Here is a 72,089-nt window from a genome sequence, read left to right as displayed (position 1 = left end):
ATGAAAATGGTCGGCAGTTGCTTACTGAATCATTAACCCTCTTTGGATGTCTACTACTGCTGATGGAGCATCGTATGGGCGGCTTCTTACGAGAGAAGCTGCTTGTTGCTTATGTACGCCATGATTGCTATTTTGATGCTCCTAATTTTGATAATATTTGCTCACTGTGTCGTTCACACTCATCTCAATATGCCGTAATTCGTCAATTTCATACTTCTGCTTCAATCTCTAGTATGATTTCAGTCCCGAAGCATGAGAATCTTTTTTTCAAGTAAGTATTTTTTATAATTATTATGTTTACATTGTTATATATTTGTTCACAACTATTTTGATGTTCTGAATTGACCTCCAGATTTCGTTATGGTTTAATTTCTGATCAAATGATACAGTGAACTGAATGGCTCTTGTTTTCTCGATGCCTGTATAGCCATATGTTTTTCTTAAAAGAGAGAGAGAGTTAAATGCAATTAGGTTTATTCTTTACTTTGAAAGTTCAGCATGATTCAATGCCTGGTCAGTTGATTCAATAAATGGGATGTTGCTTTAGTTCCAAATCTTATGATTAATGCTGCAGAGGTTGAATCTCTTTGTCTGTACATCATTAGTGGAAGGGTTTTAGCACAGTTATGGCTTATCTTATATACTGTCATATGTCGAGGAATGACACATTTTGAGTCTATCCCTTTCCTTGAAATGGTCTATTGGAATTCTGTAAGGTTTGTCATAAGTCGTCAAATATTTTAGATACCCCTGCATAGATTACATTCACTATCACCTGAACCTTGCGTAGGAAGGAGAAGTAATGTACCTTAGCCTTGGGGTCACATAAGCTCAGTCTGCACCTGTAATTTTATTGCCTGAAACAATTCAAGATCATTCTCGTTCAATTTTAGGATTTCAGATTTTCATTCCCTTGGTTATTAATTCTGGTACCCTTAACTCTTATCACAATATCTCTGAATTTAGATTTAGCCACTTCTATCTGTGTTTGATATTGTGCTCTTTAATTTTTCTTGGTTAAAAAATTGAGTTGTGAAGTGGGTTTATGGAAGAATTGTAGTAGGGTCTGAGCTTTAAAAGTATTTTCCCTGACCTTTATAGTTTAATTTGGAAGTGAGAAAAGAAGAAGGTTGTCATTTTGAGTTTGGGGAAGAGAGGGAAGCAAAAGAGAATAAGTTTGACCTCTATTTTGCGGAACAATATCTCATTTCCAGCAAATTGTTATACTTGCTGTTATTTGTTATCCGACCTGGAGTTGTAACATTTCCTTCTATAAGTTATTTAAGGATTATATTCTTTGTATATAGTAGAATTGGGGATTATATGTTCTTAGTTTACACAGGTTTATGCATATAGTGTTAAAAGGAGGTGTAAATAGCTAGTTTTTATTAAGCCTTTGCCCATTGAAACTAATTTTCATAAGTAACAGCTACCTTTGTGCTACTCATGACAGACATATTTTGTTCCAAATTATTTTTCTGATGTCGTGATTTTAGTAACATAATGACATATGTATAAGATACGGTTTTTTTTAGAGTATTCCTTGAACGATGAAATGATTATTTTGTGTAAGACTTAAATAGGGCGATGAAGGCGCTAGCCCAAGCCCATATTTAGAGGGACATACCATGTCATGGTAGAACCCCCAGTTTTCTTTTTTCTTCTTTAGATAGAAGTTTCTTAGCTCTTTAGACCCCCTTTTGAACTTTTGCCTTTTCTCATTATGAAAGGGCGATGAAGGCGATAGCCCAAGCCCATCCTTAGGGGACTTACCTAGTCTTGATAGCATTCCCCTCTTTCTTTTAGAAGACTAACCCAGTCTTAAGACATGTATCCTAGGCATTAAAATCCCCTCTCATTGCAAGGGTAATGATAGTGCTAACTGGAGCCTACCCCTTTTAGGGAGACAAGCTATGTCCCAACATGAATGTCAAACCCATTTAGAGACAGGCTTTGTCTCATTAGAGCGTCAATCCTTTTAGGGAGACAAGCTATGTCTCACGAAAACATGATCAAATCCTTTGGAGACAAGCTTTGTCTCATTAGCAAGTCATACATAGGAGACTATCCAAGTCTCAAATAGAACACCTCCTTTAGGTTAAGGACCGACTTGGTCTATTAAAAACCATACCCTTCTTAGTTGAAGACTAATTTGGTCTGGTAGTTGTCTTAACCCTTTTTATCGTTGCAAGAGCAATGATAAAGTTACTTGGAGCCCACCTCGGTGTTTAGGAGACTTACTTAGTCTCACTAGCACCCTTCTTTATCTCTTCTTCTCTAGGAGACATGCCATGTCTCATTAGCACCTCTCTTACAGTCATTTGTTTGAGAGTCAGTCTTTCAAGAGTCAGTCCTATCATCATAGGGGTTAGATTTTCGTCCAACCTCTCATCAAATCATGTGATTTTTATCCGCTCCTGCAAGGTATAGGATGCTGTCCAACCTTTGCAGAGTCGTGATTCTGTCAAATTCCCCCGCAAAGCATAGGATGCTGTCCAACCTTTGCGGGATATCAGGAGTCTATCCTACCCTTATGATGATAGGAATTTGTCCTCTTGAGTCAAAAACACTTGAACAATCAAAAACATTTGAAAAACCAAAAATCTCAAAAATCTTGAGTCATTTAAGAGTAGTTAGGAAATTCTGTTTCGAACTACGTTGGCTTGATCCCTTTCCACGGGGTACGTAGTGCAACTTGTGATCCACATCCCAAGTCCAGCCAAACCTTTCAAAATAAACATTTTAAACCTTCAAAAAATATAAAATTCTTCAAAACCTTTTCGAAAAGATCTTCCTCTAGAGTTAGGAGTCTGTCCTAGCTATTTAGGGTGTTTAGAGTTAGGAGGTTGTCCTGATTTGTATTGATATGGTGTGTCCTGTCGTGGGAGTGTCCCTAGAGTTAGGAGGCCTCGAGTTGATCGGTTAGACATTTAGTCGAACCGATGGCTAGACTATGAAGCATATAGTCAGCCCATGGTTTTCTTTAGGATGCACAGCCTAGATACACATAGAATATAGGGCCCACCTGCATTAGCTTAAGGCTAATCAACTTGCATTAGTTAGGGCATATAGAGAGTCCTAAAAATTATATTCACATGAACTTAAGCAATTGTACAAAAAAAGCTTTAAAAATTAGTCGAGTCTAGTGGATCGAGTCTAGGATAGCGGTTCTAGATTGTTAGGCATTGTAGTTTAGAATAGGTCATCGAACTACGTTGACTCCGATTCTTCCCGAGGCCGGGATATGTAGAGCAGCTGGGATGGACGGTCATCTTGGTCCGAGTCAATGCATTAGAGTTTTAGGATTCATTTTATCCAGTTATGTTTAGAATTGAATTGTATTGTGTGTTTTGCTGTGTTTTCTTACTTTCATGTATAGATCATATACCTTTAGCTGTAGTATGCATGTGTTTGCACACCAGAACTCAGACACCAATTAGGTATGACACTCATAACTTAACTATTATTAGGCGACACTTCTTTCATTTCTTTTATGTGTGCTTATTATTCATCTCCGAGACATGCATGATTAGATAGATGTCTTCTCGGAGATATTCGTTCCCATTTCATATGACTTTCGCCCAAAACTCTTCAAAATTATTAAGTAAATGGCATAAGAGACCAGGTGTTTACACTTGGGCGGATGAGGTGCTCTTTAGACCTTCCGAATTCGTAACCAGGTACGAACCTTCTTTTATATCTCTGGTTATCCGTTGCAACAGAGCATAGTATGGGATCCTTGGCCTATTTCCTTGGATGGCGACTCTTCTTTGTTTAAGGTACGCCTCAAATCTGGGCTAGTCCCCGAATCGAGAGGTATCTCACCCTTTGTATCGCCACTCATACTGTGAGGGGCACTTCTTTCGAGAGTTCCTTGGTAGAGCTCTCCATTCACGTGGATTATCCTGAGACTACTCGTGTGGGGCTCCGTCCCACTGCCTCTCTCGGATCGGGGTCCATATATATATATATATATATATATATATATATATATGTAAAAGGGAATGTTGCACACCGTGGTGCTGCCACGTGGCACCCTTCTATACCCCGTTCTTCTATATACCCAATCATTTACGGTACTTAAAACGTCATAACTTTTCTTTCCAAATAAATGCCCTTTAGTTTAATATAAAATGATACTTAATAAAGGGAAGTTATATATTCAAAACAGAATTCTCTCTCTAATAGATTCTCTCTCTTAGTATTCCCTTTTAAAATGCTTCGTTTCCTTCTAAAAGAGTTCTCTCTAGATAATAAATATCATAATTAATAGGAAACTTTACCAGCAACGGACTCTCTCTCTCTCTCTCATATGTTGACGTTTCCTTTCCAAAAAATACTTAAGATTGGCGTAAGTTTCCATTCAACCCCGCATATCTCTCCATGATTTACTATTTATTGCAAATTTATTTGCCCCCAAACAAATCGAAACCGTTTTGTATTCCATCCCTCAATTTATTTGCGATTTATATCGGCCGTAGAAGAAACAAATTCGTTTTATTTTCCATTCTTTCGATTTATTGCTGATTTATTAGCAATTATTGCCTCATTTTTCTTGAACGAGTACAAAAATCTTCTCTTCCTCTTTCGTTTCCCATTTCCCACCCTCCAACTCTCTCTCTCTCTCTCTCTCTCTCTCTCTCTCTCTCTCTCTCTCTCTCTCCAAACTTTTTTCACCAATTTCCATCTTCTTTAACCATTCAATCCAACCAAGGTTCCTTGAAGAAGTTGATCGTAAGATTCATTTTTTATAGTTGCCGGGCAGAAGCTGCTCCTTGAATCTGTCAGGCATGTGGAGAACCCAATAATCTCTTGATATCATATACTTATGCCCAGTTTGTTTCAGATTATGATAACCGATTGTTAGCCCCTAACCAATTATTGAACTCAAAATTATGTTTAATTTTGAATCCAATAATCAATTTGGGCCTAACAATCGGTGGCCAAAATCTGAAACAAACATGGTATTAAGAAGAACAAGTGGAGGAATCAGCACCTAGTGCCTGTCCATGGCGTCTCAGAGGCCATTTCTTCAAAATTTTATGATCCTCTATTACCAGAGAAGTTGTAGATGATGGTAATATTGGTTCTAACTGCTCTATCTTGCAGCATTCTGGTTTTTCACTATCTTGAGGCCGTCTTAATTTATAGATCTCTCTCCCTCTCTCTCATTTAATTTTGATTTATCTGATTTCAATCTGTATTTTCATGAGTACTCTCGAATGATTTCTCTAAGACTAGAGAAATGTGCAGGCCACCTTCGAAACATCCGTAAAACTCATGAAGATGACTGCTCGAACCAAAATTCCAGTTAGAATGACCAAATAAAGTCAGTGGAAGCTGCTCTTTGATTTTTCCTGTTTTATCAATTTTGATTTTTTGATCTTTATTCTAACTTATTTTTTAGATTTTATTCATGACAATAGGTTGGTAAAGCTGTAACCATGTAAAGCGGAATCCTATAACTTGTGGTGCTGCCACGTGGTAGCCCCTCCTCTAGCCCATATATTATAAAGACCCATTCACGCAACTCTCTCTCACCTAAAAACCTGTGCTTTCTCACTATTAATTGGGGCGTTGTTACCCTCCTCAAAACAATATTTACCCATTCACGCAACTCGAGTCCATTTAATACAATATTTACTCAAAACAAAACCACCATTTCCATTAAACCATTCTATTTCAGTCTAGTCATTTCACTTCCACACTACAAAAATCCCCATTTTTCTAAGAATTGTAATCAGGCCCATTCAACCCCTTCCAAAACACATCTCTCCCTCTTCCTCTCCCTCTCACAGAGTCATATAGGACGCCTTTTGGCTTTTGTCTCAATCTTCCATATCTGTGTCTTTCTTATATCTCTTCACATAAGGTACTGCAATTCTTCTCTTTATTACTTCTTTTATACTTACCAGTATCCTTTTCTCTCCCAAGAGTTCTTGGGTTTATTTAATTTTATATCAATTTTATTCATGTTGATGAGTTTGCTAATTTTGTGACCATGGGAAGGTCATTCGATAGATTAATAGTGCAATGATTACATGATTCATTGTTAGTACACTTATTGAACGGAATGTAAAGTTGTTGAGAAAGGTATAAAGCCCATGCAAGCCAAGTGGGAGATTGCTAGATGTTTTCTAAGTTTGGAGTTTCCAATTGTTGGGAATTCTAAAACATGGGTTTCTAAGTTTTAGAGATGCTAAATTGAGAGTGACTTTGCATTCTAAGCAACCTTTCTATTCTATGGGTCGAATCCTTAACTTTAGAAATGTTTGGTGAAGGAAAGTTACCTCAAATTTGTCTTTCTAATTTTAGTGTACCTCAAACATGCCTAGCAAGTGCCAGAAGAAGCTTGGAGATGAACTAGCATTGGTGGCCTTCTCATACAACATTCAACATGTCCAAAGAATGGAGGAAGTCACAAGACCCAAAGCAAGTTGAAGAGTTCACTCACGAGTCAGAGATGTCCAAGAAAGTGCTGAGGAGCCAAGCAATCCAAGAAGACTCAAGGTTATACTATTTTTAGATTGTATTGGAGTCCACTTGTTATAATGTAGGTGCACTTTCAAAAGGTTTTCAAATTGCTTTCTTAAAAAAAAATTGACATATTTAGAAACCATCCACACTCTCCAAAATATCTTTGAAAACCTTGGATAAAAGCCCAAAGACCATGGCCCAAGTCCATGAAATTTTTATATTTAAAATTGAATTTTCAAACAGGGCCGGTCTCCTGGGTCTCCCGGGCGACCACGATAAGGTGGCTCGAAATCCACCACCTACCGAAACTGAGCAGACTGGTTGACCGGGTCCTCGCTGGTGACCGCGGATGTGTTTCTAGAAATTCAGAAACAATCCAGTATGGTCGGGCCGGTTGACCGCCATAGGGCCGGTCGACCGCGGATAAGAGTCTGGACAAAAATAAAAAGTCCAGATTGCTCTCAGCGGGCGACTGCGATAGACCCCGTCGACCTCGGCGATAAGAAATTTAAAAATAAAAAAGAGCGCCTAATAGGGCGGGCGACCGCGACACCTCTGTCGACCACACCGGTATCGAAAACTAGTCGTTGGGGCTCAAACGGCTAGTTTTCTTTTAGCCAGTTATTTACTGTTTTGCCCCCAAACAGTCATATCTTTGTATGAGCTATTTATGCCTATCCATGACCAACTAAACAACCTTTTAGAAGATCATTTTCATATCTCTTTGAGCTTACACCTTCAAATCTAAGGTTTTTAGTTTTATCCTCTTTCATGCTTGTGCATTTGCATTTATCAAGAAGATCTCCATAGGGCTTTTACTGTGCTATTCGTTTGGAGAGATTGAGAGCTTTCATCTTTCTAATCCGCCTATCAAGAGGCTTTAAGAGTTTTTCTTTATTTTGTTGGGGCTTAAACGACCAATTTTCTTTTAGCCAGTTATTTACTGTTTTGCCCCCAAACGATCTTATCTTTGTATGAGCTATTTATACCCTATCCATGACCAACTAAACAACCTTTTGGATGATCATTTTCATATCTCTTTGAGTTTACACATTCAAATCTAAGGTTTTTAGTTTTATCCTCTTTCATGCTTTAATTTGTGCATTTGCATTTATCAAGACGATCTCCATAGGGCTTTTACTTTGCTATTCTCTTGGAGAGATTGAGAGCTTTCATCTTTGTAATCCACCTATCAAGAGGCTTTAAGAGTTTTTCTTTATTTTGTTCTTCATTGTATTGAGGGTCTATGATTCGGCCCGTTAGGAAAGGCGAATCAAGAAAAGCTACACCCAATAATAATCTTCCTTTCAATACTCATTACTTTGATTTTCAACCATGTATTGCATTTCCTTTTTCTCAATGACCTCAAACTTATATGGCCGATCATCATCAAAGTAATAGAACAAACTGATGGCATAGGAGAGCGCAGTATAGCTAAGAACAACACAATATCTATCAATTTTCCCAAGTCATATAGAGATGAGGTTAATAGTCCTTCTTTTTCTCAAGTATAGAACTGAATTTCTACCACTAAAACGATATAGACACTCTTCTTTCAATTTTGCTTAGGCGCTGTAAGAACAAACAACCTTGACATAGGTACGATACAAACAAATTGAAGTACCTTAGAGCAGTGAATAATTTGACAAAGAAAAACAAAATCAAAGAAGAGGAAGAAGTAGGAGAAAAATCATACCGATTCCCCTGCAATCTATCTCTAGAAGGAAGTAGGAGAATAATAAATCAAAACCATTAATCTAGCGGGATACAAAAACATAATCAAATAAAAAGCCAGGGAGGGAAGGGGATAATGAGAGGAAGTATAGATTTTATAAATATTTTAAAACATTTTATATTCAGAAAAAAATCTCTCTTTCCCAACAACTTGCATAAATGAGATCCCTTTTATGATGACACCGATTTTATATATCGTACACATAATCCGTAACAATGGATTCTTAGAAACTCTTATGTTTGATTTTAATTTCTAAAATAGAATTTTCTGGGTATTTATTTGGTTTAGTGGATGAGTTTCTGAAATTGAGTTGGGAACAGAAAATGGCTATCATTTGATCGAACCACACTATTTTCTTAGTATTTTGATTTGCAGAGGTGATATTTTTTACTTTTTTATTGTTTTTCATTTTTTTGTTACTTTTTTTTACTACATATGTATTATGTGAAAATTATTTTTATACTTGATTTTGTGCAAATTATTTTGGAGACACTTCAATAATTATGTGTATGGATTCTTTGTATTATGTGCACTTTTGGTGATGATGGAACTCGGGTTCAATATATGTTACTTACGGCTATGAATTCATATCGTGTCAATTTAGCACTCAGTTTTTCAATTTAGCATTCGTTGGTTGAAAAGGGTGGTGTTGCCTTCTTGGAGATTTCTATCATTTTTTATGAAATTTAGGATCTAATTTCGGGATCGGGTATTGTGTTTATAAGCCCAAGGGTTCCAATGGGTTCAATCATTCACCTTACTTTTTTGTTTTGATGTTAACAAACCAAATTGATTAGCATTTATGGATTAATGTGCTGCTTTGAGGTGTTGTGTTGTATATAGGATTTTTATGTCATAATCACCATTACACAACTCTTCTCAACACATGGCTTGTGGATCAAGGATCAAAGGAACAAAGAGCTTGCACCTACAGTGAAGACATCCTCATTTGAAGATGTTCAAGTAAAGAAGCTCATCATGAAGATTCCACAAGTTCTCAACAAGTGTCAAGAAGGAGCTTGGAGTTGAACATGCCTTGGTGGCCTTCTCATGCAATATTGAAGATGTCCAAGAGATGGAGGAAGCCACATGATCAGAAGAAAGTTGAAAAGTTCGCTCCCAATTCAAGGATGTCCAAGAAAGTGAGGAGGAGCCAAGCAATCAAAGAAGACTCAGGGTTATCGTTTTTAGATTGTATTTGGAGTCCTCTTGTTTTAAGTACTTGCACTTTTAAAGGTTTTCAAAATGGTTTTCATAATTAATTTTAACATCCTTGAAAACCATCAACAGTCCTCAAAATATGTTAGAAAACCTTGGACAAAAGCCCAAAGACTATGGCCCAAAGTCCCTAAGATTTTAACTTTAAAATAAACTTTTAAACAGGATCAGTCGACCCGGGTTCCCCGCGCGACCGCCGCAAGGTGGCTGGAAATCTAGCACTTGCCAAAACATAGCCCCGGGTGACCGCGGAGGTGTTCTTAGAAATCCAGAAACACTCCATCATGGTCGGGTCGATCGACCGTGGATAGGAAACTGGACAAAAATATAAAAGTCCAGGTAGCCCTCGCCGGGCGACTGCCATGACTCCGTCGACCATGCCGGTTTGAAATTTGAAAATAAAAAGAGAGCTCCCGATAGGGCGGGCGACCGCGACACCTCGGTCGACCGCGCCGGTATCAAAAAGTTTCTGTTGGGGCTCAAACGACTAGATTTTTCTAACCCAGTTTATTACGATTTTACCCCTAAACGGTCATATCTTTGTATGGGCTATTTATACCCTATTATAACCCAACTAAACAACCTTTTGACAAATCATTTTCAAATCCTTTGAGCCTAAACTTGCAAATCTAAGGTTCTTTAGTTTTATCCTCTTTATGCTTTAATTTGTGCATTTTTCATTTCTCAAGAGGATCTCCATAGGCTTCATCTTTGCTATCTTTTGGAGAGTTTATGTGAGCTATTATCTTTTTAATCCGCCTATTAAGAGGCTTGAGAGTTTTTTTTTTTCTTTGTTCTTCATTGTACTTGAAGGTCTCCTATTCGGCCAGGTAAGAAAGGTGAATCAACTTCATTCAGAGGGGTTTTCACTTCAGCCTTTGAAGAAGAAGCATGATTGTAAGAGGGTCTTGGATTTGGCCCTATAGCAAAGGAGAATCCGAAGCGAAAAGGGTTTGTTCCCTTGGAGGTGAACGTCTTCCCAAAAAACTGGACTTCCTATATATAGCAAGTGGGGAGGATATGTTTGCATCCTACAATCTCTCTCTCAATAGTGTTTCTACTTTCTACACATAAATCTCTCTCTCTCTCTCTCTCTCTCTCTCTCTCAACAAAAGGGTCTAGATCATCCAATCAAGGTGTCCTTATCGGCATCTGGCCACACTTATATTTATAATTTAAATTAACAAAACATTTCACATACAAGCATGATCTAATAACTGTCTTTTTCCACACGATATCTACAGAAAGTATATAATATCTAAATCTAGGATGAGTTTGAATTACTGGAATTAGCCGTTGGAATCTGCATCCTATTCCAATTCCACCTGGTTCTGGTGTTTGGATTAAAAAATGAACAAAATTAATGGCAGAAATGAAACCGGGATGGAATTAATGGGGGAAATGCCAAAATCTATTTTCCACCCGAAGTAGAGGTATTCCGATTCTACTTCAGTAGGAACAAAATGTTAAATTTTTTATTTTCATTTTTCCCATTGCTGTTCTAGGGAATTGGAATAAGAATAGATAGATGCCAATTTCAATTCCTGATACTCTACTTGAAAAACTATCCCAGCTCGAGTCAGGATTTTATGCGAAATCCCGATCCAGGAAGTGGTAAGTGGAGCATGTATTCACCGCTCAGTCGGATATACTCCTGATTTTTCAATTGAAATGACAGAAATACCCGTGCATCGCACGGGACTGCGACTAATATTATTAGATTAGATGGCCTTGAGAACTGGTTAAATTATAAAAGACAGGGTGAGCTCGTCGTGTTATTAAAACATGGTACTGGGAATATCAGTTGCCTTTTTTAATAAGGGAAAGGATATTCCTCCCCTCGCCCCTTTCTGACGGATAAATTCCACCCTTTAACGTTATTCGTTAAGTTTTAAAGGAAAAAAAACATTACAGGGGGTGAATTTATCCTCGACCAGTGAACAAATCTCACAGAAACCGTCAGTTGGGGGGTGATTTTATCTGTTTTAGTGGGGGGGGGGGGGGGATATCATTTCCCTTTAATAAAGGTCCAGTTTTACTTTTAACGCCCTCAAAAACCCTAATCCCCCGATCCGAACCCTCCTAGTTCCACAGAAGGACCGAAAAATCGAGCGATCGTATTTCTAGAATCGAAAATATCTGTTGTTTCTGCAGCCTTCGGTGTCCTCCTTCCTATTCATTTCAAAGCGAGAGAAAAACCATCTCTGCTGGAGTTAAAATCACGGTACTTGTTCTCCATATTACATATTTTCCGTTCATTACGTTTAATGCCTGATATTTTTTTTTTATGTTCTGGGCAATGGATCCTCGTCATTTTGTCCTCGGATTCTATTGTCTTTTGTTTCGGATGTCCGAGAAACCCTTACTCTGTTTGATTGTTCTATCAGTAACTTCAATTGATTTATTTGTATCTTCTTTGGCATGTTCTTTTAGAGATTGATCTGTGTTGTTTTTTTCACTTTTATTGATTCTGCTTATAATTTGGAGTGCAATCGGTCATACAGAGCTGAGAACTCTTAAATAATTATATCTCATTTAGGTTCTCTTTTTCTATATCCATTTATATGTGCCTGTTCGGGTGAGGGGAGATATTAGTTCAAACGTATTGTTTCAAATTAGGGCTAATGAGATTTGGAAGTCATGTAGGGAAAATCTGTGTTTATGACCGAATTTTAGGGTTTTGGTTTTCTTTGATGATGACTTCCGATTTCTTTTCTTTTTTTTCAATATACATTGTGGTTAAAGTTTCTGATAACCTTACGCGTGGAGTAGAAATTTATAGAAAATGCAAAGTTTGAAAAAGTTGTTGATCGTGTTGGAACTTTAGGTGTTTCAAGTTAGTTTGGTGTGGCCCCCGGTACCTAGTCCTGACTCCAATTTTACTAGAAATCGGCTGACATTTCTTATGGAATTGGTGAGTTTTTCATTGAGGTTTATTGTTCATTTTAGAGAGTAGAAAACCATGTTCTGGCTTGTTTTTAGAAGGAGCTTACCTATAGTACTAAAAAGTTTTAGCCCTCTAATAGTATTCACATACTTCTATTGACTCTTGAAATATGCTCTTTTAATTGGGTAGTGTCTCCTCTTGCGATTAGTTTATTTCAATTGACCCAGATTATCTTAGTTCAAGTAGTTGGAGCTACTTTACCATGAGATCATCCAATCCCCATGGAGCCAAAGCATAGATGAGGCATTCCCCTCATCGCCATCCCTGGAAGCTGGAAGGTCTAGGAGTAGAACTCATATTTACATTAAAAAATAGAGATGACAAAAAGAATCGATGGGAAGAATCTATGTTACATGGATTCTTCTAAATGGGCAAAGAATCCGTGTCGGACACGTCTCGAGTTCCAATACTTCAGGATTCTCTAAGATACTTCTAGATCTCTTTTATCCTGTTTCTCCTGAATGCTACGACCACAAGTTTACAATTACTGCATATTTTGAGTTTTATCCATCCTAATAGTAAGCATCTTAAATGGGAATAAAATATTAGATCTACTTAACCAATTAAATATGTTCAATAGATTTCTTATTATATTCATATAATTATATAAAAAATAACTCGATAACCCGTGCCAGATTCCAACACTCGTATCCGTATTCATGCAACATTGGGAAGAATTGACACGTCACTTCAAACTCATGTAAGAGAAGCTTTGAGAGGCATCTAGCATGACTTCAGCAGGAACTAATAGGGGGAGTAGTTGTGGGCGAGGAAGGAGTGTTGATTCCATAAATTAATTTTAGGCATCCAACGTTTCCCACTGAAAAATGGCTAAAATAAGGATCGAATACATTTTAGTCGTTTCATACAGACTAGTATTTTGACCGGAACAGAAAGATCTAGCTGTTCTTGGTAGAATGGAATAGGTTGACTACTTAAGCTTGGATTCATGAGAGTTAATATCATCAAAATATAATTTCATGCCATTCATGTTGCTATATACTTGAACGTTATCTATGTTTTATCTGTAAAAGATAAAAAAAGAATGATATTAATTTCACCTTTCAAAACCCCCTATGTTGTTTTAGCCATAATATAATGCTTTCTTCTTTTCTATTCATACTTATAATTTTGGGAAAATTACATATACACCCCCTGTGGTTTGGCCATTTCCGCTTTAAACCCTGTGGTTTGGAAGTTACCAACGACACCCCCTCAACTTTCTGGCATTTTTAAGTAGACCCCCTCCATTGACGGTCTGTTAGTTTAACCTGACGAAATGACTAAAACTAACCATGGTTAATATTATGAGGGCAAAAATACCCTCATTTTAAGCCATTTGCAGAGGGAATAGGGTTACACCCTTTCCCACAGCCGCCATCATCACCTCCGGCCACAGCCGCTGTCGCCACCGCCGCCGCTGCCTCCGCCACAGACAACGAAAACCCACTCCATGTAGGGTTTTTGTGCAAAGCATGAAATGATGTGAATGAAGACAAATAAAAACCCTAAATTGAGGGTTTTTGTTGATAAATAAACGAGGGTTTGAATCAAACCCTAATTTTCAGTTTTCACATGTGAAAACCCTAATTTTTAGTTTGAGAAGATGAGGGCATTATAGTCATTTCCTCCTCTCCGTCCCCTCCGTCACGTTAAAAAAACCTTGAGGGGGTGTCGTTGGTAACTTCCAAACCACAGGGTTTAAAGCGGAAAATGGCCAAACCACAGGGGCTGTATATGTAATTTTCCTTATAATTTTCGCTTACATTTGTATTTTCATTATTGTAGCTTTAAATAATTTTTACATCTTACATTGGGTAATACTATAATCTTGGAATTTGAAGCTCAACAATTCAGTGTCTTGTGTTTATATGGTTTCTTATTATTACAATTTCTTGATTGTATGTTCATGTTTAATTGTGTTTATGATCTATTTTGTGACTCTCTCATGCTGTATCTTGGTTTTTTTGCAGTTTTGAGTTCATGGCAGGATCAGGAAGCTCCATGCTATATTCATTCCTTCTATTCATCATTATTCTCTCACTTCAGGAAATGTATAGAGGGAAGCTGGCATCATCAGAATTATTTACAATACTTGGGGGATTCATTAGCTCTCTTTTATTTCTTGTATTGCTAACAGTGAGTTCTCTATAGTTTCTACTGTCTATTCAATCTTCCTATAATGTGAGCATTATTAATTGTTACTTGTTTGAAAAAAAATTTGAATATGCATTTGTAAACACTCCTTTTTTTAGTTTCTTTGGCTTAAACCCTATGCTTTGTTTGCTTACTGTGGCCATCTTCCTTGCTAATGAGTTTAGTTCTTTTGTGTTTCAAACTAATGATGTTTTGCCATGGGTACCGTTGTCGGAATTTGACCAGTGTATTGACTATTAAACATGACATACTTCCAGAATGAGGGCCCGTTTGACAAACCCATTTCTAGAAGAAGATTGTAACCCTTTACAAATTCCTGAACCATAGTTTGATTATCGCCATAATTCAAAACCATAAGAGACACATCTTCTCGGTCAAGGCCTGAAGTGGCGTATTTGTTCAGCACTAGATCTGCCACAAAACCCAAAAAAGAAGTTGATTTAGCAGTTTTGGCTCTACTTCTCTAACTCAATTAGTACCTTTCTTTCGAATCAAAATCAAATTGGAATGTACTTTGTGGTACATCTTCCACTTGTGGGGCCATCTAGGGAGGAGGAGATATTTGATATCCTTGCTTTATTGCAACCCTGATGCCCAATCAAGAGGGTGATGAAGGGGCTTGATGTGTAGGAGGAGAGCGGCTCAGCAGAGGATCGAGGGTCTGATCGCACTGCCCAACCCTTGGGTAGTAGGATGAGCCGTGAGTGTTGTTGTTAGATGGCCTGTACATGGGAATGTTTTGGGAATTCCTGAAATCAAAATCCATCGTTTGGAAGAGAAAATGAGCCAGGCAAACCCCCTCAGGGGGACAAATAGCTTTGTTGGAACTTCAGGGCTGACTCTAATGAGGCAGAGATTAGAGCGGCACTTCAGGGCCTTCGATTCTTGGATAATCAAGATTTATCTAAGGTCATTATACAGGGTGATTCTCTAAATGCTATCAGATGGCTAATGGACAACAATGCTTTCCCCTGAAGATTGGCTCGCTGGATCGATGAAATTAGGGATCGTATTGGAAGATCAAAGGTTCCTTTTCAGCTTGTCAAAAGGACCGCGAATGAATAGGCAAATAAACTCGCTAGGGATGGAGTAGTGAGGAAAGAAATATGATATTTTTGATTTCCTTCTCCCTAAGAGGCTTCTGAAATTATTTTCTCTTTCCTTCTTATTTTCTTTTCCTTTTTTCTCTGAATAGTTCGGTCGGCCTTGTATTCTCTTCTCTCTATTAATCATATCTTAGCCATTCAAAAAAATAAAATAAAAATGCTTAGTTGGAATCAACCCACCTTGAGCAGGCCTAGCTTGACACTAGTATTCTGAAGAAGGGCAGCTCCTACAACCTTGGTGAAGATATCCGCTAGTTGATGAGACGGAGGAACATATGGAAGAGATAATGTGAGCATTAAACCTATCTATACTTCCATTTAATTATTCTTCATTTCAAAAACTCATATGCAGCCTATCGGGTTCTTCGTAGGAGGAAGAGAAATCAGGTCCCATATGTGATTCTACTGAAGGGCTCCAATCTCCTCCAGGATAACCGCCTTCCAGGCAGAATAATGACTCAATCCATTATGAATAGTGTGAGGAATGTTGACAGAGTCAACCACAACAGTAAAAGCCTTGTAAGAAGGGGAAACACATTGATATGACACTTACTTGGAAAGTAGATGCTCAATAACACAACTACGCACCCCTCACGAAGAGCAGCAGGAAGGTATAGATAGACAACACTAGAGGCATCATTAAAACAACTGTAAACCCAAGTGGAGCGAGAGTAATCTTCAATAAATGGTATAAAGTAACAAAAAACATGGTTTTAAATTCCCACTGAAACAGACATGAAAAGACCGAAATATTTTCATTTTCATCCCCATTGAAATCGAAAGCGAAGCGCATAAACCTAAATCATAAGTGTAATATTTATATGATTTGCGTGCAAAATTTAGTGCGTGTATTATATATATATATATGAATTACATGTTAAACTTGATATGTACTAAATTATCAAATATGCGCGATGGTGCCAGTCACTGTCATTGGGCGTTCGATGTTTTTAAACCGTTATGGATGATTGTCTTGCTTATATATGTTGGTTCTAACTTCTAAGTGTCGTTTCGAAAAAAAAATGTGAAAAAAGTTTCAAAGTGTGTATTTATGCTTATTCTAGCATTTCCTAAAGTTTCATCTTTAAATTGTATCATTTGCATATGTTTCTGTATGTTTCGTTGAATTTACAGGATTTCCATCGAAATTTCCAGCGAAACGTTTCATTTCCGTGGCTACCGAAACCGAAATTCAAAACCTTGATGAAAACCATCAAATAGTAAGGGAAGGACCCAAACATCAGAATGTACCAAATCAAAATGGGATGTACACCTATGCTCGTGAGGTGAGTAAGGAGTGCGTACATGCTCACACATCTCAAAAATATCACATTGAAATTTAACAGTTATAAAATGATTTCAATTAAGTTACAATAGAAAGTAGAGAATGAAACCCTACATGTCCTAATCTGGCGTGCCGCGTGCCACAAATAAAGAATTGCACGACTAGCTACAACAGGAATTGAAAAGCTAGAAACAAAAGATAGAATGATCCCCAGTGGAATTTGCAATAGCTACAGTCGAACCGTTAGGTTCCATATCAAAATAGTAGATTCCTCTCTCAATGCCTGTACCAATCGGCGTCCTCATAGTAAGCTTCTGAAACAGATAATGTTAAGGGGAGAAAATCACAGGACAGTTTAATTGTTTTGCAATACTTCTAATGGAAAGAAGAATAGGAGTCAAACATGAAAATATACAAGACATTAGACAGACAAAAAAAGGAGATATGTTGATGGTTCCTACTCTTAGTGAAATTAGTACTCAAGGCAAACCCGAGGAGTTGTAGAAGGTGGCGAAGGACTCGAAGTGAAATTAGTACTCAACCATCATGTGATCGGTAGCACCTGAGTCTATGATCTGGTCAAAAGGTAGTGGAGAGGACGAGATGACTAGTGCAGAGTAATCTTTGATAGCTGGGCTCACAGCATTAGTGGTGTGGAAGGAGTGAAGGGTTCCATTGTTTCTTGATCCCAAAATCTAGCCTGGGGATCATCCACTTTCCTCTCATAGCTGCAAACGAATCGGCGACAACGATAAGAGCCAATGGACGAGGTGAAGCCGAAGAACATGGAGAAGGGCACCCAAAGGTGTCCGTCCACAGAGATCTAACAACCATGTAACAGTGATCATGAATGTGACCAGACTTGCTACAGTAACTACAATGAAGGGACAATCGACCATGACTATGATGCTCCTCTATCTTGACTCCTAGTACAGGGCTGAGAGTCAGATATGAAAGCTGTACGATTAGATGAGGCTCGTGAATTACCATGATACAAACTGAACTGGAGTGACGTGCGTTCTCAGGAAACAGAATGATACAATTCAGGAGATACATGGAACCAAGGAGTACGAATTAAACCCAAAGCCTGATGAAGAGGAAGAGGATGTGTTGGGTGAGACTCGGTCAGAGTTCAAGGCAAGAGGTAAGGAAGATAGGGTAAGGAATAAAATAACGTGGATGGCAGATTATGTGTGCTAATAAGGATGTCATCTAATGATAATTGTAATCTCAATTTGCCTCAGTCAGCAGTAGTGTCATTTAGAGAGTATAGTAGAATACTCAGCCGTATTAGTCGTATTGGTCTAGTATGTAGAAAGCAGTATAATACTCAGTTGGTTAGAATTATCTGACAGATCGTTAGGATCTGCTCTTTATAAGAGCGAGTGTAAATCAGAAAAAGGCAACGAATGAAATATTCCTTTTTCTACTTTTCTCTCTCTCTCTCTTCTTCTTCTTCTTCTTCTTCTTCCCCTGTTTTTCTGCAAGTTTGGTAAAACCCTAATAATTTCAGATTATTGGATCGTATCATTGGCGCTTTCATTGATTCTCTCCAACACCAAAAATGGCGGACAACACGAGCTCAATCTAAAATAGACGAATAACTCAAACTCCATCAGCGACAACTCAATGAGCTTCGTCTCACTCAAACTCAGCAACACGAAGAATTAGTCGCGATGATTAAGCAGTTGCAGACCAAGCAGCCAACAATCTCTTCTTCGCGTACTAATCCCAATGATCATTCTTCGAATAGTGCTGAGGAAGGACTCATTCCTTTTTCTCTGAATTTCAGCAAATTTATCCGAATGGATGTCCCTAGATTTGATTGTTCAGACCCGATTGGGTGGATATTCAAGGTAGAACAGTTTTTCAATTACTACAGTCTATCGGAAGAACAACTTTTATCAATCGCTTCCTTTCATCTCGAAGGCCCTGCTATCTCTTGGTTTCAATGGGCTAAGGCAAATAATCTATTGCATTCTTGGAAAGGATTTCTTGATTCCGTTCACTTGCGCTTCAGCCCATCCCTTTATGAAGATCATAAAGGCGAATTATCCAAACTTCTTCAAACTTCTTCCGTTGAAGATTACCAGACCCGATTTGAAGAAAGGTCCAACAAGGTTAGCGGTCTTTCGGAAGCTTTTCTCATCAGTTTTTTCTTCTCAGGCCTTAAACCAGAATTGAAAAGAGAATTGCTCGTCCAACAACCTTCATCTCTGTTGCAAACATTTTCGCTTGCCCGAATTTATGAGCAAAAATACGATGAGTTGCGAAAATCATGGAAACCAGCATGGCCTAAACCTTTCGGTGGCCCGGGTTTGTTACCGACCCCACCCACTCCTCCGGCAAAAGCAATCACAGCGACACCATTGCGACAGATTCCACTACGTACAAGACAGTTAACTAAGGAGGAAATGAAATCAAAAAGGGAAAAAGAGGTCTGCTACTTCTGTGATGATAAATACTCTCCAGGGCATGATTGTCGACGGCGCTTATATCATCTTTCCGCCATTGACGGCGACCCAGAAATACCATTGGAGGATGATCTGGCTATTGCACAACCAGATATCGCTGACGAGTTACCGGGTGAAAATTCTGTTGAAATTAGCTTTTACGCTCTTGTGGGACAACAGAACCCAAATTCAATCCGAATTACCGGGGTAAGCGCTCACCATTCTGTTCATGTTTTGATTGATAGTGGTTCTACCCATAACTTTGTTAAAGAAAAAATTGCCCAATTGTTGAATTGGCCAATTATCCCTATAGCTCCTTTCAAAGTTCTCATCGGTAATGGAGATTCATTAATCTGCAATAAGAAGTGTAGTAATGTCAAACTTTCTCTCCAAACACATGAGTTTCCATTTGACCTCTTCATTTTACCTATAAAGGGAGCCGATGTAATCTTGGGCATACAATGGCTAGCGGAATTGGGTCCTATTCTAACAAACTACAAGGTTTCAACAATGGAGTTTCACTGGAAGGGACAACCAGTTAAACTGGTAGGGGAAGCTGCCTTGAACCCTTCACCCCTCAAACCTGCTCATCTCAAGGGCTTATCCAAGACTAATTCCATTGCTTCCTGTTTCACTCTAATCCGCCTTGAAAGTCATTTTGACATTTGTTCTTCATCAATCCCATCTTCTACTGAAAATAAACCCGACTTCCCAACTTCCATTTCCGACCTGTTGCAACAATTTCATGAGGTGTTTCAACCTCCAAAAGGACTTCCCCCTCATAGAGATTGGGACCATCAAATACATCTTCTTCCAGGGTCAAATCCAGTAAATGTTAAACCCTACCGATATCCCCATTTCCAAAAGTCTGAGATTGAAAGACTGGTTCAAGATATGCTAAATAGTCCTTACTAGTCCCCTGCCCTCTTAGTTAAAAAAAGGACAACACATGGCGTTTTTGTGTTGATTATAGGGCTCTCAATGCCATCACTGTTAAAGACCGGTTTCCAATCCCTACAATTGATGAACTCATGGACGAACTACATGGTGCAAAGGTATTTTCCAAATTGGATCTCAGATCTGGCTATCATCAGATTAGGATGAAAACAGAGGATTGCACAAAAACCGCATTTCGCACTCATGAAGGACACTATGAGTTTCTCGTAATGCACTGTGGCCTTACCAATGCACCCTCTACGTTTCAGAATACCATGAACTTGATTTTTAAACCATTTCTCCGCCAGTTTGTCATCGTCTTCTTCTACGATATACTCATCTATAGTCAAACGATGCAGCCTCACATCCAACATTTAGCATCTGTTTTACAATGCTTGGCTACCAACAAACTATTTGCGAATATGGCTAAATGTCAATTTTGCCAATTTAAAATTGACTATTTAGGCCATATAGTGTCAGGCATGGGCGTTCAACCGGATCCAAACAAAGTGAAAGCAATGCAATGTTGGCCACAACCTCTCAATCTGAAACAACTGAGAGGATTTCTAGGCCTGACGGGCTACTATAGAAGGTTTGTTCAACATTATGCTTCAGTGGCCTCTCCCCTCACCAACCTCTTAAAAAAGGGTTCATTCCAATGGTCCCCAGACGCTCAAATCGGATTTCATAAGTTCAAATTACTGATGACTCAGGTTCCAGTTTTAGCTTTACCAGATTTTTTTAAGGAATTTGTTCTCGAAACTGATGCTTCCAGCATTGCAATTGGGGCTGTCTTAATGCAACAACGACACCCTATTGCTTATTTCAGCAAGAAAATGTTGCCCTCAATGTCTGTAGCCTCAGCATATGTCAAGGAACTGTTTGCTATTACAGAAGCAGTTAAAAAATGGCGACAATATCTGTTGGGAAGAAAGTTCATTATTTATACAGATCATCGAAGCCTCAAAAATCTCATGAATCAGGTTATTCAAACCCTGGCGCAACATCAATATTTGTGTAAACTATTGGGTTATGACTACTCGATCATTTACAAAGCCGGCAAAGACAACCAGGTAGCTGATGCCTTATCCAGGGTAGAAGAAACATCGTGCCCCTCCAATTCCTCCACAAGCCAACTGCATATGGCTATCTCCAAACCAATTTCGATATCACAACCCAGCTTCAATTGGAGAATTCTACTGATCCCGAGTTGTTAGAGAAACAGAATCAAATTCAAAGTGGCGTAGCAGCACCGGAATTTACATTGAAGAATGGCCTCATATACCATAAGCAAAGTTTATTTCTCAGTTCCACTTCCCCACTCCGACACCAAATTATGCACGAATTTCATAATACTCCACAAGCAGGTCATGGTGGAACTCTTCGCACCCTCTTATGGATTTCTGCTAGCTTCTTTTGGGAAAATCTGCGGGAAGATGTCAAACAGTTTGTCAGAAACTGCCTGGTATGTCAACAGACCAAGTAAGTATTCCACATCACCTCCGATGGGGTTATTACAACCGTTGCCGATTCCTCAGTTGATTTGGGATGATGTCACTATGGACTTCATTACCGGATTACCTCCATCAAATGGCTGCACTACCATTTTAGTTGTCATTGACAGATTATCAAAATACGCTCACCTGGGAGCATTACCAACAACGTACAATGCAGTCAAAGTAGCAAAGTTGTTCACAGAAATGGTAATCAAATTGCATGGTCTTCCCAAATCCATTGTTTCAGACAGAGATCCAATTTTTATCAGCCACTTCTGGTCCGCACTATTCAAATTGAGTGGAACTTCACTACGTCTATCATCAGCGTACCATCCCCAAACCGATGGTCAATCTGAAGTTTTAAACCGCTGTGTTGAGCAATATCTCAGGGCTTTTTCACAAGAAAGTCCAAGGCAATGGCATTCCTACCTCCCATGGGCGGAATATTCTTACAACACTTCTTTCCATACAGCAATCAAAATGACTCCTTTTGAAGCTGTTTACGGGCGTCAACCTCCATCGATTTCACCATATATTCCAGGCTCTTCTGCTGTGAAGCTGTTGACACTGAGCTCAAACAAAGAGATGATATACTGACCAAACTTAAACTTAACTTGAGTCAAGCTCAATCACGGATGAAATGTTTAGTGGACCAAAAGAGGCTTGACAAACAGTTTGAAGTTGGCAATTGGGTTTTACTTAAGTTGCAACCCTATCGCCAACAATCGATGGCTCACAGAGTTTCTCAGAAATTAAGTAAACAGTTCTATGGCCCTTACCAGATTGAAGAAAAAGTGGGAAAGGTAGCATACAAATTGACACTCCCTGAAGGTAGCAGAATTCATCCTGTTTTTCATATTTCCCTGCTGAAACCATTTCATGGTCCCCTACCCCAATCAGTTTGTGATTTGCCTGACCTGAGTTTCAATAATCGTCCCCTTATTTCACCCATAGCAATTGTGGGCACCAGGACTGTTTTAAAAGGAGAAGAACCTATAAAACAGGCCCTTATTCAGTGGAAAGGACTACTTCCTGAAGACACTTCCTGGGAGACTTTGGCTGACCTACAATTGGATTATCCCGATTTGAACCTTGAGGACAAGGTTATTTTTGATGGGGAAGGCAATGATACAATTCAGGAGATACATGGAACCAAGGAGTATGGATTAAACCCAAAGCCTGATGAAGAGGAAGAGGATGTGTTGGGTGAGACTCGGTCAGAGTTCAAGGCAAGAGGTAAGGAAGATAGGGTAAGGCATAAACCAAGGTGGATGGCAGATTATGTGTGCTAATAAGGATGTCATCTAATGATAATTGTAATCTCAATTTGCCTCAGTCAGCAGTAGTGTCATTTAGAGAGTATAGTAGAATACTCAGCCATATTAGTCGTATTGGTCTAGTATGTAGAAAGCAGTATGATACTCAGTTGGTTAGAATTATCTGACAGATAGTTAGGATCTGCTCTTTATAAGAGCGAGTGTAAATTAGAAAAAGGCAACGAATGAAATATTCCTGTTTCTACTTTTCTCTCTCTTCGTCTTCTTCTTCTTCTTCTTCTTCTTCCCCTGTTTTTCTCCAAGTTTGGTAAAACCCTAATAATTTCAGATCATTGGATCGTATCACAGAATGCCATAGATGGTGCTGAGAGGAGGAATAGGTCGAGAGAGAATATTCCATGTCTGCTCAAACTCAGGGCAAATTCCATGGTAGGTATGAATATGCCGTCATTCTTCCCGTTTGGCTATAAAAGTTGCATTCTATGAAGTGAAATCTGAGAGAGGCTTATAGTGACTCGACTCAATCCGCATACTCTCCAAGTCACCATCGTACTCCAATAATCCGATCTCCCTGCATGCACCTGGCAGTGCTTTGATAAAGTTGGTATAACATGTGATCATGCTCACTACAGCAAAATGTCCCAGATACCTTGTTCCATAATTCGGATGTCGACTCATAGAACATGTAGACACAATAATGGAGGGCTGCATAGAATTGAAGGGCCACTCTAAGATAATGGAGTTGTTGGCACAGTGATGCCATCTTTGGGCCTTAAGAGTGGCCCCAATAAAAGCTCCATCTTCATACGCCCTTTGACATAAAAGTCAATGGCTTTGGACCATTGCAAATAAAGTACAGAGATAATTTGATGGGAGTAATAAATGTTGGGTTATTTTCAGAAGCAAGGCTCATATGATTTTATAGTCTCAGAACCCGTTAAGAAAGAAAAAAAACTTGAGAAAGTGACTAGCAATTCAAAGGAAGAAAAGAAACTGATTTCCAAGAGTCACAAGTGATAATTACTAAGAACAATCATCCAAAACACATCCTTATATAAATAAGAAAGATGCGAGGCTCACAATATGTTTATGGAAAAAATAGTGACAGAGTAGAGTCAAATAACAAAGCAACACATTCAACTCACCTTTGAGCCAAAGATATAATCCAACTCAAAGAGCGTGGGGGGTGGGGGGGGGGGGGGGGGGGTTGGTTGTGAATGTCATAGGTGAGACTCATTTTCTTATCCAAAAACGAATTTACAGCTATCAAAAAGCAGCTTGTACATGGAGAAAATTTGAGACAATGTTGGAGTGAAAAAATGATGATCAAGTACTAGAGAGCCCCAAAACTTCCGGATGAAATCTAGAAATATGCCTGAAAGATTATAAGAAAGGCAAAATTCTTACTAACCCTTGTAAGATCCCTGCAATGAACTACAAGATTATGCTCAAGGGATGATGGTGATTAGATTAGAAACATCATTCTTGCATTCGCCCACAAAAAATAAATAAAAATCAAGCCACTCTTCTTGTGTCTGATAAACACAAAGTAGAAGCAGAAATTTTTGAACCAACTCTGATACCATGATGCTAGATGGATGGAGTCAAGGCAATCAAGCAAAAAAAATAAAATATAGAAGAGAATAAAGAGTGAGAGAGCATAGGGAGGAAATGAGCTCTTTTGCTATATATAAAGACTATCTTTTTACAAATGACTGAAATACCCTTATTGAAGGGAAACAAAGAAATAAAAGGAAATAATGTATCAAACTGCAACGAAATATACATGGACACAATAGAATACATTGGAACAGAGCTTAGGCTTGATTCAATCGACATTGGATGGTTCTTTATAGATGATAAAGGTGATGCCAAACTAGCAGTTTTAGGTGGCATTGGAAAACTGCAACTAAAGCGGCTTGCATACTTTTTGAATGGAAAGTTATTTTTTAAATTATTGCTGTGCCTGCGCTTTGTTGAATGCTAGCCCGTCAATGTCGTTTCATGGGCATTTGAGTGCAGTTGGATGCTTGGAGTTCAGCCTGTGTCGTCAATAAGGTTTTGTATTTGTCTATTGGCCTACGGTGTCCTATCATATCTGGGATTAGGCTATTTAGATAGCTGGCACTTCTTGTTCAAGAAGTGCCACTTTGGACCAACTTTACGTATTGGGCAAATGCAGAAATACGTAAAAGTAAAGAGGAATAAAGAATAGATGGGAAGGAACAAGTCAAGAACTCATAGTTACATGAAAAACATAGAAAGTAATAAACGATAGATGGGATGAAGTAGCACATTCCTTCAAAGTCCTGTAGGAGAAGCATTGAGGGGTCCTCTAACGCTTCTTTGGAAGGAACTGACAGAAATCTCTTGATAGTCATTGTCAACTTATGTTTGTGCTTTTACGAGTATGAAGATAACTTTTCATTATCTAACAGGGCTTCAGGAGGTAGTGTGTTCTCCTTTATACAAGATAACTTTTATATAAAAGAGAACATACAAAATGACCATTATGCCCTTAAGGCTAAATACACACACTTCTGACACTCCCCTCAAGCTGGAATGTATATATTATACATTCCAAGCTTGTTACAATTGTCATTTAATTTAGCATTACTTAAGGGCTTCGTGAAAACATCAGCAAGCTGGTCCACGGATTGAGTGAAGGAAACATGAATCTTGCCTCTATGTATTCTTTGGCGAATGAAGTGACAGTCAACCTCTATGTGCTTGGTTCTCTCATGGAAGACAAGATTGATGGCTATATGAATCGCAGCTTTATTGTGACAATAAAGCTGAGCTGGAGAAGATGAACGAAAACCAATCTCTAATAGGAGAGAAAGTAACCAAATAAGCTCACCATTGGTATGGGACATGGCTCGGTACTCTGCTTCGGCACTGGACTTGGAAACTATATCTTGTTTCTTACTCCTCCATGACACTAAATTGCCGCCAACAAAGGTACAATATCCAGTGGTGGATCTCTTATCTACAGGAGATCCTGCCCAATCTGCATCACAGAAGCCTTCTACCCTGATATTCCCCTGCTTCTTGAATAGGAGGCCTTTACCTGGCGCCCCTTTTAGGTAGCGAAGAATCTGAATCACTGCTGCCTAGTGTAAAGTACGGGGGGAGCTCATATGTTGGCTGACAACACCAACAGCAAATGATATATCTGGACGAGAGATTGTAAGATATACCCACCAGCCTCTTGTATTGGCCAGGGTCCTCTAATAAGTCTCCTTCTAGAAGAAGCTTCACATTTGGGTTCATGGGAACATAAGCAGGTTTCACTCCGAGATGACCCGTCTCCTAAGAAGGTCCAACACATATTTCCTCTGGGACAGGGAGATGCCTCTAGTGGAATATGCAACCTCAATGCCAAGAAAGTACCTAAGTCTGCGCAGGTCTTTGGTTGAAAATTCTTTCTGCAGGAAGGTCTTCAGCTTGTGTATCCCCACGGAATTACTGCCTGTAATGATAATGTCATCAACATATACTATCAATCGTTGCTAACTAAAGATATAGTGATTAACAGCACATTGCTTCATGCCAAAACGCATGACAGCATCGCTAAACCTCCCAAACCAAGCTCTAGGGGACTGTTTGAGGCCATATATATAGATCTTCTCAACCGACACACTGAGGAGGACATCTCCTCCTGAGCAACATACTCAGGAGGTTGTTACATATACACCATGTAGAAAGGCATTCTTGACATCTAACTGGTGCAAGTCCCACCCTTGGTTAACGGTTAGTGAAATGAGAACCTGAAATGAAGGAATCATGGCAACAGGAGAGAAGGTCTCGTTATAATCAACTCTAAAGGTTTGAGTATAACCTTTGGCAACCAACCGTGCCTTAAGGCGCTCAACAGTGCCATCAGGTAAGTGTTTAACGGCATAAACTCAGCGACGACCTACTGGCCCAGCCCCAGGAGGAAGGGGAACCAAGTCTCATGTATGATTTGCCTGAAGGGCCTCCATCTCAAGATCTATGGCCGCACCCCAACCTGGATGATCAAGAGCAGTTGGCAAGGACTGCGGCAAAGAAACAGAAGACAAAGAAGATACGAACTCTGAAACATAGGGGTGAGAGAGTCATAGGGAATAACAGAGGAAATAGGATGAATAGTACTATGAGAGCGACTACGAGAAGCAATGAGAGAATTTGGAGTAATACTAGGAGAGGGAAGAATAAGTACCTGAGAGAAGGAAGCCGTGATCTCCGGCTGAGAGAGATATGGCGCAGACTGAGGAGGAGGGGCTCCAGACTTCGACCTGGGCTGATATGTCTTCCTAGGAATGGGAGGGTTAGCCTGAGAGGCCTGTAATGAAGAAGAGGGCTCACACACAGGGGTCGACTCAGGGACCTGCAATGGAGGAGAAGGAGTAGGATCTGGAAGAACTATACGAGGAAGAGGGATATCCGAATCAAGAACTGAGGAACGATCTTAATGAGAAGTGACAAAGTAGGACTCCGACTCGAAAAAGGTAACATCGGCAGAAACAAAGGACCGACGTAAGTCAGGACTTCAACAACAGTAACCTTTTTGAGTCCGTGAGTACCTAAGAAAGATGCATCGCTCAGCCCGAGGGTTCAACTTATCTAAGCCCGGGCCAAGGATGTGGACAAAGCACACACAACCAAAAATCTGAGGGGTGAGAGGGAAAGGATCATGATGAGGACGTAACACAGCAAAGGGAGAAGAGCCACCAAGGACCGATGAAGGAATGCGGTTGGCCAAGTGGCATGTAGTGAGGATATCCTCACCCCAATAAGTTTTAGGAACCCGCATCTGAATTAGAAGTGTATGGGCTCCATCCAGTAAAGATCTCATCTTCCTTTCAGCTACACCATTTTGTTGGGAGGTGTGAGCACATGAAGATTGGTGGACAATGCCACGAGTAGAGAGGAAGTCCTGAAACCCATTCGACTGAGAGAAATATTCCCGAGCATTATCTGTGCACAAACATTTGAGGGTATATTCAAACTAAATTTGTAACCTCGGCATGAAAAGTGCGAAAAACAGAGAAAACCTCAGACCGATCCTTAAGCAAATAGACCCAAGTCATGTGAGAAAAGTCATCAATAAAGAGAACAAAATATCTATAGCAAAACATAGAGGTAGTCCTCGCGGAACCCCATACATTTGAGTACACTATATCAAAAGGGTGCGAGGCTCGACTAACAAACCTAGAAGGAAATGACACACGATTGTGTTTTCCAAGTTCACAGGCTTCGCACCGAAAAGACTGAATAGGTAAAGAATTAATAGAGGTGCGCTGTAAACGCTCAAGACATGGATGACCAAGGCAGCAGTGCCACTGATAGGCGTCAATGGGACTGTGCAAAATGGTACTGGAAGGGCCACAGTCCAGACAATAGAGCCCATCTACCTCACAACTCGAGCCAATCGTCCTCCCAATCGAAAGATCCTGAAATAAACAATAAGACGGATAAAATGAGACAGAGCAATTAAGAAGTTTAGTAAGTTGACTAACTGAAAGTAAGCTAAAAGGAGATTTGGGAACACATAGAACAGAGGATATGGTAAGACCCGGGCAAGGAGAGAGTTTCCCAATACCAGAGATGGGAGTATTACTTCCTTCAGTGAGGGTAATAGATTGAGAGGAAAGAGGACAAAAAGAACTAAGGGATGAAGAAGTACCTGTCATGTGGTTCAAGGCTCCAGAATCAATGATTCAGGAGCTCGAGCTAGTGAGAAGAGGCATGAGAGCTACGTCGCTGGGCAAAGCCGGCACTCAGAGGATGGATGGTCAGTCTGAGGCGCTGAAACTCATCGTAGTCTGCGCGAGAAAGATAAAAACCATCAGGGGGTGTGGCATGGCTAGGCTTAGAAGAGGAAGAAGCCACTGGTCAGATGTGTCGGGGCAGAGAGATGTGCTATGATACCATGTTAACTTACCAATTTTTCCAAAAGCTTAAGCTGTTGGAGAAAGGCGTTATTTATCTTTTATACTATAACACTCCCCCGCACGTGTGGCCCACTTGGCAAACACGTGGCACATGTGGTCCTACTTTGGGCCGACCATCGCATGTGGATTTTTGCTATCCGGGAGGTTTGAACTTGAGACCTTTAGCTTTGATACCATGTTGAAGGATGAAGAGAAGAAGACGGAGAAAAGAGTTGTGAGTGGGATCTCCTCCTCACTAATGTATAAAGGAGAACATACAGAATGACCACTATGCCCTTAAGGCTAAATGCACACACTTCTGACATTATTCATAGTCAATGGTGTGCAATAGGTCTCCCAAATTTGAAGCCTTATTTTGGACATCAGTCACAGAATGTATAAATGCATATGATGTATTGGAAAAAGTATTTAGCCTTGCAAGAATGTGTTTTTTGTAGTAATGGTAGGAGCCGGTGAACCATCTTTCTGTTCGTTGTTAGATGGTGAGCAACACATGGGTATTTTTCATTCTTCAACATTCATCGGATTTTTTAATGCCAGCTTACGTGTTTTTTCTGGGATGGTCAAATGGGGCACTTGGTGACGAAGGCAATATCCATAGAAGCTCCCTCCTTTTGGTTAGTGCGGGGCTTATGGAATGATTCATGAGAAGATCACTTCTCTGTCGTGCCTAGAAAGGGATATCAAACTTTCTGTCATCCAATTGGAGCTTGTTTGGAAATTGTTGATGGGAAATGGAAAGAAATATTATGGAGTTCGTAGTCGCACTTGGAGAAAAGATGGTTGCTAGATGGCTATGCCGCTGAATTGGCTTAAGCTCAACTTCATGGAAGCTCTGGAGGTAATTTGGGTCCTCTCAAGAACTCTTTAGAAAAAAAAATACCATTCAAAAAATAGAGAGAAGTCTTTAGAAATGAGAAGGGAGATCTAGTCAAAGAATTCTCTAGCCCATTCGATTTTGGATTCTTTTGAGTAAAATTTCATGCCCTCTTACTGGCCTTATGGATTGGAGGGATTATTCTAATGTTAGAGCACATGCGTCTTAATTTAAACAATATTTCTTGCCATTTGCTAACATCATTTTTTGAATTTTGAGTCTAGAGTAGGGGTGTTCTCGAGTGTGTCCACGCCTATTGGGGTGCAAATGAAATTGTGTATCTTTAGCAGAAGAAGGTACTATGTAAAGATACTATGTAATGATTGTATTGTAGAAAGGTTTCATCATTTGTGATGTGGAAGCGTAATAGAGAAGAGAGGACAAGGAAGAGTTTTTTTTATTTATTGGAAAATGGTAGCCAAAAGACAGGGAAGTGAAATGAGAGAGAAATTGTGGGCTAGAGATGCTTTCATTATTCTTTTTTTTTGTATGGTTCTTGAATAAACAAACAAAAATATAATTTCATTGACCTTTTAATGAGATATATATCATCTTTATGTGTACCAAATGACAAATTCCAAAGCACTAGTCAACGAAATCGTACAACTTATATACGTATTTCTAATTTTCTATACACTTCCTCTAGGATCAAATGTTCTTTCAAACATGATCACCTTGCCAATTTAATGTGCATATGATGATCAATAGTAAGATCATTAGTAAAAATATGTACAATATGATCTTTCAAAATACACACACACACAATATGATCTTGACTCAAAATAAAGGAAGGACCTCATCACTCTCTACTTGCTCTGACCAGAGTGAATTATTATAGGTTCTGTCGCGGCATGAATAATTAGTCTGTGATAACTTCATTGCACTCTGATTATTTCAATGGAGAGCATGAGAGTCGAATATTCTATGTCGCACTTCAGTAGGGTTTCACAACCACCTGCATTTCTCAGATTTGCAAGGCGCCAAGATGGTTTCACAACCATTGACTGTCAAAGTCCTGCTACACCAACATTGGCGATGAGACTCTTCCGGCGTGATAGTCTGAATCTGAGGGCCCACGCCCTTCAAGATCCTCCTTTTCGTTTGTTGTAATTGCTGGGAAACAAGGGGAAGATTTTCTCCCTGGCGATTGGTTTTGCAACGGCTGCAAGTACCATAATTTCAGAAGACAAACAAACTGCCGACGATGCTCAATGTTGAAAGAAACTGGGTCTAAAAGAAGAAATCATGTTGAAGTAAAACAAAGGAATACAAACTCAAGACTATGGCTAGATGATGCAATGGCTGAAATTGTTGAAAGTACGGATCAAATTACGATTGAGGTGTCTGGGGATCCAATCGGCACCCATGCATCACTAATGAAAGCTTGTTTAATAGGAAAAATGAAAAAAGATGGAATGGAAACGGGATGAATTGTGGGAATGGGCAAAATGGTTTTGGAACCTTCCCGAACTATATGAACCATTCACCCTATCCAAGAATGACGTGCTATTTTGTCTCGATTCTGAAGCACAGGCAAACAAGATCCTCACAAAAGGTGCGGCTGCTTTCGGGGAAAATCTGCTATCTACGAGTCCATGGCACTCGTCGCTTAAAACGGGCGCAAAGTCAATCTGGATAAGATTTTACGGCATCCCGATGAACGCATGGGCGATTTTAACTGTGAAGGCACTCGTTGAGGCCATCGGAAATGTCGTGGAGGTAAAGATGGAAGGTGACCAACCTCAAAGCCTTGAATACGCAAGGGCGAAGATCTTTACTGCTGAGTGGGCTTTTCTCCGTTCGACCTTACGATTAAAAGTTGAAAATCGATATAACACCATTGGTGTGGCTGGTGAACATGGCGAGATGATCAACATCCCGACGGTTCCAATCGACCAGAATCTGCCGGTTGATCCTTTTCCACCACCACTGGTTTCTGGAAACAGGCTGGTTGCATCGAGACCGGATGACAATGAAATCTGGAGCCGGCCGTCGTCATCCGTGAGAGTGGGGAAGAAGTACTCTGATCCACCGTCCGATCGTGTTTCAGAATCGCACGATGGTCATTGGTGGGCAGAAAAAAACAAGGAAAGGAAAGCTACCATTGGATGATAATATGGATCGAAAATGGGAGAACATCTCAACCGTGGATTTCAAAATGGGCCACGGGGCGGGAATATCAAAACAAGTCTCCTTCCGCAGTGCCGTATTGAACAAACCTCTGATGCTGGAACACTGTAGGCCAAACGTGCTGAGAAGACTTCCACAACAGGCCATCACAAAAACGTGTCAAAGGATGATAAAAAGTTGAGTGGATGGGATAAGGATGAAAGAAACGTGGCGGTTCGGGAGGTGACTGTGGGGCACGCGTCTGATGTAAGGCATGGCGGGTCTGCAATGCAGAATGTCATTGGCCAAGGAAACGACGAACCACTGTCCCATAAAAAGGACAAAATAAAGAGAAATATACGGAATAAGCCGCTGAAAATCCAGAGCTTGAAAATCCAAAAGAAAAATTGCGGAAGGTCTCTGGAAGGAAGGAAACTCAAACGGGAGGGGAAGGATGATCCCAAAATACAAGAGATCATAGATGAATATTTTGCTCTCAGGTGTAAACAAGTCATGGGAGAAAAAGCAGGAAGAATGGAAGAAACAAAACATGATGAGGCACAGGAGATTATGGACGCATATATCGCCCTCAAATGTAGAAAGAAAGGCGATAAAAATAATATGGGGAATGAAGACTCGGAAAATCCTGAGCTGGCAAACAAACAAACTCGGGATGGGGTGGAAAGCTTTCTTGGGATTCAAGAGATGCAAGAGGATGTGAATCCTCGCTCTCCTAAAATCGGCATAACGGTCTTGCTACCTGATCAGAACGGTGTGACACCGAATGAAATTGAAGGGATGGATTCCCTCGCATCCAGAGTTGGGAATCACCGTTGGTACCTGAAGATACTGAAAATCAATCGGTGTCTAAAGATGACTCGATGGACGTGGAATTAAGGGCAAAAATAAATGTATGCTTTCTGAGGGGTAATGAACCATTGGATGATGATGGGGAATGGACGGAGTCCTCGGAATTTGAAACCATGAAAACTATGAGGAAGAATCTGGGTATTGCGTTCCAGGATAATTTAACAAAAACAAAGAAGATGGATCGGGAACTAAGGTGTAGAGACGTGAAGACACAAGCATATGGAAAGGGAATGGGGAAGAGGGAAGAGGGAGCTCAAGGATTTGTGTTAATCAAAGCTTGGAATGGAATTGGGATTACAATCTCGTTCAAATGAAGATTATATTCTGGAATGTAAGGGGTTTGGTATCAGAGTGGAAGAAACTTGCACTCAAGGAGTTATGCTGGAGCAGAAATCCGGAGGGGTGGCAATTGTGGAATCAAAATTAAGGGTCATGAGTGAGAATCCAATAAATGAAGTATGGGGGAGAAGTAACTGGAGGTGTGTCAAAGGCTGAAGGTGTGTGTCAAAGGACGCATGTGGTAGGGCTGGCGGAATAATTGTTTCCTGGAAGGAACAATTTCACATGATGACGAACTATACTATACGGGAGTTCACGATTTCTATCCTATTCAGTTCTGCAAACAGTAAGCAATGACGGTTTACAGTGATTTACGGACCTGCACATGCAAGAGTACGTGCTGGCCTATGGAAAGAATTATCGGAGATAAGTGCCGGATGGGCTGGACCATGGATTGTGGGTGGAGACTTTAACACCATTCGATTTCCGGATGAAAGGAACACCTTATGCAGAATAACAACTAGTATGAGAAGATTTTCAGATCTCATACAAGATGCTGAATTGGTGGATCATCCTTCCGAAGCTGCTAAATACACGTGGTCTAACAACAGGGACAGGGTTATAGTATGCCAACTTGATCGTGTTCTCATTTCAAAAGAGTGGGATGAATGGTTCCCTATGATCTCTCAACTAGCCATTCCCAAGATCTTATCGGACCATAACCCTATTTTATTGGAATTAGATGACACTGCTGGTGCACCACGACCCTTCAAATTTGATATTGCACTCGGCGAGAACCCGGAATTCAATTCAAAGATTGCTGAATGGTGGAGGGAAGAAAATGATCAAGGATGGAGGGGATACGCTATCTGTAGTAAACTGAAGAGGATTAAAGCTAAAATTAAGGAGTGGGGAAAAAAGGAGAAGCTAATCACTGAAAGTAGGAAAAAGGAAATTGTTGAAAATCTACGTGCATTGGAAGCATTGGAAGCGGATGAACCATTGAATGAAGAAAACCTTTAGGTGCGACAGTTTAGAGTATGAGGAAATCATATGGCGTGAAGAGATTAGATGGAGGCAAAAATCGCTTGCGATTTGGTTGAAGGAGGGCGGAAAAAACACTATTGTTGAAGCGTAGGGTGGTTGGCGATAGAGAACAAATCAACCAAAACTCGCGGCAATAAATCAGAGGCTATACTCGCGGCAATACAATTGGCGACCAAAACTATCGGGCCTTGCATCAATTGTATATGTCCAAACAAATCTGCGTGGCTGGAAAGAGAATTCACTCTGGAGGAAGTGGAACATGCATTAAAAGTCCTGAATAAGGATAAGGCACGGGGCCTCCAAACTTTGAAATGGATCTAGGAGAGATGTCCACGGGCTGGGACCTCGAAACTTTTATGAAATAACCGGATCAAGATGTCCACCGGCTGGGCCCATAAGCAAAGTTGCGAACACTGCTTTTAGAACTAATTCCAAAAAGGTGGGAGCGGTGGAATTAATGGACTTTCGGCCAATTAGTCTTGTACATAGTTTGTACAAGCTACTGGCCAAAGTTCTTGCAATAAGGATCAGCTCTGTAATGAATGTTCTTATTTCAAATGTTCAAACTGCTTTGTTAACAAAAGACAAATTCTTGATGGTGTTCTTATTGCAAACGAGATTCTTGACTCGCCAAAAAGGGAAGGCTTAAGTGGAATCATTGCTCGGATTGACCTCGAAAAGGCTTACGACCACGTTGACTGGTCGGTTCTGGAGTATCTTATGGTCAAGATGGGATTCAGAAGGAAATGGTGTCAACGGATCACGGCATGCGTATCCACTGTGTCATTTTCGATCTTGGTGAATGGTTCCCCTGAAGGCTATTTTAAAAGTACTCGTGGAGTAAGACATGGCGATCCTCTCTCCCCGTATCTGTTCATCTTAGTGATTGAGGCACTGAGCTCACTATAATCAAAGGCGGAGGATATGGAGTATATATCGGGATTAACTGCCCCCCGGAATTCTCGAAAGATATCGCACTTACATTTCTCAGTTGACACCCTTATTTTCATTAAAGAAGGAACAGAAAATATGAGGAATCTAAAACGTATTTTCTGGTGGTTTGAAACGGCCTCCGGCTTGAAGATAAATTTCATTTAAAGTGCTCTAGCAGGCATAAACCTTGAGCCGGAAATTGTCAAACGACACATGAGTATTCTACGTTGCTGCCAGGTACAGATAACTATTATTTATCTCGGATTACCAATGGGCTATGGCATTCCGAAAACTGCACAATGGGATGGAGTCATTGAAAGGATTGAACGGAAATTGGCCACATGGAAAAAGAAGTATCTATCTTTTGGTGGCAGAATCATGCTTATAAAGGCGTGACTTGCTAACATTCCACTATACTTTATGTCCATGTTAAAAAAACTGGCAAAAGTGGCAACTCGGATCGAAAAAATACAGCGGGATTTTCTATGGGAAGTAATAGGGGAAGGTAAGAAGAAATTAAAACATCTATTAAGATGGGGCAAGGTCTGCAAATAACAAAGGGGAGGAATTGGTACTGGGAGAATAAGACTTTGAAATCAATCATTGTTGGGGAAGTGGTTGTGGCGATTTGGCATGGAAAAGGATGAACTGTGGCATGGCATTATTAGGGAGAAATATGACCGGGGCTGGGGGGATTGGGTATGCAAAAGCTTACAAGCCGGAAAGGGATCAGGTGTACGGAAATCTGTATGCGGGGTTCGGGAATCATTTCTACCTAGACTATGCTTCAATGTGGGTAATGGAAAATCAGTTAGATTCTGGGAAGACCTATTGATTGGTGACGCACCGCTAAAGTCTTTATTCCCCTGTGTATTTACCGATTGGCTATTAATTTCGATTCGACTGTCGCGGAGCATGTGATGTGAATGAATTGTTGCCGAAATCATTCCTGGGATATAAGATTGCGACGAAATCTGAAGGACGGGGAGATAACTGTATTTGCATCACTGCTACAATTGTTGTCGTCTATCTACATATCTTAGTAGAGGATGACAAATGGATCTGGATCCCTGGGTCTGATGGTGAATTCATGGCGAAATCATTTTTCCGGGTAATTAGTGATGGTAACAGTAGAAGATCACGGAAGGCAAAGCTATGGTTACCTTTTATACCACGGCGAATTATAGCCTTCGCGTGGATGGTATCTCATCGATGTATTAACACGCATGATCGTCTGAAAAAACGGTGCATAAGACTTGCAAGTTGGTGTTACTTATGTCAAGCTACGGAGGAAACTCTGGATCATATATTTCTTAGATGCCCTTTTGCTTATGCTATTTGGATGAGCACAATAAGATTTTTCGGTGTGTCTACGGTATTAGCAAACAGCATCACAAAGATCATTCGGAATTGGGAGACGGCTTTCGCGGGATGTTTTGGCAAAATTATGTGGAACGCAATCCCCTTTGCAATTATATGGTATATCTAGCATGAACGCAACAACCGTATCTTCAAATCCAAGAATCGACACTGTAAATTTATCGCTCTTGACATTAAGTTGGCTATCATTTCCTGGTCCAAAGAAAAGGCCGGGCATTCCGTACCCAACGGGATCAATATTGTGCAATTGGACGACGGTGATCAATGAACGCGTCAGACATTCCGTTGTTACACCAAAGTGGGAACTGAAATACAACGTGACAATACAAGGGGGGGGGGGGTGAATTGGCTAATTAAAAATTTGGGGCTTAATTAAGTGGATTATTAAAATCAATTTACTCATTAAGCCTTAACAAGTCTAACCCTTTATCAATCAATAATTATAATGTAGGATAGGGATTATATATGACTTTATGCTTATATACTCTAACCTTTGTTCAATGACACATAAAGACAAGTAAAGGGTAGAGATTATTGACCACTAAAGTGCAAAGAGAAGGAGATAAGAAAGCATCCACAAGGCACAAGTTTTATATTGGTTCGGTCACAACTTGACCTACTCCTCTCTTCCAAGTTTTACCTCCTTGGGATCTTCACTAAAACATGAGATTCTTCAACGGGCGAATCTCAAAGCCGTACACCAACTTCTCCTTCAAAGGGATCACACCCTTTTCACAGAAAGCCTTGCGAGGGCACCTCCCTCTTACAATGATTCACCTTTCTTAACGGGCCAAATCGGAGATCCTCACAAACAAATGAAGAAATAAAAATAAGAACTCTCTTTGCCTCTTGATAGGCTGATTACAACTTTGAAAGCTCACAAACACTCCAAGGAAGATAAAATGTAAAGCCTATGGAGTACCTTTTGATAGAATGTACAGATACAAGTTCAAAGAGGTTTTAACCTTTCATATAAAAGTTTAGGTTCAAGAAAATAGGATTTAATCTTGCCAAAAGGTTGTTTAGAAAGGTTTGGATAGTGTATATATAGCCCACAAGGAAATATGACCGTTTGGGGGTAAAACTGTAAAATACAGGGTTGAGAAAGTCAACCTGCGCAAGCCCCAACGGATCTATTTCCATGTCCCGGCGGTCGACCGAGACACAACGGTCGCCCGCCCTTATCGGGCTCTTCATTTGAATTTCAAAATTCATACCGGCGCGGTCGACCGGCCTTAGTGCAGTCGCCCGACGAGGGCTACCTGTGTGAAATAAATTTTTGGCTCAAAAACACTATCGCGGTCGACCTCCAAGCCCAACCTGGATGTTTTCTGAATTTTCAGAAAACATATCCGTGGTTGCCCGGCTTACCCCGGTCGACCGGCCCGATAAATTTCGAGATGCCCTGGACTTCCAGGTAGCATCTCTCGGTCGCCCAGCATAGCCCTGTCGACTGGCCCTGAGTAAAATTCCATTTTTTACTTTAAATTCCAGGGGCTTTGGGCTTAAGTCCTAGGCTTTCAAAGACATTTTTGGGTGTGTGTATGGTTTTTAAAGATATAAAAACTTAGGTATACAAACCATTTTGAAAACCTTTTGAATGTACATTTAAACATAAAATCAAGAGGACTCCAAATACATTCTAAAAGTAAGAACCTTGAGTCTTCTTGGAATGTCTTTGCTCTTTGCACTTCCTTGGACTTCTTCAGCTTCAATAAACATCTTAAACTTTGTCTTGGCTCTTGTGACTTGTCATCCAATCTTCAATGCATGTCGAGGTACATGAGGTGTCACCATGGCATGTTCAATTCAAAGCTCCTTTTTGGCACTTGCTGGGGAACTTGTGGGATCTTCATGTTGAGCTCCTTGACTTGATCATCTCCAAATGGTGATGACTCCAATGTAGGTGCAAGCTCTTTGTTCCTTTGTCTCTTGATCCACAAGCCATGTGTTGTGAAGAGTTGTATAATTAGCGATTATGACATGAAATTCCTGTATACAACACAACACCTCAAAACAACACATTAGTTCATAAAAGCTAATCAATTTAGTTTGCTAGCATCAAAACAAGAAGGTAAGGTGAATGATTAACCCATGGAGGAACCCTTGGGCTTACAGGAACCCCCTTTTTTATGATGGCAAACAAATTGATTTGGGAGGAATGAGATTTTAACCAGATAGATGAGTATGCGTGATATGATATACACAATAGAGCATAGCTCCCCCTCACTATATGCACAAATATAATTAATAACTACAAAGCATATGGTGCATATACAATTGGACTGCCTAATCAATTCCCAAAATTCTCCCCCTTTTAGCAATAGCAAAAATGTAGGAATCAACAAGTGAAAGTGCAAGTGGGGTGTCAAGATGAATAATAGCTTGTCTAAGCTATGCGCCTTGTATATGATATACCATTCAAGCTCTAGGAATGCTTATCAAAGAGAAAACAAAAGTGAAATGCATGATAAGCCTTTTTTTTATTTTTTAATATTTTTGATCAAATGATTTGCAAGTTAAGCATAAGAATAGGGGCAATAGACCTAGTGAGCACATCACAATGATCTATAGAAGCATAAAGATATAACCATTTGGCTCTCCCCCTATGAATTTGTCATTGGCCCTCGATGAAACCTATGTTGTAGGGTATGACATAACAGAATGATTTGAATACTTGGGCTTCATTTGCAACTTTTTGAAGCAGATAAGTATCGACCTGAGCAAGGATATGTTCAGATCTATAATTTAACCTTTCAAGTTCACAAGTTGCATTATGTAGGGGTTTTCTTGTCATATGGCATACAAGTCTCTTCCTAAGCATGAGCATGCTCAGAACTATAAAATAACTTTTGAGTTTAAGTTGTTTGGCCCTAGATAGTTATATATTTGCAAGTGAAGGCTCCCCCTGACTATGTGCAACAAATCTAAATGTAGAAAGTTCTAAGCACATAGGCCCTTGTTTTAAATTACCTTAATCAATCTAATTTTTGCTCCATTCAACTGAGAAATACAATTTGAATTAGAGTGGGTGATTTTTAGACAGAATTATAAAGTTGAGGCAAGTACAGTCTAATAACCACATGGATACCAAAATAATGAGCAAGAAGTGAATACACATCCATGGCAACCAGATCATGTATATATAAAGATAAGATGAAATAAGGTTTCATATACATGAATAGAAGATGGAAGGGACACACCCCCTTCACATCCTGTCAACATGTCAGAGATATACACATGATGGGTGTGAGGAACAAGAACTCATCACTACTATAGAGACAGTCATACAATCTCTGAGACATAAACCAAAATAAAACATAAAAGGCCCCTTACTAGGCACAGAACATCCATCACCAACCATAAAGCCCACACTGGGCATCTAACCAACAATATCCACTAGCCCATCTAGGGCAACATCCACAGTAGTCATAAAAGCCCCATACTGGGCACGTACATACCAAAATAAAAGCCCACATCGGGCATAACCATCATCCATGAGAGAATAACAACATAGTCCAAAAGCCCATACTAGGTAAGAAAAAGCTAAACCAAAACAAGATTATCAGCATTAAAATATGATCAACTGTATCTGCTGCAAAAAAAGGTGCTGGCCATCGATCAATCCTGAGGTGGAGGCTAGTGCTCCTCACGAGGTGAAGTCCTGGAGGTGTAGTATCTGGTGACCTGACTCCTCTAATAAGCTTGCACCATCTCCCTATGCTGTCTCGCCATAAGCTCCTTAAGTCTATCATGATCAAAGGCTCTCTCACTCTCTGCAGTCGTAAAGGCAGTAGAGAGGGTATCAAAGCCAGTCGTGAGGGTGTCCATCCCAGATTTTAGTGTTGCAGTATCTCTGGCAAGGACCTCATATGAACCAGTGCTAGGGGCTGACGCTGCTGAGCCTGTGCCTGCTCATGTGCTCTAATCTGTTCCTGCATCTGAGATACGCATTCAGCTTCAGCTACCGCCTCATCAACCTCATCAGGTGTGACCCCACTATGATCACTTACTCCTGGTATATGAATTCTCATAAGAGTAATGGTGGCGTGGTTGAGTGGTGGATTAGGGTTTGTTGAGAAGACTTTTTCAAAATTGAACTTATTGCGCCTTAGGAGCTTAGTAATTTGGACCCCATAAGAAAGACTACCTTGTCCTCTCTTGACTGCCTCATCCATATAACTCATCATAATGAATTGTAGGTTTAGTTGGATCTTTTTCATAATGCAATGGATTATGAGAGCTTCGAAGGGCTTTACGATATCAAAGTTTCCTGCTCTAGGGGAGATGTTGTAGGCCACAATTTTGTGAATCAGTCTTGAAGTGTAATTCATCGAGCTGGCATTGATGTTCAGTTTTTCTCCAGAAGGGGGTATAGTTCCTAAGGTTTTATAAACATCCGTTCTTGAAAAATATTTTTCTATTTCATCATTTTTCCAAAAGAAAATCCTTTTCCCGTCATTAGGTATATCAAGCCAAGCACAGAAGTCCTTCAAACTTAATCCAAATTGTTCTCCTCGAAGGTGGGTGTTCATTACTACTCCTTCATGGGGAATTTCGAGATTGGCATAAAAATACTTAACTATTTCAGGATAGACCAAAGCAGAATAAATGAGGAAAAAGGACCAACCTTGGAATTCGAAAAGCAATAGAAGATCGAACTTATTGAAGTCTTGAAAAATCACTTTTCGCCCTGCGATGATACTTCTCTGTTGAAAAACTGTGAAGAGATTCATGGCCTTTTTGTTGAAAAAGTGTTCGGTGGGGAACGCCTCTTCTTCCGGTTCCGTTCTTCCTCGCTTCCCTTTTTGAGCTAAGGTTTTCCTTGACATTTTAGTTTATATGGTTTTCCCGTCATTAGGTATATCAAGCCAAGCACAGAAGTCCTTCAAACTTAATCCAAATTGTTCTCCTCGAAGGTGGGTGTTCATTACTACTCCTTCATGGGGAATTTCGAGATTGGCATAAAAATACTTAACTATTTCAGGATAGACCAAAGCAGAATAAATGAGGAAAAAGGACCAACCTTGGAATTCGAAAAGCAATAGAAGATCGAACTTATTGAAGTCTTGAAAAATCACTTTTCGCCCTGCGATGATACTTCTCTGTTGAAAAACTGTGAAGAGATTCATGGCCTTTTTGTTGAAAAAGTGTTCGGTGGGGAACGCCTCTTCTTCCGGTTCCGTTCTTCCTCGCTTCCCTTTTTGAGCTAAGGTTTTCCTTGACATTTTAGTTTATATGGTTTTGAGAGAACAGTGATGAATCAAAGTGAGAAGCAAGGAGGTTTTGAAAAAGATGATGAGATTGGATGAAAAGGATGGGAACAAGTAGAAAATGAATGATTTGTGATAGAAAATGGCGAGAGAAAAAGAGAAGAAATGGAATGGAAAGATTATATGGATGAAAACAAGGAAGAAGATGAGAAAATGAGAAATAGAGGAGGAAGGATGGATCAAAACTCACTTGAATGCCACTCTTGATTATCTTCCACCGAATATGGCTTGGGAGCAAGGAGGGAAGAAAACCCTAGGAGAAGAAATGAGCGGCGGAAGTTAGAAATGTCTCGCGGTCGCCCTTTAAAACGTAGTTTTCGACCGTTATGGTCGACCGGGATATCGCGGTCGCCCGCCCCGACCCGCCTGTTCCTTTTTATATTTCATTTTGCGTCCATCCGCGGTAGACCGAGTTCACGCGGTCGTCTGCTGCGTCTAACCTGTTTCGACTTATTTTTCTCCAGGTTGCGTTCCGCGGTGGCCCGCCAAGGCTCGGTTGACCACCACACTCCTGTTTTCAATTTCTTGATATTTTCCAAGGGATTTTGTGGACAAATCGATTTTCTCCTATTTTTCTCCTTTTTATGGGATTCTAATGAACATGTAAACTCGATCCCTACGCTATATGAGGACACCTAAAAATTCATTTCTCTTTTTCTATCATTAATGCTCAAGTGAATGATTGGACATATGTTTTCAATGAAGTTCTTTGTGGATGTGTGTTTGATGGATTTTGCTAGATACAAAATGAGACACTTGTTAGATCTATTTTTAGCAATATTTGATGTGTTAGCTCATCTAGTTGTGGATGCTAAGTGCATATGTGTGTGTTCTTGCACTTAGATGGGTTTTTTCTAAAAGATTTTCAATATAGCCCAACATATAGTCTAAAGAGGTAATTTCTTGTTTTCCTTATAGACTATAAGAGATATATGATGTGATCATGAAGCTCAATAGGCAAAGATACATTCTATTAAAAACAAGACTAATGATATGCATTTATGCTTAATTATAAAGTGATATATCATTAAAGCACATGTGATCTAGATACAATGAATGTAACATTGAAATAGTATCTAGATAGAATTCATATGATATAGCAATAAATGCACAACCCCTTCAACCAAAGTGTTCAATAAAGAGTTTGAATGGGTGATTTTGGAACCCGAATTACTTTGGTTCCAACCAAGTTTGTGTGTGGAAGTGTATCTTTTCTTATCCACACAAACTTGATTGATTTCATAAATCTAAGCTTGCACCTAGATTTGTGATGCCCTAATCTGCCACAATAGATATATGAATAATCAAGGGTAGATGAAGAGCAACTAGAACCACACAAATACATATGTAAACATATATGTTTGTCTTTATCCTCTTGTAATCTTTGGTTCTTTAATGAGAGTTCTTTATTTACTAATTTTATCTCATTCAATTGACTTTCAAAGCAATTTGTTTATTGAGATAAATTAGCTTTTAATTTTTCTTCATTTTCACAAACAAGTATGTTTTTTTATTTAGATTTTTGTTTGTGTTTTCAAGGCTTTCTTTTTCTTTTCCAAGAATAATGCACTTCTTAATTAAGTCAACATTTTTGTTTATCAAGATTTTGCTCAAATGACTTAATTTTTCATTTCTTTCTAAACATTCATTAACCTCCGATTTCAAATTTTCAATTTGTTTTTCCAAATTAGAAATTGAATGTTTGAAAGAATTTTCCTTCGTAAAAGATTTTTGTAGTTTTTTTTTGTTTAAAAACAATATTTTTATCATTTGAAGAGAGACTATTATTTTTCTCATAAAGATTTTCAAGAATAGTCCAAAACTCCAAATATCTTTTGCATTTGTACATGATGAAATTTCTCAAAAGCATTAGGACATAGTCCACAACATATTATAATTATAGCTTTTGAATTTAATAAAACTAATTTTGCATCATTTTTTGTGCATTTTCTTGGAATAGAAAATCCCCTTTCAATGACATCTAAGATGTTAATGTTTATGGATTTGAGATAGGCAAGCATCTTTACTTTCCAAGCTCTATAATTTGATCCATAAAAAAATGGAGGAATTATAGCGGATTGACCTAACTCAAAATCCGTTTGGATTGTCACGTAAGAGCATACTAAGAGGGGGGAGGGGGTGAATTGGCTAATTAAAAATTTGGGGTTTAATTAAGTGGATTATTAAAATCAATTTACCCATTAAGCCTTAACAAGTCTAACCCTTTATCAATCAATAATTATAATGTAGGATAGGGATTAGATATGACTTTATGCTTATATACTCTAATCTTTGTTCAATGAAAGATAAACACAAGTAAAGGGTAGAGATTACCAACCACCAAAGTGCAAAGAGAAGGAGATACGAAAATATTCACAAGGCACAAGTTTTATAATGGTTTGGTCACAACTTGACCTACTCCACTCTTCCAAGTTTTACCTCATTGGGATCTCCACTAAAACATGAGATTCTTCAACGGGCGAATCTCAAAGCCGTACACCAACTTCTCCTTCAAAGGGATCACACCCTTTTCACACAAAGCCTTGCGAGGGCACCTTCCTCTTACAATGATTCACCTTTCTTAACGGGTCGACTCGGAGACCCTCACGAACAAATGAAGAAATAAAAATAAGAACTCTCTTTGCCTCTTAGATAGTCTGATTATAACTTTGAAAGCTCACAAACACTCAAAGGAAGATAAAATATAAAGCCTATGGAGTACCTCTTGATAGAATGTACAAATACAAGTTAAAGAGGTTTTAACCTTTCATATAAAAGTTTAGGTTCAAGAAGATATGATTTAATCTTGCCAAAATGTTGTTTAGAAAGGTTTGGATAGTGTATATATAGCCCACAAGGAAATATGACCGTTGGAGGGTAAAACTGTAAAATATAGGGTTGAGAAAGTCAACTAGCGCAAGCCCCAATGGATCTATTTCCATGTCGCGGCGGTCGACCGAGGCACAACGGTCGCCCGCCCTTATCGGACTCTTAATTTGAATTTCAAAATTCATACCGGCGCGGGCTACCTGTTTGAAATAAATTTTCGGCTCAAAAACACTATCGCGGTCGACCAGACCTATGACGGTCGATCTCCAAGCCCAACCTGGATGTTTTCTGGAAATCCAGAAAACATATCCGCGGTCGCCCGGCTTACCCCGGTCGACCAACCCCATAAATTTCAAGATGCCCTGGACTTCCAAGTAGCATCCCGCGGTCGCCCGACATAGCCCGGTCGACCGGCCCTGAGTAAAATTCCGTTTTTAACTTTAAATTCCAGGGTCTTTGGGCTTTGGTCTTGGGCTTAAGTCCTAGACTTTCAAACACATTTTTGGGTGTGTATGGTTTTCAAAGATATAAAAATTTAGGTGTAAAAACCATTTTGAAAATCTTTTGAAGGTGCATCTAAACATAAAATCAAGAGGACTCCAAATACATTCTAAAAGTAAAAACCTTGAGTCTTCTTGGAATGTCTTTGCTCTTTGCAATTCCTTGGACTTCTTAAGCTTGAATGAACATCTTGAACTTTGTCTTGGCTCTTGTGACTTGTCCTCCAATCTTCAATGCATGTCGAGGTACATGAGGTGTCACTCTGGCATGTTCAATTCCAAGCTCCTTGACTTGATCATCTCCAAATGATGATCACTCCAATGTAGGTGCATGCTCTTTGTTCCTTTGTCTCTTGATCCACAAGCCATGTGTTGTGAAGAGTTGTATAATGGCGATTATAACATGAAATTCCTATATACAACACAGCACCTCAAAGCAACACATTAGTCCATAAAAGCTAATCAATTTAGTTTGCTAGCATCAAAACAAGAAGGTAAGGTGAATGAATAACCCATGGGAACCCTTGGGCTTACAGGAACCCCCAACGGAAGGTTGGCTTAAGCTTAATTTTGATGGGAGTTCGATCGGCAACCCGGGGGCGGCTGGCATTGGTGGGATCCTTCGGAACTTGGACGCAGACACCGTAATGTCGTATTCTAGCCCGGCTGGAATCTGTGACGCGATTGAGGCCGAAACACGTGTGCTTTTATTCGGATTAAAATTGTATGCCGAACATAATCTCGGACCCCTGATTGTGGAGGGTGACTCATCGAATGTTATTGCTTGGGCTAGGAATCAATGTGCGGGCCCTTGGAGACTTGCCCATATAATTGACGAAATCCGAGATTTGATCTGCGAGATCAAACCATCTATTCGTCATATGTACCGTTTGGCTAATTCGATGGCGGACGAGCTTGACAAGGGTGGCGCGGCTTCACCAGCTCTGTGTATTGTTCATACAGGGCTGAGATCTTGACTTTGAACCTTTATTTTCTTTTGTAATCCCCACGTATGGTGGAGTCATTCTATGGGTCCCTTACCTTGTATGGGGGACATCTTGTCCCTATCACATTGTACGGCTGACCTTATGGAATGAAATCTTTATTTTCTCAAAAAAAAGAAAAAAAGTGGCACTTCAGTAGAATATGACTTAGCCAAGTAAGCTCTGTAGCTGTAGATGCCATCATGCGGTATTCTGACTTTGCGTTAGATATGGAAACTATGTGTTTCTTTTTGCTACTCCATGAGACCAGCTAATCATTGACCCAAATTAAGAATCCTGTAATTGACCTCGTGTCAAGGTCCAGGCCTACTCTGTATCATGATAGTATCATGGTTTTAAATTTCTACTGAAACCGACATGAAAAGACCAAAATGTTTCCATTATCATCTCCACCAAAACAATATTGAACCGCAATGCATATCGAAACCAAAACTGTAAGAGTATTAGTTGTATACTATATCAATATGTTTTTTTTGAATGGCGAGATAGATTTTATTAAATAAAAACCGAGACCGAGGAGGTCCCGGAAGAGCTACGGAAGTGCAATTAAGGCATAGAAGCCGATATACATAAAGAAAACACTAGGGAGGAAGAAAGTCGAAGAACTCGACACTTTCTTTGGAAAAGAGACCAATGCCGTCCCATTGGCTGACCACCTTACATGTGAAAAAGAGACCAATGCCGTCCCAATTCTATCCTGAATTTCACCAAAAAGTCGGCGAATCTCCAAGGCACTGCCTTAGTACCTCGAAGCCATCTATTAACATACTATATCAGTATGTTTTATATAATTATATTTTTATGAATTGCGTATGAAATGTGGTGTATGTATTATGTATAAATATTTATATCAATTATATATGAAATATAGTATGTACGCAATTATTAAACGCGTGACACCGTATGTCAGTAGATTTTTATTGTTTTTAAACCATTAAATATGGATGTCTTTCTTATTTGATAGTTTCCAAGTGTGTATTTGTGTAGATTCTAGCATCTCCTGAATTTTCATCTTAAAATCCTATAATTTTCTTAAGTTTCCATACATTTCTGTGATTTAATAGGACTTCCACCGAAATTTCCAACCGAAATCGAAATGTTTCCATTTTCGTGGCAACCGAAACCAAAATTAAATCTGAAATATAAAGCCTTTATCAACCTTGACTAATGAACTCTCAAATGTCTTTCATGTCGAAGTTTTCATTAAAACCTGATTGTGCATGTCTAATGAAGAATGGATTGTTTGGCCTACTTCTTAGTTCTTACTATACACTGCAGAATGTTGGTTTTGCTGCATCCAGCCATTTCCCAAAATTTTGCATATTTTTACAATGGGACATATCTGAATTGAGAAGTAATATATAGTATAGTATACAATTGAGTGCACTTTAACACATTTTCCCACAATTTATTGATAAAAGAAAATTATGCCTAAAAGGAAGATGAATTGAACTTTCATTACTTTCATGGTGTGTCTTGTCAATTGTCATTGACTAGCTGCCGTCAGATAGGCCCTGTTCGTTTCAGATTGTTGCAGCCGATTGTGGACTGCAAACTAAACGTAATTTGGAGTCCAATAATCAGTTTTGGGCCCACAATTGGTTGCAACAATCTGAAATGAACAGGGCCTTAAGGGTGCTTTCTCATTGCCTTTTGTATCTATGTCCATTTGGAATATGCTTTTCTATCTTCTTTTCCAAATATGTGATATTATTTTTTTTCTGACTTTTGAAGTTGGAAGTTCAATGAAGACCTTTTTTTAGGACTGCTAGCAAAACAGAAATCCCTTTCGTTAAAAACCACGGGATCCTCTGTCGTGAGACATGTTCAAGAAAATAAGAGAGCTTGAATCACCACCAAACACAAAAATACTGTGAAAACGACCAAATCGTTGGTCATTTTCACTTTCATCTTTATTTTCAGAATGGAATTCCATTTTGGTAGTGTTCTCCATTTTTTCATCTTTTTTTGGTAGGTATTTCCATTTTTAATATATACCTTATTAACTTGAGAAAATCCATTTAGATTGTGAATATCGTATGTCATATACAGCATAGATTTTTGTTGTGTAAATTATCTATAGCCTATGCAAAATATGTTTTGGCTCTGTGCTGGATTGACTTGCTCAAATTCTTGCAGTTCATTGGGAATTTCCAAGAATCGAGTGGCATAAGAACCGGGTGGGGTGCTGGTAAGTGGAGCATTGCTTTGTTGCCTTTATTCTTATTTGATCAAGTGAAAAATACTTTATTGAAATCCAAGAACCATTAGAATGAGGAATGCATCCACAAAATCATGGTCACATGTATGGATTATAATGTGGTTAATTTATGTGCATTGTATCCGAATAGTTGATGCTTAACGTCTTATGTGTTATGCAGTTTTATTAGCTGAATTTGTTGCCCTTGTTGCTGCTGGTACTGTGCATCGTGTTTGTATCACGACATGGTAAGAATTTTAAATTGGATCTGCCACCTTTTCTCGTGTTGCATTGACATGTTTTGAAGTGCTCACTTATGGCCATGGTTTTAAATTTCGGCCGGGACCGAAATTCAAAACCGAAACCTAAATTTAAAAATGTCTGCCGAAATTATAAGATTTTCACCGAAATTTCAACTGAAACTGAAATTGCCACCGTTCGTTTTCGGCTGAGGCTGAAGCCGAAACCGAAATTTCAATCCTTGCTTATGACATATTGAGCTTTATGAGTCAGTTAGCACTGAATGTACCATTACTTTTCTCAATTTTCTTGGTTTCTCTGTTAAGGAATGCATATTTTGTTGTCATTAGCTGTTAAAAAAGTTATGCATTTTCTTACTATAGATGCTGTATCAGTTACGCAAATGCAGACATAGTTGAGCATTATTCATTTCTTGTATCCTTTTTACATGCATTGACCCTAATTAGTTATTTTTTGTTGTAGCCTGAAGATAATTTGATTAGTTATTTCATACTTTTGGGATGATCTTGGAAATAAATCTGAAGTATAGATATTTTCCTTCTTACATTTATATGTGTTTGTTTTATGAACAAGGAAGTTGCATTTATAATTCTAAAATGTTAGAAATGGTCAGATATCATGATAGGGATAGTTTGGTGATTTTGACTAGTCCTCCTATAAATATCAGCTGTAATCTGTATCTTGTTATTATTGAATTCAAGGACTGAGTTTTGCCCGCACTATTTGTCTCTTTTGCCTTTACACTTCTTTATGATCTATCATATCAAAGGGAGATTTTACTTGGTATCAAAGCCTTACTATTGAGAAAATCAAGATCCAAGGACCTATGCCACGATCAAGGTATTTCTTGTTCTCTCGACCTCTCTCATCTTCATATTTTCTGTTTCTTTCTCTCTCTCCATTTTATTTCATCCCCTACATAAAATAAAGTCTTATTTTTGTCCCTTTTCCTTCCACAATCTTATTTTCAGGCCCTCTTTTTCTTCTTATCTCTTAAATCTTCAAAATCATTGAGTTTTTCGTCTCCAACCCAATGAATTCTAAGGCTTCCCCCTCATTTCTTTGAATCAAACGAAATCCTTGTTGGCTGCTAACTCAAATCCCACTCATGTGTGGTGCAAGTGAGCAACTCTCGTAAACTTCTCTTTATGCTATAAAGGCTCTGTTCACTTGCGTTCCTGGGAAAGCAAATCCCTGGAAAACAACCTCTTTTTTCCTTGACAAGACCTTGACAAGACAGAATTCTGGTGTTCACTTGCTTTCCTGAGAAAGTAACATGCCTAGTGGAAAATGTCAAATAATGACATGGAAATTGCCAAAAATGATGTGGAAATGTCTCTTTTCTCACAAGTGTGGGAAACCAAATCCCACTATTTTGGTCGGATTTGCTTTCCCGGGAAAACTAGTGAAAAAAGGTGGGCAAGCAGTTTCTTGGGAAACCTTTTCCTGCACAGTTCCTGCGCACGTGAACAAGCGTGAGAAACCTTTTCCTACACAGTTTCCCTGGATTTCTTTTCCTAATGCCACGTCAGATTCCCAGGAAACCTTTTCTTTTCCTTTCCCGGGAAAACAAGTGAACAGAGCCAAAAGGAAGGTCTACTCATTTCACTTAAGTTGGTGCATTCTAGCAGACTACATAAGTTGAAAATTGCTACAGCATTACTCCCTTTCAAATGTCAAAATCCGCTCAAAACCTTTTGAACATTACGAAAATTTCATAACTCAAATCCTCTCTTATGATGAAATCGCTCAATCACCTCATCCCTCTTCCTCTTTTTTCCCCCGATCCTTCAGTATGTCCTTTTTCTTTTTATCCCATTTTTTGCATCGTCAACCTTTATCTTGATCCTGTCAGTTTCCCCCATATTTCAGATTTCTTAGTTCATGAACCTTTGCAATCATGAATCCCAGCTGACCTTCACTCTAATTTCTTTTTGTAATAATGATCCAATCATCTTCCATCTCCAAGCACTTCTCCAATCTCCATTCTTGACTGAAGCTCCCAAAACCTAGAGGAGCACCTCCATTTAAATGTGAGTCTTGCTACTCGGATAGGTTATAAAGGCTTATGGTGTAGACACCCAATTTTGTCAAGTTAGAACTAATGATAGGTTGTCGCGAGGAAGAGTCTCATGAAGAGTCCCAGAGCACCTGTAGTCTTTCTCTCAATCTCTCTCTAGGTTATGAAACTAGGACAATTTTTTAAAAAAGAACTTTAATCTCAGAGGTGAAACAAAAGCCCGTCTTTACACGGTATCCCGCCTTTCACAGCATGGCCAGAAAGTTCGTTTTCACACGGCCTTTCAACCGAAAAGTTAGCTTTGAGTTAAAAACATTCGTTTTTACCAAAAAACACTTCGTGTTCCGAAAACCGCCGATATTAGGTTAATTGGAATCTCCACGGAACGACGAATCTAACGGATCTGACCGCGTGTGATTCGGAGTCCAAACGCAGGAGTTACGGTCCCCCGAAACTTCTCGAAAACCCGTCAAAAGAGACGAAAAATCACGTTTTTCGAAGCCAAAAAGACGAAAAATCACATTTTTCGAAATGGTGCCGACCTGTCAGGCCCATTTTCGCACCTTGCGAATTTGGATTTTTTCAAATTTGCAGATTGCGAAAATTTCGCACTTCGAATTTGGAAGCTGACCCCCTATAAATCCGCGGGGGGGGGGGGGGGGGGGGGGGGAGAGTAAAAATCAGATTTTAGTTTTTAACTTCTCTCTGGTTTTAGTTTTAAAACCTCTGGTTTTTCCCTTTTTGGTTTTTTCAGTTCAAAAACCCTTCTGAATATCAGAAAATCCTAGTTTCTTTGCTTTAGAAGAGAGAAAGTAGAGAAATTCATAGGGGGTAAGAGTAAAAATCAGATTTTAGTTTTGAACTTTTTTTTTATATTTTAAACGTAACGAATTTTATTTGAAATCAGGGGACAAGATGTCCAACAAGTTGAAACAGTACAGAGTGCATGGGCACGAAATGGCCCCAAAATCATACTAAATTACATCGCATTCTCATCCGCAGAAGGGTATACTACCCTTGGCTCCGTTAAGAAAACTCCCGCCTTAGCCAAAGCATCTGCGTTTGAGTTTGCAGATCGGTGCTTGTGGTTAAGCAGCGGTTTTAAAACCCGAATCAAATATCTGATTTCGTCTATAATTTGATATAGACGCCATGGACCGCCACATCTCCCTTTTGCCCATGCGATGACATTGCTAGAATCGCCCTCGATCATTAGCGGCCCAAGATTGTTCATTGCAAACCACTTTAATCCAAATAGGAGGCCATTCGCTTCAGCTTCATTTGCGTCGCAAATCCCTCAAATCCCTGCCGAACTCACATACGTCATTATGGTTCTACCATCCGGGTCTCTGATTATCCCGCCAATCCCGGATTGCCTAACGAACTACCGTCGAAATTAAGCTTTAGCCATCCGCAGGGGGGGGGGGACCACATATGTTTGATACAAGAATTACTTTTTTTTTCCGACATCACCTGATTCCAGTTTCTAAGGATGATGTTAACCGGATAGGGAAGTCCACCCTTAGCCTTTATCCAAGCAATCAGTGAAAGTTTTACTTCTAACGCGATATGATAGAATCCCCTACTTTTGTTTAGGAAGATTCGGTTGTTCCTCTCCCTCCATAAGTGCCACAATACAGCTATATGGATTGCCTTCCATAAAGATTGACCCAAACAACCATTAAGACTACCACGCCAATTTAGCACTATATCACATATGCTTCCTTGGAACACCCAACAACATCCGAACGATCTCATGATGGCCATCCACAATCTATAAGCATACGGGCACCAAAGAAATAGATGATCGATGCATTCCTCCGCTTTATTGGATAAGACGCACCTACTTGCCATCTGGATTCCCCTTCTTTTCAATCTTTCACAAGTGTTAATACAACCAGATACCACGGTCCACGCAAATGCAGCAACTCTAGGAGGGACCGTTGTGAGCTATACACGTGCCTTCTTAGATTGATTGTCACTGCCTTCGTTCATCGATTTAAAAAAAGGAGCGAACCGAGAATACCCCATCAGCATCAGGGATCCATATCCACACGTCCTCGCGGAAAGGAGATAAGTAACATTTTGACAAGGTGCTCAGTAAGCTTGCGAAATGGACGATTTCATCATCTTTTAAATTTCGACGCATTCTGATATCCCAGAATATTTTAGAGGAGCCAGTATCACGCACCACATAATCAGCAATTGCCGCATTTGGATTAACGGCCAATCAGAACAAATTCGAATATTCCTCCAATAGAAGACGCTCCCCACACCATAGATCACACCAGAATCTAACCTTGGTGCCGATACCCACTTTAAATTTGACGTTTTTGTGGAATTGATCCCGCGAAGAGGTGATAGATTTCCAAGCTCCTGAGCCCTTCCCCGCCACCGCACTGTTACAGTTCCATTCTCCCCAACTACAACCGTATTTTTCTTTTATTAACTGGTGCCATAGCGCTTTCTTCTCCACCCCAAATCTCCACAGCCATTTACCGAGTAGGGCTATATTACGACACCTAATCTTTCCAATGCCCAGCCCCCCATTCCGACGAGCTCTACATACCTTTTCCCACTTCAATAAGTGCTTCAATCTATTTCTCTGCTCCTTTCCTTCCCAAAGAAAATCTCTCTGAAGCTTTTCAATTCTTCTAGCAATCTTAACCGGAATTCTGAAGATAGACATAAAGTATACCAGCATATTGCTTAGGGCTGCCTTGATGAGGGTGATTCTTCCCCCAAAGGATAAGTATTGTTTTTTCCAAGTGCTAAGCTTTTTCTCCACCCTTTCCACAACAGAATCCCTCAACGATGCTTTTGGAATACCGAGACCCAGGGGCAGCCCTAGGTATTTAATAGGTAAATCAACATGCAAACAACCCATCACTGAGGCATATTCATTAATACGACCCGGGTCCATATTGATACCTGCCACAACACTTTTTTTGAAGTTGATCTTCAATCCCGATATAATCTCGAACCACCAAAAAATTCTTCTGATATTAACAATCTGCTCAGGTCCATCCTGGTTTTTAACTTCTCTCTGGTTTTAGTTTTAAAACCTCTGGTTTTTCCCTTTTTGGTTTTTTCAGTTCAAAAACCCTTCTGAATATCAGAAAATCCTAGTTTCTTTGCTTTAGAAGAGAGAAAGTAGAGAAATTCATAGGTTGCTCACATTGGGCGTCGGCATTCTGCCGAAATTCTGGAAATTTAGAGTGACATCCTTCAAATAGTGCCGTTTTTCTGTCGAATTTCGCAGAATTACGAGCTATTTTTCCATAATAGCGTTGTTGTTCTACCGAAATCTCGGCAATCCCGAAGTCCCTTCGTCCAAATAGTGTTGTTACTTATAGCGCCGTTGTTTTGCCGAAATCTTTGCAATCTTGAAGTCCCTTCGTCCAAATAGCGCTGTTGTGCTGATGAATTTCGGATAACGCAAGCCATATTATCAAAATAGCGCCTTTGTTCTGCCGAAATCTCGGCAAACCCGAAGCTCCCTCATCCAAGAAGCACTGTTGTTCTGTCGAAATCTCGGCAAATCCGAAGTTCTCTCGTTTAATCAAATGGCGTTACGTCGCCAATTTTTAGACAGGCTCTCTCGCTCCTCCGGTAAATTTAAATTTATTTCCGGGCTTTCTGTATTTTTATTACAAAAATCGTTGCAGGGTAGTTATGGGGTTTAGGGCTCCTTTTGCCCTAAATCCTGTAGCGTAAACCCCTCTCCTCTCTATAAATAGGGCTACGTTCCCTCCCCTTAAGCCACCACTCTGTCTCCCGTCCTACCATAGACAAACGAGACAGAGACGAGAGCCCTGGCGCTCCGCGGTGTTAGACAAACTGAGGGAATCATAAACCCAGAGTTCATTTTCCTTTCTGTACTGTCCTTTTCCGTTTGATTTAGTTAACCTGATTGGGGTCAGTTGCAAGATCTTTCGGGACTCATATAGCAACATACGATTTCAATCAGGATAACTGCCGCTTATTTTCTTTCTTTTGGAAATTCATTTTATTTACATGCTAGAACTAAGCATAATCCAAATAAAGGATAAAAGGATAAGTTACCCTGATTAAATTCTTCAAAAATGCCAAATCAAGTCAAGAGACCGGATTCATCCGGACAAGAGGAGTGCCTAACACCTTCCCCGATTGTAACCATAACCATTACCCAGATTTCTGTAACGACCATGTCTTAGCAAACAGAGCAAATCAATAGATTCTAGGCGCAGAGCAAAAAGAACCCCTTTGGTTACTGTTCCTCCAATGAAATTTGGGTATTCACCCCCTTTTCATCTGAAGAATAGGCATGAGTCCTAGGCCCTAACCTAGCTGGCGACTCTGAGTTTCTCTTTCTTGCGAAGTCCGGATCACGGTCCCGAGTTCGCAAGAAACGCAGATCAACTAACACTCCCAGAGAACCCGATGTGGTGATCCCCCGCCGCCCCGGCCTGCGAAGAAAAAAAACCGGCTCCCACATATGGGCTGTAAATTCCTAGTCGGTGGCTTGCTTTTGAAGTGTTTAAATTGCACTAATCTATTGCACGGCGGAGAAAACGAGAATGGTGGAGAAAACAAGAACGACGGAGAAAGCTAGAGCCTTAAATGGATTGAAGAATGGCGGTAACAATCGTTTAGAATTTCTGCCGGGTGACTGAATCTACCGTGATTGTAATTATCACAACTTCAAACGTCGACTTGGTTGTAGAAGATGTGTTAAAAGACCTAATGGGGGTTCTTCTCCAAATAGGAACCCCACCTGTGTGGCTAATGCAAAACCGATGGTCTGGCCTGAAGATGGGATTGCTGATGTTATCGAAAATGAGGATCAACTAACCGTTGAGATTTCCGGCAAACAAGTCGAAACAAGGCTGAGATTGCTTGGAACATGCCTTATTGGAAAATAAAAAAAGCCGAATGGAGATTGGAGGAAGTCGTAAACTGGGCAAGGTGGTTTTGGGACCTACCTGATCTATCGGAACCCTTAATTATTAGCAAGAACGAAGTGTTGTTTTGTTTCGAGAGGAGGATCAAGCAAATATGATTTTCTCTAAAGGCGCTAACGCATTGGAATTTCTTATGCCACTCAGTCCTTGGCGCCCATCTTTCATGACAGGCGCAAAACCTGTCTGGATTCATTTCTTCTGAATACCAATGCGTGCATGGGCGGCATCAACGGTAGAAGCGCTGGGTAGCACATTTGGGATGGTCTTGGAGTCAAAATGGAAGGGGAAAACTCAGAGAGTCTAATTTATGCAAGGGCGAAAGTATTTACGGCGGAAGGGGTGTTTTTGCGATCTGTATTGAGATTAAAAGTTGGGAACAAATTCTATTCACTTGGAATAGCCGTTACCCTTTTCCGACGAGTCTGGTACCGGGTGTAGTGGGGGAAAGGGACAGGGGAAAGATTTTGTGTCCATCTCTGCCGTCGGCTATGGATGGGAAGGAGATGATCTCTAAACCGTCGGATCAAAAGAAGGCCAACGGCTATTCATCCAAGGAGTCGGATTGGTTGGCGAAGAGAGTTAGGAAAGGAAAGAATCCGATTGTTGATCATGTGAATCGAGATGATGATTTAATCTTGGCCTTATGTTCGAATTTCAGAAGTCGAAAAGGGGCGGGATACGCGACAAAACCTCGAATGGGCGGCTGCTTTGACAGAATGAGTGTGAGTATAAAAAAGTGAATGGGGACGGAATATTCGACAGTAAATACTGGCCCTTGCAATGTGGGTGTCTTGGATGCAGCGATGGCGTCTTCGGATGAAGCGGTGGAGTCTTCGGATAAGTTTAAAATAATAAAAAAAGACCGGAATGAATGTGGCGAAAAGCATCGAGGCCCTTTAATGTCATTAAAAACGCATCAGCACCGGAGGACATGCAGGGATATTACAAGGATAAAAATGGGGCGAGGGTCATGCGGAACTTTCTGCATCGTAAATATCGATATGATACACCGAGGTTTGGTATATCTATCAAAAAGGGTAAAAGCAAAAGGTGGAAGACGCGGTCTAAAAATCTTTTTTCAAAATACTCAAGGTGAAAATTGATCGCCTGGCCGATCTCGCTCACGAAGGAGACATCCATCCGGATAACTTCTGGGACTATGATGCAGTTTTGGATCTGCTATGGTGCAAAGTTTTCTAGGTGGCCAAATCACAGAAGAAACCTAGCCTAGGGGCCAGGCCTAAAATGAGGTCAGAGATGTCTCTGACGTTGCGGTCTCTTCCTAATAAGGAAGAAATCAAGGATGCGTATTTCGCTTTGAAGTGGAAAAAATGACGTCGAAGATGTCTCCGACGTTGCCGTCTCTTCCCAATAACGAGGAAATCACGGTCTCTTCCTAATAAGGAAGAAATCAAGGATGCGTATTTCGCTTTAAAGTGGAAAAAATGACGTCGAAGATATCTCCGACGTTGCCATCTCTTCCCAATAAGGAGGAAATCAAGGACGCATATTAGGCTTTAAAGTGGAAAAAATGGAAAATTTGCTATCTATTTTGCTCCAACCTTGAGCAGCCGGGGGTGACGTCTGGGGTTGGTGATGTGTCCCACCAGAAAAGACTGGCCGGGGATATATCGTCGGTGGAGATACTTGGGCTGCAGGATATCCATGTACGCGAGAGGGTGGTGGGCCCTGATGTCTCAGAATCTACTCTGAATGACATCCTTATTGTGGCAGAGGTCCACAAGCATAAATCCTAAATCGACGGAGGACTCATTGGAGGTTGATCTCAGGGAGAAAATAGACACGTGCCTCCATTGATGTGAGGGCATTACTTTGGTGGTGGACAACGTGGATTCGGCGGAATTTGTGGCTATGACACAAATGGGAAGTGACCTGGGGATACAATTCATGGAGGATTTACCCAAGACTCGCAGCATATTTGAGGAAATATGCCACCGGGATGGCGACAATAGCACTAAGGGTAAAAATCAAGGGAAGAGGATTGCGGGAGCTGAAGGCCTTGAGCATCAAGACCCACGGCCACTTTGGGGGAGAAACTTTCTTATGTAGATCATTTTTGGGATATCAGGGGTATGGGATCCGAGAGGAAAAAATTTGCTCTTAAGGATCTTTGTAGACATCAGAAGTTGGACATCTTAGTAATTAACGAAGCTAAGCCGTCGAGGTCAATATTCATGAATACACCATCTCCATTTGATTTACATCACGCAATCCAATCAATGAATGGATGTTCACGGCTTTCTGTGGACCAATAAGGGCAAAGCTGCGATCGGCGCTGTGGTCCGAGTTACGATTGATAAAGGAAGGATGGTAGGGACCGTGGATTATTGGTGGAGATTTCAATTGTTCGCCATCCACACGAGAAGAATGTTGCGGGCAGCCTCACGACAAGTTTGAGAAGATTCTCCGATTTTAGCTAGCAAGCTACATTTCAAAATAATTGATTGATCAAGGGAGAGTTGATGTAAACCTTGAGGGTACAAAATACACGTGGTCATATCACGCTTATACTATGTCGATTGGATCAGGTACTCCTATCCAAGGAGTGGGATGAAATTTTCTCTACCATTTGCCAAAAGCCCTACCTAAAACAACATCTGATCATAACCCAATTCTGCTGGGAATGATAGCCCTTTCAAAATGGTTACGGCATTATGTGAGAGAGCTTGACTTCCACTCAAAGTTACAGGAATGGTGGGGTACCGATGTATTTGAGGGGATGGAAGGGATACGTTTTCTGCCAAAAACTCAAAATCTAAAGTCAAGAATCAGAGAATGGTCCAAGCAGTTACTATCATCGAAGGCGGAACGGAAAGCTGAAATCGAGGGTCATTTGAACCTGTTGGAGACGACCTTGGAAGGAAACGCACCATTGGAGGAAAATAACATTCAGACACGTCATGAGTTGAAAGTGGAATATGAAGAGATTATCCTGCTGGAGGAAATCAGTTGGCGACAAAAGTCACGGGGTATGTAGCTCAACGAGGGGGATAAGAATACGGAGTTCTTTCACAAAATGGCAAACACCCGTAGAAGGGTGAATTCCATCAATTGCTTAAGGGTAGAGGGGCTTTTGGTGGAGGAGAAGGCACAAGTCCGAACACTGATACTTGATATTTACATGAAGCTATATTCCACGCAACATAACTGGCGGCCAAGATTGGTGGGACTAACCTTGAAAAATATACCAACTGATCGAATGGCGTGGCACTGTTATGGGCGGTATAATTTTTAAATATCAAGGGGCCTTCGTTAAACTGACAAATCCTGTATGGTATCCTTATCGCTAACGGGATACTAGATACTGCGAAGCTTGAGGGGGAGCGAGGCGTCATTACTAGAGTCGACTTGGAAAAGGCATATGACCACGTCTACTGGTCTGTTCTCGATTATATCATGGATTGGATGGGTTTTGGAGCGAAATGACGTGGGTGGATGTCATCTTGTATCTCGACTGGTGATCCAAACCATTCATTTGCAAGGTCTTATGATAGATAGGGGGTGTACGAAAAATCAGCTCCATTGGATCATCCTAACCATTGGATCATCTCTCTCTCTCTCTCTCTCTCTCTCTCTCTCTCTCTCTCTCTCACTTTTCACTTTCCATCTTTCTTTTTCTCCCATGGACCTCGAATACCTTGAACAGAAATAATATCTAAAATAGGAATCATACTCTTAATTAAAAAGAAACGCATATGAAGCATATGGCAAGCATACTTCCCCTAAATTTGAGGAGCGAGAAGGAAGTTTCCGGTAACTAACAAACAACAATGCATACATTTGTTTCATGTTCATAGGGTACGTTAAACCAAAAGCCTTTGGGCTGAAGCGTGTTTTTTAGAAGCGCACATTTCACCCTGTCAGAAAGTCTCAAGCCTTAGGGTTCAAGTTCAGTGTTTAACAGTTACCATGAAGGTTGCCAAATATTCTGTTTTGGACGTAATGAAAATAATTTAGGCATTTTTATTCCTTGTGGTCTCTGAACCAGCAAATTTTAATGTCCGACATTTACTTTATGCGCATTGGAATGGAATTTCTTCATCTTTTACACACTTGTCTTATTTGTTGTTGAATATCATTTGCTGAATGTTTGTGGCTTTATTCAAATGCAGTTTCTTGTTTTCTGCTGGACTTCTATTCGAGATTAACAAGCTCTCGGGGATGATGCTTAGCAAGAGTGAGAAAGTAAAGAGGCATTGAGTAATAGAACACCGTGGACTCACATTTGTGTCCTCTTATAAAGAGTTCTTATCGGAACTTACATTTTACTAATTCACAGACCAGGTTCTCTTTTTTAGGGGCACCGGAGCAGGGCTTTCCTTGTTAAGATGTTTGAGTTTTTTTTTTTTTTTTTTTATAAGTTTTTGTTGATGTTGACTCTTGGTAGCACTTCCCTTCCTTGCAGATAGTTGACTGAAGCTTTTGAATCGATATTAATCTAGTTCAGTCTAAATTAATCAAAATTATATCTAAACTAGGAGATTTTATATGTTGTAAGGGCTTACAACATTACGGTAGGGGTACCGCCCTTGATATTTGATCCAACAGCAGCTCACTTTTTGAGCTTTTTGAGGAGCTGCTGTTGGATCAAATGTCAAGGGTGGTACTTCCACCGTACAAAGGCCTTATTCTTGTTAGCCCTTACACCATATAATTTCTCCTAAACTAGAACCTAAATTGACCTTATGCAAAGGGTAATAAAACTGTCTTGGAAAGTTGGACTTCTCCTGAACCCAATGCTATTTTTATTATAAAAAAGCCTTTACCATAATGACTGCTTTCAGCACTCTCTCAGCTAACATTTAGTCCCTTGTTTTTTTTATCCCAGGCCTCCATCTGAACGAAAACTCACTAACTCATTCTACCCTTGCAAGGAAATTTATGAATTGCATGCCATGTACATTCGACAGAAGGGGGGAGGGAGGGAATTCGTAAAATTAGCATGTCAATCAACACTTTTACAAGCATATATATATGGGAAGAAGGATATTTTGGTTCTATTTATTTATCGGGCAATGGATGAAGCAAAATTTTAAAATTACGTAAGTACCAATGGATAAAGAGGCTCAAGGTCATTTTGATTTACTGTTATAAAGAAGTACATATAAAGAAGGTTAGCGTAGATAGTTTGAGCTTCCAGATTTTAAAGTTTAGAAATTATTTCTGCTTGTATCAGTAGGACTTTGGCTCTTATAAATCAGATGAGGTCTGATGGTGTAAAGATGGAGGATATTTTAAACATGTTGAAAAGACTTCGGACCTTGATGGTGAGGATCCAAATAAACATGCCAAAGAACATGTCAATTTATAAGGCTTTCTAGAAGTCCATGGACAATGAATCAATAAGAATATGCATGGGGTTGGACATCTAGCTTAATTGGAGAAGATTTGTGCCTCAACCTTGATGTTGTAGGTTCAATCGTGGCTTAGATACCAACTTTCAAAAAGAAAAAAAAATAAAAATAAATCCTGGCTTAGATACCCAAAAATTGAGAAATGTTAGAAGAGGCATTATGAAATCAGTTGAACTCGAAGAATGAAAAAGAAGAACGTGAAGAAAGTAGTAGAGCAACAGGAATTTGTACTAACACAAATCAAACGCACATGATACAAACACAGCTCTAATACCAAATTGGTGCAAACCCAGAGGTTAGCGGGTAATTTTCAAAGAATCTTAGGGGCCGTTTGGATACGCAGATTTTAGAAAACAGGTTTTTAGTTTGACATAAGTGTAAAAGAGGGTTTATGATCAGGCTGTTGTGTGCTGTCTTGGCAGCGTTTGTTGGATTTTAAGCAAGAAAATCAGGTTTTAAAAATCAATCCTACAACCTGAGATTTCTAAGACCAAGAAAATGGGAGGATCTTCTACTCTCTTGCCGATGGAAAGAAGGGAGAGAAGTCAAAATGAGTCAAAAACGACGGCCGGCCGCTTCTTCTCTTGTCTCTAACCCTCTTTTCTAACCATCTTTTACATTGTTTTCAAACTAAAAACCTAGTTTCTAAAATTCGCGTATCCAAACGGCCCCTTAGGATCTGAATGAGTTATTCTTGCAATTAAAGTAGCTTTAGCTATGCCCAAAATCATATTAGAACATTTAGAAATAATTAAACTAGCCAAAGATGGTTAATTTATGTTAGTTGTTCAGATGATTCAACAAGGGGCTGAAACCATTTTCAAACTTGCTTTCACTATAGCAATCCACATTAAATAAAAGACAATGAATAACTATAGCTGCAAAGAATATAGGTCTGAATACAAGCTAGAAATCAAATAAAAGATATCACTAGGGCCCAGCAAATCTTCTGTCAAATATGAGAATAATGTTGGTAGCAAGACAAAGGGAAATGACTCAAGATGCTCTTAAAGACTGAAATAATAATAGGGACGATATCACCCGATAAAAGTCAGCACCTTCGCGTGTAGGAGATCCAAGAGGATGGAGGAGAAGGCTGGAAGCCCCGAAGTCCTGATCTATCCAAGACCAGCAACTACCAGCGATAGTTCTACTCAGAGTGGGGGAAAATCATTGTGCATTGCCCAGACAGTGATGTCCCGATGAACACCTGTAAATGGTTTCAAGGAGAGGGTTGTAGTAATCAATAAGATTATCAGTGGGATAGCAGTAAAAATGAAAAAAGAAAGTGGAGTAGACTCCTCTGTTGACTTTAAAATATTTTAAGGATAATTCAACCACTTTAAACGTCACTATCCTACTTATTGTTGTATAACTATATATGTGATGTTTACTCATAAGGATTTATTGTTATGCAATGGTTGATAGGATAACAATTGAGACGACAACAATCATCATTTCCCACTACCGAGCAGAATTTGTCGCGATTAGTGATGCCTCGTTAAATTACACAGGCAGGATTTCAAAACCAATTGGCATTAGTCTAAACAGGTGCATTGACAATATTAAAGAAGAGTTAGCCCGAGAAATGAATTGTGACCATAATATCGTGTAATTCAAGTACTTCCTCCCAGGTGATACTCATACTCTTTTGAATATAGCCTCTGACATGGACCTTAAGCTTATGGTTGAATTCCACGCGAGTGCACATGTTTATGTTTTGGCTAGGAGTATCATTGATCAAGGGATGCCACGTACTATCAACATTAGGTAATTTGACCTGTACTTTATTTTTAGTTATAGTGTATTTTTACATCGGTCTTGTTGTAATCAAATAGGTTAGAACTTGTAGGCAAAGCAAAGAAACTACAACAGAAACGATGGGGTATGTAGATGACATTGCTCCTAATAAAAAGAATAATATTCAATTATTGAGTCACTTTTGGGATAAAGCCATAACAGGGGTGGGAAAAGAGTTCATTGATGTTAAAGCTTTTTGTGAGGCATTGGATAAATTTTCTATTGCAGGTTGTTACAAATTCAAGTATGTAAAGAAAGATGTAGTCTGTGTGACTGCAATATGTGAAGCTGTCAACTGTAATTTACAGATGCATGCGTCAAAACTACCCTAAGCAACAACTTTTAAAGTGAAAAAGTACAATTAGTCTCACACTTGTGGAGGTGGTATTATATTGATTGGTCATCCGCAAGCTACGAAACATTGAGTTGCAAAGGTGGTAAAAACTAGATTAAAAGATTCCCAACACTATAGACCGCGTGAAATAGTTCAAGATATTCATCGAGATTATGTTATTTTAGTAAAGTACCACTAGGCGTGGCGAGGGAAGGAAATTGCAAAAGAGCCATTGCATGGTTCAAATATCGAGGCATTGTAGACACCCCCATATTGAGGTCTGAAATTTGGGAGGTTCAAATGCTCTTCTCAGCCCTCTTTGTGAGAACAAATCAACGAAAAGCTGGGATTTCTCATCTCTTGAATGCTTGGTAGAAAATCTCTCAAAAAAGGTATGTCTTCGATCTTTTTTGTGTTCTTTTGATTCAAGTACATCATCTATGATTTGTTTTCATATCTAAATTCAATCCTCATAGTTTTCTTCAATTTCCATGATTTATTTTCAGTTTTTGCATGATTTTTCCATACTCCTTTAATTAAAACCCTATTTAAAACTCTCATAGAAGCAAATTTAAAATTAGGGGTTTGAATCCTTTAGCTCTAGGTTTTTTAGAGTTTCTCTGAACCAAATTACTAAAGAAAAGTCTTACAAAATAATAAAAAAATAAAATTTAAATTTTCATGAACATTTCTAATTAAAGATAAATTTTCTTGAAGAAAATACATAAAAATTCAACTTTTTGTTCAAAATAATGGAAACATGAAATCTTTTGTAAAAAGTCAGGAAAAATTTATGTTTCATGATAAAAATTAATAAAATATATAATTTAAGGAAATAAAATAATTTAAAAATCGAATTTTCTTAATAAAAAATAATTCTAATTGAATTTTCTAAGTAAAAACAATAATAATCCAATGTTAATAATAAAAATCAACCAAAAATAATTTTCATTGTCTAGATAAATACAAAATTTATTCTCTAGATCAAAACTAAGTAAAGAATGAATTTAATAAGTGAAATCCAATTAAAAAGGGTTTTTCTTTGTAAAATCAATTCTAAAGGCAAAAATTAATTTCTACGGTAAAAATTGATAAAGATTTGGGCTTCATCTCAAAAGCAAACAAAAGACTTAATTTTCAGATAAAAAATGTTTCAAGATTAAATTTCATTAATGAAAATTAACTGAAATGAATTTTCTTGCTAAAAATCAAGGAAAACTTAATTTTAAGCAAAAAAGAACTAAAATATATTTTCCAATGGAAAAAGTAATTACAACTCAATTTTAATAATGTACAATAATTAAAAACTGAACTTTGATTTAGAAAATTAATTTTCATGAATTAATATATAAAGAAAGCTAATTTTCTTGAATTGATATGAAAGAAAAATAAATTTCTTGTGTTTTTATTGAAAAAATCAAATTTTCTTTCAAATCAAAGCTTTAAATATAATAATCTTGATTTTTTTTTGTAGAAAACCAAGTTTTCTTGAATATTCATGGCGAAAATAAATTTTCCATGGATTTTCATCTAAGAAATTGGGTTTTCAAAAAATTAAATGCAAAATTTTTTTTTTCTGAATTTATCCTTTTGGAAATTGCTTTATTGAATAAATGTACCTTTGAAAATTTATTTTTGAATTTTTATGAATTAAAATATTTTTCTCTTCAATTTTATTTATGAGAATTCACTTTTTATGAATTTTCCACAAAAGATTGATTAATCTGAATTTTAAATCAAAGAAAATTAATTTAATTTGATTTTTTCCTCTGAAAATATTTAGCTCTGAATTTTCATGACTTCTGGTAATTTATTTCGAATTTTTTAGGGCCAAAATAATTTTTTCATGAAAAATCCATTAATCCGAATTTTTAATTGCTGAGAATAAATTTATTTTGAAGTTTTAGTTCTCAAAATTGACTTATCTAGATATATCAGTGATTAAAATAATTTTCTAGAATTTTAAGGATGATGATTAAATTTATATGAATTTTCTATTCTAACTAGTGATTTCTTCAAGTAATTGATGGAAATTGATTATTTCGAATTTATTAATTACTGAAAATTAAATTTTTTGAAATATTATCTCTGAAAATATATTGTCTGAAAATATTAGTTTATGAAAGTTTAATTTTCTTGATTTAATTATGTCAGAAGTTGTAGAAATGAGGAGAACATTGAAAAATATAAATTGACTAGAAAAGAAGCTAAGAAGGCAGTAAGGGAAGCTAGAGGCAAAGCATATGGAGATTTGTACCACAAGTTAGGGACGAAAGAGGGTGAAAAAGATATCTATAAGCTTGCTAAGATGAGAGAAAGGAAGAGCAGGGACTTGAATCATATAAAATGCATCAAAGACGAGAATCATAGATTGTTAGTAAAAGAAAACGAGGTTAAAGAGAGGTGAAGAAGTTACTTTGATAAGTTGTTTAATAGAGAACCTGTAGCGAATTTGTGACAGCTTGATGATGCTTTTGATGATACTAATCGGAGGTTTGTTCGTAGAAGCCAAACTTCAGAGGTAAGCGTAACTATAAAAAATATGAAATTAGGTAAGGCTAGGGGGTTGACAATATTCCTATTGAGACTTGGAGATGCTTGGGTGATGTGGGTTTGGTTTGGTTAACTAGATAATTTAACAATATTTTGAAGACTAAAAAGATGCCTGAAGAGTGGATGAAGAGTACATTAGTACCTATTTATAAGAATAAATAGGATATTCAGAGTTGCACCAATTACCAGGGAATTAAGCTAATGAGTCACACCATGAAGCTTTGGGAGAGGATAATTGAGCATAGACTAAGAAAAGAGACTAAGGTGTCCGAGAATCAGTTTGGTTTCATGCCCAGACAATCGACTATGAAAGCTATCTTCTTGATTTGGCGTTAATGGAGAGATTTAGAGAAAGTAAAAAGGACCTTCATATGGTTTTCATTGATTTGGAGAAAGCGTATGATAGGGTTCCCAGGATTGTTATGTGGTGGGTCATTGAAAGGAAAAAAAGTGCCTACTAAATATGTTGATGTGATTAAGGATATGTACGATGGAGCAGTAACTAGTGTCAGAACCCGGATGGCATGTCTAGCGAATTTCCAACTACAATAGGACTGCACCAAGGATCAGCTCTAAGCCCTTATCTTTTTACGCTAGTTATGGATAGGGGTGTAAATGGATATTCCAAAATTCGATTACCATCCGCATTCGAATCCGTTTAAAGCGAATATTATCCAAATCCGTTTCAAGCGGATATTATCCGAATCCGTTTATGAGATATCCGGCTCTTAGCGGATGTGAATCTGGTAAATGGTATATTCAATCCGTTTAACATCCGAATCCGAGAAGTACATCATTTTTATTTATTATTAATATTATCATTAATATTTATTTTTAATAATGGCACACTATCTTTTATTTCTAAAAGAAAAGTGAATTTTCTTTTTAGAAAAAAAAATAAAAACAAAAAGTGTTTTGGGTTGGAAATGGAGTATCTCTCATTTTAAGGGCATTATTGGAGTTTAACATGGCTTCTTTATAAAGCAACAGATGTAGGGTGTAGGATGAAAGAGACAAATGGATGATGTTGATTGAAAGAAGATGGCATAGCTTATAGAGAATTCTAAAGCAAAAAGGCCATCTAGGTCATTGATGATAAATGGACAACTCCGATCAATTTTCATTTGAGGAGTAAGAAGGAGAAGAAAGATAAAGTGCTGCAATAAAATGTTTAAATTTAACGAATAAACGGATACGGATAATATCCAAATTCGAACAATATCCGTCGGAATCGAATTCGGTAATAGATATTAAATATCCATCGAATTCGAATCCGAATCGAAATTCGGATAGTGTATACGGTAATCGAATTCGGATATAGCCATATCCGCTTCGAATTCGATCCATTTACACCCCTAGTTATGGATGAGCTTACAGAGGGTATTCAGGATGAGGTGTCGTGGTGTATGTTATTTGTAGATGACATAGTATTAATCGACGAAACCAAAGCGGGAGTAAATGCTAAAATAGAGTTATGGAGAACTGCTTTGGAATCCAAAGGTTTTAGACTGAGTAGGACTAAGACAAAATATTTGTACTTTAGTAATGTAAGGAGGCGGGACGAGGATGTAGTAAATATGAGTGGACAGGAGGTACCTACGAGGGATATCTTTCTCTATCTTGGTTCAATTCTACATAAGGAATGAGAGATTGAAGAGGATGTTAACCATAGAATAAGAGCAGGTTGGTTGAGGAGTTCTGTGCGATCGTAAAATTCCTACCAAGTTGAAGGGAAAGTTTTATAAGACAGCTGTGAGGCAGCCATGTTGTACGGCTCAGAATGTTGGGCCACCAAGAAGCAGCATGTGCATAAGATGAGTGTAGCGGAGATGTGAATGAAGCAGATGGATGTGCGGCCACACAAGGTTAGATAGAATTAAAAATGAAAACATTTGTAAAAAGGTGGGGGTGGCACCAATTGAGGAGAAGATGAGAGAGCACCGCTTAAGATGGTTTGGACATATCCAACGTAGGCCTTTGGATGCTCCGGTGAGAAGAGGCGACTCGTGCCAAATTGATGGAGTAAAAGAGGTAGGGGCAGACCGAAAACAACTTGGGTAGAAACAGTGAGGAAAGACTTGATAGCTAGGAACATAACGGAGAACATGACCTTAGATAGGATAGAATGGAAGAAAATGATCCACGTAGAAGAACCCAACTAGAACCAGGATTAGAGCCGGGTAGATTCCTTTTACCTTCTTCATGAATTTTTTTCTAAATGATTCATTTAGCTAACCCCAACTAGTTTGGGATGAAGGCTTTGTTGAGTTGAGTTGAATTGTGTCAGAAGTTGAAGAATCACCTTCTACTATAAGAGGGCATTGGTCGTGCTCAGATGCTCACTGTAGACCAAAGAGTAAAGCTCTAACCTCAGCCTCGTTAGAGTGACATATTCCACAGGGCCCCGAATATGACATGACCACTAATCCAGAAGAATTCCTAATAACTCCTCCAATCCCTGCTCTTCCAGGATTACCCAGGGAGCTACAATCGAAGTTCAGTTTCAACCATCCCGGTGGCGGGCATGACCATTTTGGTTTAGGCTTGGAGCAAATAGTTATGTCCCATATTATTGATCACAAGTTTCTTATGAGGTCACTCATTGCATAAGAAGTTTGTTTCTTGACCTTTGTCTATGAAATCATTTCAATTTTGGCGTCCGAGGTAACACGAGTCACCGTTCTACTTTGCTCTTGGAAGATGCGTCTATTGCGTTCTTTCCAAATGTTCAAGACTGCATATGGAGTTGTTGTCCAGAGCTATCTGCCCATTTCTCCAAAAGGTCCTGAGCGCCAGCCAGAAAGAAGGGAATAGATCGACTGAGGGCAGACCCAAGAGACCCCTAAAATATTGAAATAATTTAGGTCTCATATTATAATTAGAGTGTCTTAGGTTGCATGTCCCATAAATCTCGCATCTCATAAAATTTGATAATATTTTTTATTAACTTTAAATAAATAAGATTCTTGGAATTAAAGAGTGGATGCATCGTGCAAGAATGGTGTCTAACACCTTCAATTCTCGTAATAAAGAAACATACCTAGTCATATGGAATCACAGATTAGTTTGCAGTGTCACTTATGGGCCCTAGGTTCCTGACCTAGGTGGCGACTCTGGTCAATCTTCTCATTCATGAAGTTCAGATTATTCCTTAGTACCAAAATCACATAAAAATGAAACTCGATACCACTCTCGTGGCTATGAAGGGATAACCTGCCGACACAGTACCGCAGGCATATAGAAAATTATCGTAGGGTAGTAGCCTAGGGTGCAATTTAGTAATTGCTTATGATATAGTTTGAAGTGTTTTCCATGACTGAATTTTTGCTTATCAGTTGGTAAATGGAAGTAGAAAATGCTACAATATTGTAGAACATGTATTTATTTTTGCATAGTGGTATTGGTTTGCTCTATCTCTGGAGTGTGACAGTGGCTAAATTTACAAAGCCATCCATGAAATTCCTGCATACATGATAATCCTTTTCGTCCATCCAGAAAATAGTATTCTGTTAGCTGTTGACTTTGTCAATTACTTGTTATATGTGTCTCTATGTGACTACTGGCTCAAAATTATATTGCTCAATGGGAAAACACTTCCTAAACCACATGATTTTAATACTCATGATAAAGTAGGAGTTAAAACCAAAGGCACAAGGGATGATGTGACAATGCTTTTAGAGATGTATCAATGTGTACGTAAAAAACAATCCAAAATCTACTTATTGCCCTTGGCCTTGGCCCTACACTCGTCAAGAAATTCTAGACATTCAATCATGCCTGGTGAAAAAGATGCCTTCAAGCCATTGATTTTTCCACACCTTAATCTTACGACTTAGACCCCTGTTCTGCATCGAATGTAAACCGACTGGGTCTCCCTATGATGAGTCATCAAATTAACAAGTCAGGATCTTCTAGCTAGTCAGTCTCATAAAACTAATTTTATATGACAGTAAATACACAACCGCAAAAAATAAGGTGGGCCCATATTTTTAGATGATCTACCCGTTCATTTGTTGTTAACCGCCATGAATAAGGGCTCCAAAAAATTTCTCCATTGGAAGATCGTAGCTCTTAGGTACACATTTGTGCTCCATTTATTTCAACGTAAAATGGACGTATGCTCATTTTTTAGTGTAATAATGGACGCTATTTTTTTTGTTTACGCCCATTTTCCATCTAAAGAAACAGCGCCTTCGTGTAAAATAGACAACTTCATATGAGAATATGGAGCACGGTTGTGCATGCACTTGACGTGAAGCCCAAAAATATAGCAGGGCCCACATTATTTTGGTCATCCTAACAAGTCATTTTTGGGCCCTGATGCAGATAGGGTGTGCTCAGCAAATCTTCTCCATATAATGATCTAAGTCTCCAATTGTAGAGGTTTAGAATGGACGATCCAGTATTAAAACGCTGATGGATCAGATGATTAAGATCATATTGAAATGTCAATATATTAGACAGTTAGTATCATTTAATAGAGAAGTTTTTCTTGGCCCACCATAAGAATTTAACTATTTAGATTATCCAAAAAATGTGAGGCTTGTTGCGACAAGACCCCGCCGCTGCTAGAAATCTGGTTATCGAAGACTAGTCAAACCAAGCAACAACAAATAGCCTCCGACAACCCACGGAATTAGCCCAAACAAGTGTGGGCACAAATCAAGTGTGTAGTGAAATGAAGAAAGAACACAAGAGATTTACATGATTCGGCACTTTGGCCTACTCCAGGGGCAATCCGGCAAGTAAACTTCACTTTCAATGATGAGAAATTACAAATTAGGGTTAAAACCCTTACCTCTCCAACAATGGTGAAAACCCCACCAACACCCTCTTCTTACAACCCAAGTAAAATCCAACTCACTCTTTACATGTCTTAACAAACCCAAAAACATCATAAAAGGAACCCCAATAACCTTGGATCAAAGCCCTTGCAAAAGAAGAAGAAGAAACCCTTGGAGAGAGAAAAGCCCATTTTCTTGTGTAGAGAAGCTCTTTGCCTCACTTAAGAATCATTACCCCACTTAAAGATAAAAGTCCTCTATAGTGGTCTTATAAAACACATTCCAAAAATGCCCTCCTTAAAGAGATTAATTCCAAGTGATTTTATATCACTAATCTAACAATCTCCACCTAATCTCCACCTTGATAGAAAATCACCCTTGCCATTACCAAAATTACCAAACTCACCTTGGCTTATTACCGAGAGAATTCAAGTTCCACTCCAACCTCTCTCGAACCACTTTAGTAAGCATATCCGCCACATTCTCTTTGGTTCCCACTTTCAACAATCGGATTCTTCCGTCTTCAATGACTTCTCAAATGAAGTGATATTGGACGAATATGTGTTTGGTCCTTTTGTGATTATCCGGATTCTTAGCCAAATAAATGGCACTCATGTTATCACAAAACAAATCCATGGGTTTTGACTTAATGCCAATCTCACCCATCAAACCTTGAAGCCAAACCGCTTCCTTGCAAGCTTCCGTTGCTGCCATGTACTCAGCCTCGGTAGTTGGTAATGCCACTGTTGTTTGAAGTATAGACATCCAACTTATCGGCCCATTAGCAAATTGAAAAACATAACCCAAAGTAGATCTCGCTCTATCACGGTCATTGGCATAACTTGCATCAACAAACCCTTGAATTGATGCCTAACTTTTGCTTAAAGTAATGGAATAATCACTTGTGCCTCTCAGATACCGGAGCACCCACTTTGTCGCTTGCCAATACATCTTTCCGGGATTAGCCATGAACCTACTTAACACACTAACCGAATTTGCAATATTCGGTCTAGTATATACCATTAGAAACATCAAACTCCCAACAACACTTGCATAGGGAAACCTAGCCATGGCTCCTTTTCTTCTTTTGTCTTTGGACTATCATCAGAAGACAACTTGAAATGTGATGCCAAAGGGGTTTTAACCGCCTTTGCTTTGCCCATGCCAAACTTGTCAAGTACTTTCTCCACAAATCCCCTTTGTGAAAGTGACAAGGTTCCATGCCTTTTATCTGTTTGAATCTCAATACCAAGTATTTGCTTGGCCGGACCAAGATCCTTCATTTCAAACTTCTTGCTCAAACACCCCTTGAGCTCTTCAATCTTAGTCTTGTCCTTGGACGCCAAGAGCATATCATCCACATACAAAACTAAGATAAGAAATGTACCATCATCAAAGAATTTCATATACATGCAATGATCATAGTCACTTCTTTGATTTCTTTGATAACCAAGACCCAGCATGAAAGAATCAAATGTCTTGTACCATTGTCTTGAAGCTTGTTTTAGTCCATATAAGGACTTTTTAAACTTGCACACAAGCTCCAGCTTGCCTTTTTCAACAAAAATTTTTGGTTGCCGCATGTACACCTCTTCTTGAAGATTACCATGCAAGAACGCCCTCTTCACTTTCATTTGCTCAAGCTCTAAGTCATACATTGCAACAAGCCCAAGCACTAATCAAATAGTGACA

General features: G+C 39.2%; 1 protein-coding gene across 1 annotated transcript; it reads left to right on the top strand.

The window, feature by feature from the left end:
• The first annotated feature begins 11,471 nt into the window (after window positions 1-11,471).
• On the top strand, window positions 11,472-60,003 carry LOC143878571 (keratinocyte-associated-like protein). The gene is made up of 5 exons (XM_077380842.1): window positions 11,472-11,654; window positions 14,351-14,516; window positions 48,267-48,318; window positions 48,509-48,575; window positions 59,685-60,003. The coding sequence occupies exons 2-5, from the start codon at window positions 14,361-14,363 to the stop codon at window positions 59,770-59,772; spliced, it is 363 nt and encodes a 120-aa protein (XP_077236957.1). The 5' UTR covers window positions 11,472-11,654; window positions 14,351-14,360; the 3' UTR covers window positions 59,773-60,003.
• The last annotated feature ends 12,086 nt before the right edge of the window (window positions 60,004-72,089 follow it).

Source organism: Tasmannia lanceolata, unplaced genomic scaffold (genome assembly GCF_043159265.1).
Source record: "Tasmannia lanceolata isolate RefF3 unplaced genomic scaffold, GAP_Taslan_0.1 ptg000006l, whole genome shotgun sequence".
Lineage (NCBI taxonomy): Eukaryota > Viridiplantae > Streptophyta > Magnoliopsida > Canellales > Winteraceae > Tasmannia > Tasmannia lanceolata.
Note: the sequence above shows the minus strand (reverse complement) of the source record. Positions and strands in the feature narration are given on the sequence as shown.

Bases quoted from the DNA above. Each gene is read 5' to 3' on its own strand.
- LOC143878571 (XM_077380842.1), top strand. From the start codon at position 14,361: ATGGCAGGATCAGGAAGCTCCATGCTATATTCATTCCTTCTATTCATC. The intron at 14,517-48,266 runs GTGAGTTCTCTA...AAATTCTTGCAG, and splicing joins TATTTCTTGTATTGCTAACA to TTCATTGGGAATTTCCAAGA. The intron at 48,576-59,684 runs GTAAGAATTTTA...ATTCAAATGCAG, and splicing joins CGTGTTTGTATCACGACATG to TTTCTTGTTTTCTGCTGGAC.